Genomic DNA, 72089 nt, shown 5'->3' on the forward strand with positions numbered 1-72089 from the left:
AAAGGACCATAAAAGAGCATAATCTCATTTGATCATTGCAATCCATGCATTATTTGATGAGCATTATAGTACATTGCTTTGAAATGAGCTTGTGCTGAATTTCAGGTGAAAAAGACATAAAAAAGGGGGAGAAAACAACAAAAGAAGCTGAGCGTGTGAAACTAGCGTGCCACTTGAAGGGAACGCCACAAAATTGCATTGGCGTCGCACGCCAGAAGCTGGGCGTGGCACGCCAGTACTAAAATCCAAAGAGGATCCTCCAAGCATTTACATGGGTGTGGCACGCGAGAATCTGAGCGTGGCACACCAGTACAACTTTCCAGGGAGCAACAATGAAGGCCACCAAAGGGGCGTGGCACGGCAGGCTGGGCGTGGCATGCCAAACCCACCACTTGAGCTATGGGCGTGCCACTTGGTATCGAAGGCGTGGTACGCCAGCTTTAAAATCACTTAGGTGTGCCACTTGAGGAACCAGGCGTGGCACGCCAAGCTAAGAAGGACACAAAAGAATGGGCATGCCACTTGAGCAATATGGCGTGGCATGCTGGTACAAAATTCCAGAGAAGAAGTTGAAGGCTAAAAAGGCTGGGCGTGCCACTTGAGTAGCAACGCGTGGCACGCCAATCTTCCATCCTTACTTGGGCGTGCCACTTGAGCAAATGGGCGTGGCATGCCAGGGTACAAAGAAGGCCAAAGCAAAGGTTGGGCGTGCCACTTGGAGTGGAAGACGTGGCACGCTAGCTTAAGATCCTCACCTGGGCGTGCCACTTGAATGCTGGGCGTGGCATGCCAGCTACTGGAACCAAGGCAAATGATGGGCGTGGCATGCCAACCCTTGGGCGTGGCACGCTGGTTATATTTTCCAGAAAGGGAGAAAGAAGGCCAACTATATGGGCGTGCCACTTGGCATCGAAGGCATGGCACGCCAGCTTTAAAAACCACTTGGGCGTGCCACTTGAGTCCCAGGCGTGGCACGCCATCATCACCAATCAATCAAGAGTCCAGGAGAAGACTTGGGCGTGCCACTTGAGTTATGGATGTGGCACGCCAAGCAAAAGAGCCAAGCACATGATGGGTGTGGCACGCCAAATCCTGGGCGTGCAACGTTAGTTCAACTTTCCAGAGAGATAGATCAAGCACATAGCCTGGGCGTGGCACGCCAAACCCTGGGCATGCCACGCTAGTTCAAATTTCCAGAATCTAAAAAGGAGAGGGAAAAGGCCTGCGCGTGCCACTTGGGCTCGAAGGCGTGGCACGCCAGGCTAACCAAGGCTTTAAAAAGGCCTGGGCGTGCCACTTGGGCTCGAAGGCGTGGCATGCCAGGCTATCCAAGGTCTTAAAGAACCCTGGGCGTGCCACTTAGGCTCGAAGGTGTGGCACGCCGGGGTGGTCATTAGAGGAAGACGTGCCAGTTGAAGATTGGGCATGCCAAGTCAGATTCAGAGTGAGGCCTGGCACGCTACTGAAGCGCCAACCACACGCTAGCTGTAAGATCGCGTTTATTGAGTTTCTTTTCCCTCCAAAATGTAATTTTACTTTCACTTTTGTATTTTCTTTATTTGCTATTGCTAGGAGTAGTATAAATAACCCTTGAAAGTACTGAAGAAGGGGTTAAGCAGTGGAGCTATTAGTTGAAGAATAGTTAGATCACTTTTTCCATCTCTTACTTTTTCTTGAGCTATGAGTAGCTAAATTCCCTCTCATTGAGAGAGGGAGCTCTGTTGTACTTGATGGATTAATGATAGTGAATTTCTTCTTCTCTTCATCTTCTCTTTGATTTGCTAGAAGGAATTTCGTTCTTCATGCTAGTGTTCAATCACCTTGGAAAGGGGTTGAATGCAAAATGGGTTTCATGGGAACCTTGGAAAAGGAAACATGAAATCATGCTAGAAATCCCTTCTCACACTTGAGTAGGATCTGGGTTTTGGTGTTTGGATATGGTGACATAAAATCTTCCCTCTACTTGGACCTATGATGATGTGTGGTACAATCAGGGACCAAGCATATCTTTCTTCATGAGCAATTAGACTATGGAATTGGCTATTGATCAAGATATGAGAGATTGAGTCACTAAGGGATTGGGGCTTAATCAATCATGATTGCCAAGAGGTCAATGAGTTGCATGATTGAAGAGGATATGAGCTAGATTTAATCCAAAGAGGCAACATCTCCTGATCTCAATGAATCCCCTCATTCTTATCTTCCACTTTCTTTATAGCTTTCTTTACATTCTGCAATTTCCCATTCCCATTTACTATTAAGTCATTTAAGTTTCTGCTCTTTACTTTTCTGCCATTTCCAATTCTGCCATTTACTGCTTTCATTTACTTTTGATTCATTCATAATTCCGCACAGTTATAATTCTGCAATCACAATCTATTCTGCTTAGCTTGACTAATTCACCAATTGATTAAAATTTCTCAAATCTATCAATCTCTGTGGATACGATCCCACTCCACTGTGGGTTATTACTTGACGATAATTTTGGTGCGCTTGCCAAAAGAACGGATTCACAAAATTTATAATGGGGTGTGAATTCGGCTCGTCAAGTTTTATGGCACCATTGCCGGGGATTGGTTTGAACTTGACAATGATTAAATTGATTGGGGGGCTAGATTAAGCAATTTTATTACCTTGTTATTTTCTTTTAGCTCTTTACTTTTCTGTCCACTCTGTTTTCCTTATTTTTTACTTTGATTATTTTAGCTATTCATTGTTCATATTTCCATTCTTCTAACTGTTTGATTAATTGCATAAACCAAACTAACCACTAATCTTAACTGTAGTGATTCTTTCACTTATCCTCTACTTGCTGTTTGTTGAATGTATGACAGGTAGAAGGGGAGAAACTTCATCCTCCTTTGATAGTAAAATTGAGAGGACCTTCCTTAGATTAAGGAGGGAAGCAAGAGGCAAAGGCATAGTTAGAGAGGAACTAGTGGAGGAAGATCTGTGAACCACCATGGATGATGAAGTACAAGATAATATTGGAGGAGATGCTGGAAATCATGTTGGGCAAGAGAGGAGAGTCTTAGGCTCCTACATCAACCCAAATCCAGGAAACTGTGGCAGCAGCATCCTCAAACCAACAATCCATGCCAACAACTTTGAGTTGAAACCTCAACTCATCACACTTGTCCAGAATAATTGTTCTTATGGAGGAGGAGCCCAGGAGGACCCAAATCAACATCTCAGTACATTCTTGAGGATTTGTAACACTGTAAAGTCCAATGGTGTGCACCCTGACACATACAGGCTACTTTTGTTCCCTTTCTCACTCAGAGATAAGGCAGCAAAGTGGTTGGAAGCATTTCCTAAGGAGAGTTTAACCACATGGGATGATGTTGTAAATAAATTTCTAGCAAGATTCTACCCTCCACAGAGAGTCAATCGGCTAAGAGCTGAGGTGCAAACTTTCAGACAGCAAGATGGTGAAACACTCTATGAGGCCTGGGAGAGGTTCAAGGATTTGACAAGGAAATGCCCACCTGATATGTTCAATGAGTGGGTGCAACTACACATCTTCTATGAAGGACTATCATATGATTCAAAGCAAGCAGTAGATCATTCTTCTGGAGGCTCACTCAACAAGAAGAAAACATTGAAGAAGCCATAGATGTCATAGAGACTGTAGCTGAGAATGAGTACTTCTATGCTTCAGAAAGAACTCAAAAGAGATGAGTCATGGAGCTCAACTCAATGGATGCCTTACTGGCCCAAAATAAATTGATCACTGCACAACTAGCAGCCTTGACCAAGAAGATGGAGAGTAACCAAGTTTCAACCATCCAAGCCCAAGATCCTCAACAAGAAGGAGATGCACCAGAAGTCAAAGGTGAATGGGAGCAAGCTAATTATGTGAACAATTCTAGACCTTCATATGACCCAAACTCCATGACGTACAATGCAGGTTGGAAGAACCACCCAAATTTTGGGTGGGGGAACCAACAAAACCACAATCAAGATCATACAAAGCCATACCAAGCCAATCAATACCACAATCACAACCCCAACCATCAAACAAACGATAACAGACTCTATCACAATGCACAAAACACATCATATCATCCCACTCAACAAATACACAATAACCACCATCAACCATGCAACCATGTGAGATCAAGAGCAACTTTGAGAGAGTAGAAGCTACAATAGCACAACTGTCATCACAGCTGACAGGAGCTATTTCCACTCTTTTGGAGAGACAAACACAAGCTGTCAAGAGGATAGATGCCAACCAAGAAGAGTACAGATCAAATCTGAAGAATCAAGGCGCAACCATTTCAAAATTGGAAGCACAAGTGGGGATTATATCAAAGCAAATTCCTATGTCTACACATACATTTCCCAGTGATACCATGGATAATCCAAGAGGGGAATGCAAAAGCCATCACACTTAGAAGCGGAAAGGTGGTGGAAGAAGCAACCTCAAGCCAAAGCAACCAACAAAAAGGAGCTGCAGAAAAACCTGAAAACAAGAATGAAGAGGAGACCCCTACCCCCATCATCACCAAAGCCAATCTTGAAGCCTTATGTGCCAAAGGCACCATATCCACAAAGGCTGAGGAAAGATGGGAAGGATGGCCAGTTCTCTAGATTTTTAGAGATCTTCAAGAAGCTCGAAATCAACATACCATTTGCTGAGGCACTGGAGCAAATGCCACTCTATGCTAAATTTCTGAAGGAGCTCATGACAAGAAAGAGAAATTGGGGAGAAAAAGAGACCATAGTGCTAACTGAGGAGTGTAGTGCCATAATACAAAGGAAGCTACCCCAGAAAATGAAAGACCCAGGGAATTTCCAAATCCCCTGCATCATAGGGGATATCAACATTGAGAAGGTCTTGTGTGACCTAGGAGCTAGCATCAATCTCATATCCCTAACCATGATGAAGAGGATAAAGATTGAGGAAGCCAAGCCAACAAGAATGGCACTCCAATTAGCTGACAGAACCTTCAAGTTCCCAACATGGGATAATGGAAGACTTGTTGGTGAAAGTGGGAGAATTAATTTTCCCAGCTGACTTTGTTGTGTTGGATATGGAAGAAGAGGCTAATACATCAATCATTCTAGGAAGGCCATTCCTAGCTACAGCTGGAGCCATCATTGATGTACAAAAAGGGGAATTAGTCTTGAGATTACATGAAGAGAAGATGGTCTTCAATGTCTTTACGGCAATGAGTTACCCCAAGGAATCCATAGGAGAATGCATGATGGTAGACACCATAGAACAGATAGTTCAAGGAGTTTTGGAAGAAGAACAATGTGAAGGAACTATTGAGTTAGAACAGCAAGCATCAAGTGGAGAATTACCACAAGAAACCATGGAGAATTCAATCATGTTGAACCCCAAAAACAGCAAGGAAGTAGAGGCACCAAAACTCAAGCTGAAGACCTTACCACCAAGCTTGAAATATGCGTATTTGGGTGACAACAACACTTACTCGGTGATCATCAATTCAAGCTTGAGTGAGGAACAAGAAGAAGAACTTATCTAAGTGCTGAAACAGCACAAGGATGCTATAGGCTGGACACTTGCAGACTTAAAAGGAATCAGCCTTTCAATGTGCATGCACAAGATACTACTTGAGGAAGGTGCTAAGCCCTCAAGATAGCAACAAAGAAGGTTAAATCCAACTGGTGCGCAGAAATTGTGATCACACTTTGATTATGTAAAATTCATCGCTCTTTCTTTCCCTGGTAATGGCGTCAAAAACATGATGCCAATACCATGGTTCACAACTTCGCACAACTAACCAGCAAGTGCACTGGGTCGTCCAAGTAATACCTTACGTGAGTAAGGGTCGAATCCCATGGAGATTGTTGGTATGAAGCAAGCTATGGTCACCTTGTAAATCTCAGTCAGGCGGATATTAAAATAGTAATGGAGTTTTCGAAAATAATTAAATAAACATAGAATAAAGGATAGAAATACTTATGTAACTCATTGGTGAGAATTTCAGATAAGCGAATAGAGATGCTTTCGTTCCTCTGAACCTCTGCTTTTCTGCTGTCTTCATCCAATCAATCTTACTCCTTTCCATGGCTGGCTTTATGTGATACATCACCATTGTTAATGGCTACTTTCGGTCTTTTCTCGGGAAAATGATCCAAATGCCCTGTCACGGCACGGCTAATCGTCTGGAGGCATCACCCTTGTCAATGGCTTCATCTTATCCTCTCAGTGAAAATGGTCAACGCACCCTGTCACGGCACGACTATTCATCTGTCGGTTCTCGATCCTGCTGGAATAGGATTTACTATCCTTTTGCGTCTGCCACTACGCCCGGCAATCGTGAGTTTGAAGCTCATCACAGTCATTCAATCACTGAATCCTACACGGAATACCACAGACAAGGTTTAGACCTTCCGGATTCTCTTGAATGCCGCCATCATTCTAGCTTACACCACGAAGATTCTGGTTAAGAGATCTAAGAGATACTCATTCAGTCGAAGGTAGAACGGAAGTGGTTGTCAGGCAGGCATTCATAGGGAATGATGATGATTGTCACATTCATCACATTCAGGTTGAAGTGCGAATGAATATCTTAGAAGCGAAATAAGATGAGTTGAATAGAAAATAGTAGTACTTTGTATTAATCTTTGAGGAACAACAGAGCTCCACACCTTAATCTATGGAGTGTAGAAACTCTGCCGTTGAAAATACATAAGTGAAAGGTTCAGGCATGGCTGAATGGCCAGCCCCCAAAACGAGATCACAGGATCAAAATACAATCCAGGATGTCTAATACAATAGTAAAAGGTCCTATTTATAATAAACTAGTCACTAGGGTTTACAGAAATAAGTAATTGATGCATAAATTCACTTCCGGGGCCCGCTTGGTGTGTACTTGGGCTGAGCTTGAGTGTTGTACGTGTAGAGGCCATTTGTGTTGTTGAACGCCAGTATTTGTGCCAGTTTGGGCGTTCAACTCTGGTTTTGGATCCTTTTCGGGCGCTAGACGCCAGAATTGGGTAGAGAGCTGGCGTTGAACGCCAGTTTTCGTCGTCTATTCTTGGCCAAAGTATGGACTATTATATATTGCTGGAAAGCCCTGGATGTCTACTTTCCAACGCAATTGGAAGCGCGCCATTTTGTGTTCTGTAGCTCCAGAAAATCCATTTTGAGTGTAGGGAGGTCAGAATCCAACAGCATCAGCAGTCATTCTTCAACCTCTGAATCTGATTTCTGCTCAAGTCCCTCAATTTTAGCCAGAAAATACCTGAAATCATAGAAAATCACACAAACTCATAGTAAAGTCCAGAAATGTGAATTTAACGTAAAAACTAATGAAAACATCCCTAAAAGTAACTAGATCCTACTAAAAACATACTAAAAACAATGCCAAAAAGCGTATAAATTATCCGCTCATCACAACACCAAACTTAAATTGTTGCTTGTCCCCAAGCAACTGAAAATCAAATAGGATAAAAAGAAGAGAATATACTATAAATTCCAAACTATCAATTAAATATAGCTTCAATCATATGAGCGGGACTTATAGCTTTTTGCCTCTTGAATAGTTTTGGCATCTCACTTTATCCATTTAGGTTCAGAATGATTGGCATCTATAGGAACTCAGAGTTCAGATAGTGTTATTGACTCTCCTAGTTCAGTATGATGATTCTTGAACACAGCTATTTTATGAGTCTTGGCCGTGGCCCTAAGCACTTTGTTTTCCAATATTACCACCGGATACATAAATGCCACAGACACGTAATTGGGTGAACCTTTTCAGATTGTGACTCAGCTTTGCTAAAGTCCCCAATTAGAGGTGTCCAGGGTTCTTAAGCACACTCTTTTTTTTTTTTTTGCTTTGGACCTTGACTTTAACCGCTCAGTCTCAAGTTTTCACTTGACACCTACACGCCACAAGCACATGGTTAGGGACAGCTTGGTTTAGCCGCTTAGGCCAGGATTTTATTCCTTTAGGCCCTCCTATCCACTGATGCTCAAAGCCTTGGGATCCTTTTTATTTGCCCTTGCCTTTTGGTTTTAAGGGTTATTGGCTTTTTGCTCTTGCCTCTTGGTTTTAAGAGCTTTTGGCTTTTTCTGCTTGCTTTTTCTTTCTATTTTTTTTTTTCCTATTTTTTTTCTGCAAGCTTTGTTCTTTGCTGCTTTTTCTTGCTTCAAGAATCATTTTTATGATTTTTCAGATTATCAAATAACATGTCTCCTAGTCATCATTCTTTCAAGAGCCAACATATTTAACATTCTTAAACAATAACTTCAAAAGACATATGCACTGTTCAAGCATACATTCAGAAAACAAGAAGCATTGTCACCACATCAATATAATTAAGCTAAGTTCAAGGATAAATTCGAAACTCATGTACTTCTTATTCTTTTGAATTAAAACATTTTTCATTTAAGAGAGGTGATGGATTCATAGGACATTCATAACTTTAAGACAAAGTTACTAACTACTAATGATCATGTAATGAAGACACAAACACGGATAAGCACATAACATAGAAAACGAAAAACAGAAGAAATAAGAACAAGGAATGAATCCACCTTAGTGATGGTGGCGTTTCCTTCTTGAGGAACCAATGATGTCCTTGAGCTCTTCTATGTCTCTTCCTTGTCTTTGTTGCTCCTCCCTCATTGCTTTTTGATCTTCTCTAATTTCATGAAGGATGATGGAGTGTTCTTGATGTTCCACCCTTAATTGTCCCATATTGGAACTCAATTCTCCTAGGGAGGTGTTGATTTGCTCCCAATAGTTTTGTGGAGAAAAATACATTTAAGGCATCTCCTGGATCTCATGGTGATGAGCTTCATACGCCTCTTGAGCTCCATAAATGGGCTCTCTTGCTTGCTCCATCTTTTTCTTAGTGATGGGCTTTAGAGATGAATCTTTCCATCTCCCATGGCTCAGAGGTGAAAGCACTTGCCTTCCCTTTCCTCTTTGAGGTTTCTCTGGCCTTAGGTGCCATTAATGGTTATGAAAAAACAAAAAGCTTATGCTTTTACCACACCAAACTTAGAATGTTGCTCGCCCTCGAGCAAAAAAAGAAAGAATAGAAGAAGAAGAAGAAGAAGATATGGAGGAGATGGGGGGATGTGTGTATTCGGCCATATGGGTGGGATTGGGTGGGAAAGAGATATTGAATTTTGTAGGTAAGTGGGATGTATGGATGTGAGTGGTGAATGGAAAACAGAAGGGATGATCATGAATGGAGAGAGAGGGTGAGGTAGGTGGGGATCCTGTGGGGTCCACAGATCTTGAGGTGATCCTGTGGGGTCCACAGATCCTGAGGTGTTCAAGGATTTACAACCTTGCACCAAATTAGGCATGTAAAATGCCCTTGCACACAACTCTGGGCGTTCAGCGCCAGGTTGGTGCCCATTTTGGGCGTTCAACGCCCATTTGTTGGCCATTTCTGGCGTTGAACGCCAGAACCATGCTTGTTCTGGGCGTTCAGCGCCCAGACACTACCCATTTTGGGCGTTCAGCGCCAGAACCATGTTCTGTTCTGGCGTTGAACGCCAGGCAGATGCTTCGTCCAGGGTGTGATTTTTCTTCTGCTGTTTTTGATTCCGTTTTCAATTTCTATATTTATTTTGTGACTCCACATGATCATGAACCTATAAAGACATATAACTAAGAAAAATATTATTAGATAAATAAAAATTGGGTTACCTCCCAACAAGAGCTTCTTTAATGTCAATAGCTTGATAGTGGGCTCCCATGGAGCCTCACAGATGTTCAGAGCATTGTTGGGACTCTCCAACACCAAACTTAGAGTTTGGATATGGGAGTTCAACACCAAACTTAGAGTTTGGTTGTGGCCTCCTAACACCAAACTTAGAGTTTGACTGTGGGGGCTTTGGTTGACTCTGCTTTGAGGGAAGCTTTTTATGCTTCCTCTCCATGGATGCAGAGAGAGATCTTTCAGTTGTAAACACAAGGTTGTCCTCATTCAATTGAAGGATTAATTCTCCTCTGTCCACATCAATCACAGCTCTTGCTGTGACTAGGAAAGGTTTTCCTAGGATGATGGATTCATCCTCTTCCTTTCCAGTATCCAGGACTATGAAATCAGCAGGGATGTAAAGGCCTTCAACCTTTACTAGCACGTCCTCTACTTGTCCATAAGCCTGTTTTCTTGAATTGTCTGCCATCTCTAATGAGATTTTAGCAGCTTGCACCCCATAGATTCCCAGTTTCTCTATTATAGAGAGGGGCATGAGGTTTATTCCTGAACCAAGGTCACACAGAGCCTTAAAGATCATGGTGCCTATGGTACAAGGTATTATGAACTTTCCAGGATCCTGTCTCTTCTGAGGCAATGTCAGTTGATCCAGATCACTTAGTTCATTGGTGAACAAGGGAGGTTCATCTTCCCAAGTTTCAATACCAAATAATTTGGCATTTAGCTTCATGATTGCACCAAGGAACTTGGCAGTTTGCTCTTCAGTAACATCCTCATTCTCTTCAGAAGAGGAATACTCATCAGAGCTCATGAATGGCATAAGGAGGTTCAATAAAATCTCTATGGTTTCTAGATGAGCCTCAGAGTCCTTTGGTTCCTCAGAGGGAAGCTCCTTATTGACCACTGGATGTCCCAGGAGGTCTTCCTCCTTGGGATTCACGTCCTCTCCTTCCCTTACAGGTTCGGCCATGGTGCTTATGTCAATGGCCTTGCACTCTCCTTTTGGATTCTTTTCTGTATTGCTTGGGAGAGTATTAGGAGGGATTTCAGTGATCCTTTTACTCAGCTGGCCCACTTGTGCTTCTAGATTTCTAATGGAAGACCTTGTTTCATTCATGAAACTTACAGTGGTCTTAGATAGATCAGAGACTAAGTTTGCTAAGCTAGATGGATTCTGCTCAGAATTCTCTGTCTGTTGCTGAGTGGATGATGGAAAAGGCTTGCTATTGCTAAACCTGTTTCTTCCACCATTATTAAAGCCTTGTTGAGGCCTTTGATCCTTCCATGAGAGATTTAGATGATTTTTCCATGATGGATTGTAGGTGTTTCCATATGGTTCACCCATGTAATTTACCTCTGATATTGTAGGGTTCTCAGGATCATAAGCTTCTTCTTCATAAGAAGCCTCTTGAGTACTGTTGGATGCAGCTTGCATTCCATTCAGACTCTGAGAAATCATATTGACTTGCTGAGTCAATATTTTGTTCTGAGCCAGTATGGCATTCAGAGTATCAACTTCAAGAACTCCCTTCTTCATAGGCGTCCCATTACTCACAGGATTCCTCTCAAAAGTGTACATAAACTAGTTATTAGCAACCATGTCAATGAGTTCTTGAGCTTCTGCAGGCGTTTTCTTTAGGTGAATGGATCCACCTGCAGAAGTATCCAATGACATTTTTGATAACTCAGACAAACCATCATAGAATATATCCAGGATGGTCCATTCTGAAAGCATGTCAGAGGGACACTTTTTGGTCAACTGTTTGTATCTTTCCCAAGCTTCATAGAGGGATTCACCATCTTTTTGTTTGAAGGTTTGAACATCCACTCTAAGCTTGCTCAGCTTTTGAGGAGGAAGGAACTTGGCTAAGAAAGCCGTGACCAGCTTATCCCAAGAGTTCAGGCTGTCTTTGGGTTGAGAGTCCAACCACACTCTAGCTCTGTCTCTTACAGCAAAAGGGAAAAGCATGAGCCTGTAGACTTCAGGATCTACTCCATTAGTCTTAACAGTATCACATATCTGCAAGAATTCAGTTAAGAACTGAAAAGGATCTTCAGATGGAAGTCCATGAAACTTGCAGTTCTGCTGCATCAGAGAAACTAGCTGAGGTTTCAGCTCAAAGTTGTTTGCTCCAATGGCAGGAATGGAGATGCTTCTTCCATGTAAATTGGAATTAGGTGCAGTAAAGTCACCAAGCATTCTCCTTGCATTATTATTATTTTCGGCTGCCATCTCCTCTTCCTGTTCAATAATTTATGACAGGTGCTTGCTGGATAGTTGTAATTTAGCTTCTCTTAGTTTCCTCTTCAGAGTCCTTTCAGGTTCTGGATCTGCTTCAACAAGGATGTTCTTGTCCTTGCTCCTACTCATATGACAAAGAAGAGGGCATAGAAAAATAATAATAATAGGGATCCTTTTTACCCAAGTATAGAGGTTCCCTTTAGGTGAGTGGAATAAAAGGAGAAGAAAAGAGAGAGAGGGAATTTTTGAAAATTGTTTTTGAAAAATGGTTAGTAATTTTTGAAAATAGTTTTTTTGAAAAAGGTTAGTGTTTTTTTTCTTTTTTTTTTCGAAAATTAAAATAAAAAATTAAAATAATTAGTTAATTAAAAAGAATTTTTGAAAAAGAGGGAAGATATTTTCGAAAATTAGAGAGAGAGAGTTAGTTAGGTGGTTTTGAAAAAGATAGAAAACAAACAAAAAGTTAGTTAGTTAGTTGAAACAAATTTGAAAATCAATTTTGAAAAGATGAGAAGATAAGAAGTTAGAAAAGATATTTTAAAATCAAATTTTTGAAAAAGATAAGATAAGAAGATATTTTTGAAAATATATGATTGAAATTAGTTTTGAAAAAGATTTGATTTTTTTTAAAATCACAATTAATGACTTGATTCACAAGAAATCACAAGATATGATTCTAGAACTCAAAGTTTGAATCTTTCTTAACAAGTAAGTAACAAACTTGAAATTTTTGAATCAAAACATTAATTGATGATGTTATTTTCGAAAATATGATGTAAAATTAAGAGAAAGATTTTTGAAAAATATTTTTGAAATTTTCGAAAATAACTAAGAAATTTGAAAAAGATTTGATTTTTGAAAAAGATTTTGAAAAAGATAAGATTTTCAAATTGAAAATTTGATTTGACTCATAAGAAACAACTTGATTTTGAAAATTTTTGAATAAGTCAATCCAAATTTTCGAATTTGATGAGAGAGAAAGGGAAAGATATTCTTTTGATTTTTGAATTTTTAATGATGAGAGAGAAAAACATGAAAATTATGCAATGCATGAGAATTTTAGATCAAAACATGTGATGCATGCAAGAATGCTATGAATGTCAAGATGAACACCAAGAACACTATGAAGATCATGATGAACATCAAGAACATATTTTGAAAAATTTTTAATGCAAGGAAAACATGCAAGACACCAAACTTAGAATTCTTTAATGCTTAGACACTAAGAATTCAAGAATGCATATGAAAAACAATAAAAGACACAAAACATGCAAATGCAAAGATCAAACAAGAAGACTTACCAAGAACAACTTGAAGATCATGAAGAACACTATGAATGCATGATTTTTTTGAAAAATGCAAGATGCACATGCAATTGACACCAAACTTATAACATGACTCAAGACTCAAACAAGAACACAAAAATATTTTTGATTTTTATGATTTTATAATTTTTTTGTATTTTCTTTTAATTTTTTCGAAAATCATTTTGAATAAGAAAAATAAGGATTCTAAAATTTTTAATATGAATTCCAGGAATCTTGCCATGTTAGTCTAAAGCTCCAATCAAAGGGTCAGGCATGCCTTAATAGCCAGCCAAGCTTTAGTATGTAACTTAGACATGACATGCCTGACATACCCTATCCAGAAGGATTGGGCATGACTCCACTGAGGTGATTAGTTGAAGGCCAATCCCAAAGCAGTTTGGGTATGGCTTTACAGCCAGATAGGCTTCAACATGCTTCATGAAACACTAGAATTCATTCTTAAAAATTTTGAAGTCATAGAATAATTTATTTTTGAAAACATTATTTTTATTATTATATTTTTTTTTTCGAAAACAAAAGAAAAATTTTTGAAAGATTTTTGAAAAATTTTTGAAAAGAAAACAAAAAGAAAATTTACCTAATCTGAGCAACAAGATGAACCGTTAGTTGTCCAAACTCGAACAATCCCCGGCAACGGCACCAAAAACTTGGTGCGCAGAAATTGTGATCACACTTTGATTATGTAAAATTCATCGCTCTTTCTTTCCCTGGTAATGGCATCAAAAACATGATGCCAATACCATGGTTCACAACTTCGCACAACTAACCAGCAAGTGCACTGGGTCGTCCAAGTAATACCTTACGTGAGTAAGGGTCGAATCCCACGGAGATTGTTGGTATGAAGCAAGCTATGGTCACCTTGTAAATCTCAGTCAGTCGGATATTAAAATAGTAATGGAGTTTTCGAAAATAATTAAATAAACATAGAATAAAGGATAGAAATACTTATGTAAATCATTGGTGAGAATTTCAGATAAGCGAATAGAGATGCTTTCGTTCCTCTTAACCTCTGCTTTCCTGCTGTCTTCATCCAATCAATCTTACTCCTTTCCATGGCTGGCTTTATGTGATACATCACCATTGTCAATGGCTACTTTCGGTCTTCTCTTGGGAAAATGATCCAAATGCCCTGTCACGGCACGGCTAATCGTCTGGAGGCATCACCCATGTCAATGGCTTCATCTTATCCTCTCAGTGAAAATGGTCAACGTACCCTGTCACGGCACGGCTATTCATCTGTCGGTTCTCGATCTTGCTGGAATAGGATTTACTATCCTTTTGCGTCTGTCACTACGCCTGGCAATCGCGAGTTTGAAGCTCGTCACAGTCATTCAATCATTGAATCCTACTCGAAATACCACAGACAAGGTTTAGACCTTCCGGATTCTCTTGAATGCCACCATCATTCTAGCTTACACCACGAAGATTCTGGTTAAGAGATCTAAGAGATACTCATTCAGTCGAAGGTAGAACGGAAGAGGTTGTCAGGCACGCGTTCATAGGGAATGATGATGATTGTCACATTCATCACATTCAGGTTGAAGTGCAAATGAATATCTTAGAAGCGAAATAAGATGAGTTGAATAGAAAATAGTAGTACTTTGCATTAATCTTTGAGGAACAGCAGAGCTCCACACCTTAATCTATGGAGTGTAGAAACTCAACCGTTGAAAATACATAAGTGAAAGGTTCAGGCATGGCCGAATGGCCAGCCCCCAAAACGAGATCACAGGATCAAAATACAATCCAGGATGTCTAATACAATAGTAAAAGGTCCTATTTATAATAAACTAGTCACTAGGGTTTACAGAAATAAGTAATTGATGCATAAATTCACTTCCGGGGCCCGCTTGGTGTGTGCTTGGGCTGAGCTTGAGTGTTGCACGTGTAGAGGCCATTTGTGGAGTTGAACGCCAGTATTTGTGCCAGTTTGGGCGTTCAACTCTGGTTTTGGATCCTTTTCTGGCGCTGGACACCAGAATTGGGTAGAGAGCTGGCGTTGAACGCCAGTTTGTGTCGTCTATTCTTGGCCAAAGTATGGACTATTATATATTGCTGGAAAGCCCTGGATGTCTACTTTCCAACGCAATTGGGAGCGCGCCATTTTGATTTCTTTAGCTCCAGAAAATCCATTTTGAGTGCAGGGAGGTCAGAATCCAACAGCATCAGCAGTCATTCTTCAACCTCTGAATCTGATTTCTGCTCAAGTCCCTCAAATTTAGCCAGAAAATACCTGAAATCACAGAAAAACACACAAACTCATAGTAAAGTCCAGAAATGTGAAATTATCATAAAAACTAATGAAAACATCCCTAAAAGTAACTAGATCCTACTAAAAACATACTAAAACAATGCCAAAAAGCGTATAAATTATCCGCTCATCACCAAGCATGAATAAAGTGGTTCAAAAAAAAGTATTAAAGTTGTGGTAAGTAGGGGTGATCTACCCCATCTCAGACAGCCCTTGGGTAAGCCCTGTGCAAGTAGTCCCAAAGAAAGGAGGGGTCACGGTTGTACCGAATGAGAAGAATGAGCTGATACCTACAAGAACGGTAACCGGGTGGCGCATGTGCATTGATTATAGGAAGCTTAATGAGGCCACCAGGAAGGATCACTTCCCTCTACCTTTCATGGATCAGATGCTTGAGAGATTGGCTGGACATGAGTATTATTGCTTCTTGGATGGTTATTCAGGCTATAACCAAATTGTTGTAGACCCCAAGGACCAGGAAAAAACTTCATTTACTTGTCCATATGGTATTTTTGCTTATAGGAGAATGCCCTTTGGATTGTGCAATGCACCTGCAATATTCCAAAGGTGTATGCTCTCCATATTTTTAGACATGATTAAAAGTTTCATTGAGGTATTTATGGATGACTTTTCTGTATTTGGTAACTCATATTCTAATTGCTTACACCACTTAGCCTTGCTGCTAAAGAGATGTCAAGAGACTAACCTTGTTTTGAACAGGGAGAAATGCCATTTCATGGTTACAGAGGGGGTGGTCCTTGGTCACAAGATCTCAAAAAAGGGCATAGAGGTGGACAAGGCTAAGGTGGAGGTGATTGAAAAGTTGCCCCCACCTTGTAATGTCAAGGCAATTAGAAGTTTTCTAGGACATGTTGGCTTCTATAGCAGATTCATTAGAGACTTTTCCAAGGTTGCCAAACCTTTGAGCAACCTACTTGTCTCTAATGTACCTTTTGTTTTTGATGATGAATGCATGATAGTTTTTAAGGAACTTAAAAACAAACTCTCCTCTGCGCCTATCATAGCATTACCATGCTGGGACTTACCTTTTGAGCTGATGTGTGATGCATCAGATTTTACTGTGGATGCTGTTTTAGGACAGAGGAAGGACAAATTGGTACATGTCATTTATTATGCCAGCAAGGTTCTTAATGAGAATCAGAGGAACTATACCACTACAGAGAAGGAACTACTTGCCATTGTCTTTACTTTTGATAAATTTAGATCATATCTTATTGGCTCTAAAGTAATTGTATTCACTGATCATGCAGCACTCAAATACTTGCTCACCAAACAAGAGTCCAAGCCCAGACTAATAAGATAGATTCTACTGCTCCAAGAGTTTGACATAGAAATTAAAGATAAGAGTGGAGCAGAGAACAAAGTGGCTGATCACCTCTCAAGAATACCACAAGAAGAAGATGGGGCACACCGAGTTGCAGTGAATGAAAGCTTTCCTGATGAGCAGTTGATGGTGATACAAGAGGCCCCTTGGTTCGTTGACATAGCCAACTTCAAGGCTATTGGGGAACTACCAACTAACATCAACAAGCATATGAGGAAAAAGCTAGTCAAAGATGCTAAACACTACATCTGGGATGAGCCTTGTTTGTTCAAAAGTGTGCTGATAGAATCTTGAGAAGGTGTATTTCCCATGAGGAAGGGCAAGAAGTGCTTTGGCAATGTCATGGATTTGCATATGGAGGCCATTTTAGTGGGGATAGAACTGCAGCCAAGGTGCTACAATGTGGATTCTACTGGCCAACCATCTTCAAAGATGTAAAAGAAATGGTGACAAGATGTGATGAATGCCAAAGGGCTGGCAATTTACCCAAGAGAAATGAGATGCCACAGAGGTTTATAATGGAGTTAGAATTGTTTGATGTGTGAGGAATTGATTTTATGGGACCCTTCCCATCCTCATACTCAAATAGTTATATATTGGTGTCTATAGATTATGTATCAAAGTGAGTAGAAGCCATAGCCACTCCAACAAATTATAACAAGGTTGTTGTTCATACCCTGGGTCAAGCTGTCCGACCCGGGATGTTTAGCGACAAGCCGACCGACTTCTTTAGGTCAGACTATCTGACCTCTTCTCAAAGAGCTCGGCCAATGACCGACCTCTTCACAAAGAACTCGGACAAAATGCCACAGAGGCCCAAGTAGGCCCAAACGAAGGAACACAGCCCAATCTAAAGGCAGCTAAAGCCTAGAAAGATAAAGGCGGTTCCCCAGAAGATAAGATGACCTCATTCAAAGATAAGATAAGATAAGATAAGATAAGATAACTATCTTATCTCCAAAAAGGTCACTCTACAACTATTATAAATACACTAGAGCACCCAAGTATAACTCATACTCTGATTCTACTAAAAACCTGCTTAATACCCGTGCTAACTTAAGCATCGGAGTCTCTTGCAGGTACCCCCACCCTCCGGTGGCCAAGGATCAGCAGTGCAGCAAGTCCAACAAGTCAGACACAACAGCTCTGGCCGCCACCAGCCAGCCGGACACGCCATCTCCGACTAGTACAGAAGATCTCATCCGAGATCGACCTCCAGTTTCAGGTAACCCTCGGAACATTGGCGCCGTTGCCGGGGAATCTGGAAGTCATCGCACCACCATGGCGGACGACCATGACAACGACCATGATTCAGATCTAGAGGACAGAACGCCGCACAAAAATGTGGACGCTACACCAAAAGATACTCCGGAATCTAACAGAGACAAAAACTCATCAAATCCAGGAGTAATAGAAGCACTTTAAGATCGTTTAAAGCAACTTGAAAAAGAAAGCCAGCATCAACGAGACGTTGGCAAGGATCTACAAAGAGAGGTAAGGCGACGTCGATAGTTAGAAGATAAAATCCTACAACTCAAAGCCGATCTCAAAGCAAATGCTACCCGGACCACCCCTGAGGACAACTCACGCAAAGGACAAAGATCCCTTCACCAAGGAGATCATGAAAGCTAAAGTCCCAAAGGACTTCAAAGCTCCCGACATGACTCCGTACAACGGCACATCAGATCCAAGCCATCATCTTAGCAATTTCAGAAGCAGGATGTATCTCACGGAGGCCTCAAATGCAATCCGTTATTCTCCATCCAGAAGGACAAAGCCAAGCATGCCCCAAGTCTATTAGGAATCAAGCAAGGAGATCGGAAAAGTCTCTGCAGCTACATAGAAAGAATCAACAAAGCATGCCTTGACATACAAAGTCTTCCAACAGAAGCGGCCATCATAGGACTCATCAATGGCCTAAGAGAAGGATCTTTCAGCCACTCAATATCCAAGAAGTACCCAACATCTCTAAACGAGGTTCAAGAAAGGGCGGAAAAATATATCAATATGGAGGAGAACTCCCGATTGGGAGACAGCTCAAAAACCGGATTCTCCTAACCCACCACGGGACAAGGATAAAGAATCCAAGAAAAAAGAAGATCAACCCGGTGAGAAGCCTAGAAAACACCACAATTACACCCCTCTTTGGGTGTCTCTTGTGGGTGTTTACCGAGAAATATGCAACACTGAGAAGATCCCACCACCGCGCCCAATCACATCAAAGAGGTCGGACGAGTTGAAGGTCCACCTCACAACAAAGAGGTCGGACGAGTTGAAGGTCCACCTCACACGAAAGAGGTCGGACGAGTTGAAGGTCCACCTCACACCAAAGAGGTCAGACGAGTTGAAGATCCACCTCACAACAAAGAGGTCGGACGAGTGGAACATCCACCTCACACCAAAGAGGTCGGACAAGTTGAAGGTCCACCTCACACCAAAGAGGTCGGACGAGTTGAAGGTCCATCTCACAACAAAGAGGTCGGACGAGTTGAAGTTCCACCTCATAACAAAGAGGTCGGACGAGTTGAAGGTCCACCTCACACCAAAGAGGTCGGACGAGTTGAAGGTCCATCTCACAACAAAGAGGTCGGACGAGTTGAAGTTCCACCTCACAACAAAGAGGTCGGACGAGTTGAAGGTCCACCTCACACCAAAGAGGTCGGGCGAGTTGAAGCTCCACCTCACACCAAAGAGGTCGGGCGAGTTGAAGGTCCACCACACACCAAAGAGGTCGGACGAGTGGAACATCCACCTCACACCAAAGAGGTCGGACAAGTTGAACGTCTACCTCACCCCCCTAAGAGACGTGTTCATAAGATAAATGGAGGATTCGCACGAGGTTCGATCTCCAAATCATCTTGCAAAAGACACCTCAAAGAGGTATATTAAGGAAGGGAGAGAGGTTTGAAAACGACAACAGAATGCGAACAAGCCTTCCGAGATTTCAAAAATTCTTGGGGCAACCACCCATTCTCACCAGACCCCGGGAAAGTGAAGAACTCATATTATATCTCGCAGTGGGAAGTCGGGCAATAGCCTCAGCACTAGTCAGAGAAGACGAAAGTGGGCAACAACCCATCTACTTCATCAGCAAAGCTCTACAAGGGGCCGAACTAAACTATCAAAAGATAGAAAAAGTTCACCTACGCCCTCGTACTCACCTCTCAACGACTCCACCCATACTTTCAAGCTCACACTATCAGAGTTCGGACCAACCAGCCCATAAAAGGCATCCTACAGAAAACAAACTTAGCTGGAAGAATCCTACAGATGACAGCTCGGATAATTCGAGGGACCCTGGACAAAAACACCAACAACTCGGACAAAATCGGGAAAAAGGAAGTCCGACACATAGAATGCCCGAGCTGATGCATTTTCAAAACTAGCCAACACCAAACCAGGGGACAATAACAGAAGCCTCATCCAGGCTACATTACAAGACCACAACGAGTCAATCTCGAAGGCGGTAGTACTCAGGGTCAGCCACAGTAACACACATTAAAACTATGAAATCCAGCCAATCAGACATGTTGTCTGGGATCTTAGTAGACATCTCAAAGACATAGGTCGACTATGGGGTTACTACCAAACAACTCGGGCAAATAAGGAAACAACTCGGACAATAACAGCAAAACATCAAGTGACAGACGTGGCAGTAAAAGGGAAACCCCAGGACTCACACGAAAGTCCAGGGGCACCCTTTGGAGGCAACAACAGGGCAAGAACACAGAAAAAAGAAGTCAAAAATCTATACCCAAACAGTCCGAACACCTCTCAAACAAAAGGTCAAAACAAAAGCTAGAACTTTTGTACAAAAGGAGTCAGGCAACGATGAAAAGAAACAGTAACAACAACTAAACCCTAAGCAAAGCACACATTCTTCTCAAAGGCGAATGACAAAAGAAAAGTGACAACAAACGATCAAAGATGCAAACTTTTTGCAGAAAGAACCAAAGTTCTTCAGAGCAAATACAAAGTCAAAGCCTTACATCAAAAGCATGCCAACTTCCCTATAGCCCCACCTGAAGAGCTCCCACAAGTCCTATGGGCATATTGGACAACCCCACACTTCACCACGAAGGAATCACCTTTCTGATTAGCTTACGGAATGGAGGCAATGATCCCAATAGAGATCGAAGAAGGATCCCTAGAATGATCCTCTAGAATGAAGAGGTCAACTCCCAAATCCAAAGGGAAGAACTCGACCTACTTCCAGAAGTCCGAGAAGGAGCTCGGATTAGGGAGGAAGCGTCAAAATGTCAAATTGCCTCAAGATACAATCGGAAGGTAATCTAGCAACAACGATCTCATTCTAATCCGAAATGACATCAAAATAGGTTGGTCAGGAGAAGAGAAGCTTGCAGCCAACTAGAAAGGACCATACCAAATTGTTCAGAAGAATTGGGAAAGGTTGCTACAAAGTGTCCAACCTCGAGGGGCAAGAGCTACCAAGGTCATGGCATACCTAAAAAGGGCGCCAGGCCGAGATCCAAAAAGATTACCCGACCTAGAAAGGTAAGTACTAACATGTACACACTCTTATCTTCATTTTATTGTTTAAAAGATTGCAGATTCCCTAAAAAGTTTCCTACCAAGACGCTTGACTACGGCAGGTCGGCAAGGTGAAACACCAAATTCACCGCCCGATCACGACAAAGTCGGCAAGATGAAAACCACACTCATCGTCCGATTACAAAGCGATAAGTCGGCAAAGTGAAAACCAACTTCACCACCCGACCACGATGAAAACCGAATTCATCATTTGATTTCAACAAAGGTTGACAAAGTGAAAACAAAATTCACTGCTATACCAAGAGGCATTAATCTGAAACACAAATTTCACTGCCGGATCACGACAAGGTCGGCAGGGTGAAAACCAAATTCACTGCCCGATCACGATAAAAGTCGGCAAAGATGAAACCAGAATTCATCGCCCGATTTCGACAAGGTCGGCAAAAAAAGTGAAAGCAGAATTCATCGCCCGATTATAAAGCAACAGATCGGCAGAAAGTGAAAAACAGATTCACTGCAGGATCACGATAGAAGACCAATAAAGATGAAAACGGGATTCATCCAAAGGTCGACTAAAACAGAAATCACCTTCTACAAATCGGCAAAGATGAACACAGAATAATGCAAGAAGTTATCGAAAGTGATCCGAAAAAAGAACCTGACGAGGTCTTATGGATCGCTAAAATAATAACTTAAAGACTGGCCGACGTTGAGAAGTCAGACCAAGTCAACCCAAGTTATCAGCAAATCCTTGGAAAGAGGTCTGGCCAACCCTATAAAAGAGGAATTGCTATAACTTAGAAGAGATCGACCTAACGAAGTCGGTCTCCTACGAAAAACAAGTTATAAAAGTAATCTCTAAAAGAGATCTGACAAAGGTCCAAAAAAGAAGATTACAAAATAACTTAGAAGAGATCGACATAAAGAAGTCGGTCTCCTACAAAGTAATCCCTGAAAGAGATCTGACGAAGGTCCAAAAAAGAGGATTACAAAATAACTTAGAAGAGATCGACATAAAGAAGTCGGTCTCCTACAAAGTAATCCCTGAAAGAGATCTGACAAAGGTCCAAGAAAGAGGATCACAAAAATAACTTAGAAGAGGACGATGTAAAGAAGTCGGCCTCCTACAAACAAGTTATAAAAGTAATCCCTGAAAGAGACCTGACAAAGGTCCAAGAAAGAGGATTACTAAGAAATAACTTAGAAGAGGCCGACATGAAGAAGTCAGCCCGAGCCAATTAAAGCTACAGCTTGGACCGACAAGAGGAAGTCAGACCAACAAAAGCTACAGCTTGAACCGACAAGAAGAAGTCGGACCAACGAAAGCTACAGCTTGGACCGACAAGAAGAAGTCGGACCAACAAAAGCTACAGCTTGGATCGACAGGAAGAAGTCGGACCAACAAAAGCTACAACTTGGACTGATAAGAGAAGTCGGACCAACGAAAGCTAAAGAAAGATCAACAAGAGAAATCGGACCCACGAAAAACGTGCGCTAAAAGGGACATAGCTTTGCCCAAAAAGCCACGGCTCCACGACAAGGCTATCGAAATTGTTCAGACCAACTAAAAAGGTTCTACCAAGGAACACTAAAAAGTTGTCGGACAAGTTAGCCCCAAAGGACCACCTCGACCAAGCAGAAAGTGGACAAAACAAAAAGAGGTCGGATAGCAAAAGTACCAACACTCTACAAACATCTCACAAAGGCAAAGGAAAGGTCAAAAGACCAAAGGAAGCCCAGGAATGCTTTGCTAAAAGGTACGAAGTCTTGAAAAAAGACACTACTTAAAAGGCAAAAGCACAAATCAAAACGGCGCTAAAAAGTCATCCAAACAGACTATAAAAAGGTTTCCCATCAGGAACACTACCTAAAAAGTTGTTGGATTATGACTAAAAAGCCCGAGAGGTGAAGACAAACAAGTCGGAAGAAAGCTGAAAAAACCTCTCAACAAACTAAAAAAGGCAATACCAGACTCGCACAAAGGAGAAACTACTCAAGATCGACCAAAGTCAGGATGCTTGAGCACGACTTCCTCAAAGAGATCGAAGCTCCGAAAGCACGATCTCGCGGAAAGGTCCAAACTCAAGTAGGGGCAAAGTCGTACAGGTCGACGTCAACTAAGAAGAGGCGCAAGTACGATCTCAAAAAAGAACAAGCCAAAAGGTTGAGAAACAACTTAAGGCTCAAATGTTCTTAGCTAAAAGGGATACAACTCCACTCAAAGAAGGCACAATCTCAAACAGGGTACGTACGTCATCCGAGACTAAAAAGGTTCAATATAAAGAACACTAAAAAGTCATTGGACAAGTCACTAAAAGCCCGGATATCAAGCCGCAAGGATAACTTCGCCAAAGCAGAGGGTTGTCAACACAAAAGCAAGGCGTGATCCAGAAGGCAAGGGTAGAAAACCCACACTACCACTCAAAAAAGGACGGACTGTGAAGTACCAAACCTCTAGAAAATCTGCAAAAGATTGCAAAGCAATGAAGAAACAAGCCAGACAGATGCTTGAGCACGACTTCCAAAGAGATCAAAGCTCTGAAAAGCACAATCTCACGGAAAGATCGAACTCAAGCAGGGGCACTGATCATACCCTGGGTCAAGCTGTCCGACCCGGGATGTTTAGCGACAAGCCGACCGACCTCTTCAGGTCAGACTATCCAACCTCTTCTCAAAGAGCTCGGCCAATGACCGACCTCTTCACAAAGAGCTCGGACAAAATGCCACAGAGGCCCAAGTAGGCCCAAACGAAGGAACACAACCCAATCTAAAGGCAGCTAAAGCCTAGAAAGATAAAGGCAGTTCCCCAGAAGATAAGATGACCTCATTCAAAGATAAGATAAGATAAGATAAGATAACTATCTTATCTCCAGAAAGGTCACTCTACAACTACTATAAATACACTGGAGCACCCAGGTATAACTCATACTCTGATTCTACTAAAAACCTGCTTAATACCTGTGCTAACTTAAGCATCAGAGTCTCTTGCAGGTACCCCCCACCCTCCAGTGCAGCAAGTCCAACAAGTTAGACACAACAGCTCCGGCCGCCACCAGCCAGCCGGACATGCCATCTCCGACCAGTACAGAAGATCTCATCCGAGATCGACCTCCAGTTTCAGGTAACCCTCGAAACAGTTGTAATGAACTTTTTGAGAAAGAACATCTTCAGCAAATTTGGGGTGCCTAGATCCCTCATCAGTGATGGAGGGACACACTTCTGCAATAGGCAACTTGAAGCACTCTTTTCCAAGTATGGAGTCAAGCACAAGGTGGCAACCCCATATCACCTACAGATCAACAGGCAAGCAGAGATTTCAAATAGAGAGCTTAAAAGAATTCTTGAAAAAACTGTTGGAAGCTCAAGAAAGGATTGGCCTAAGAAGCTGGACGATGCATTATGGGCCTATAGGATAGCCTTCAAAACACCTTTTAGAATGTCTCCATACCAATTGGTGTTTGGTAAGGCTTGTCACTTAACAGTTGTGCTTGAACATAGAGCATTTTGGGCTCTAAAAATGTTGAACTTTGATGAACAAGCTGCTAGAGAAAGGAGGCTTACGCAACTAAATGAGCTGGAGGAGTTTAGGAATAAGGCATATGAGAGTACAAAGTTCTACAAAGAGAATGCAAAAAGGTGGCATGATCAGAAGATAGCAAGAAGGGAGTTTACTGAAGGGAAAAAGGTGCTGCTGTACAATTTGAGACTCAAGTTCTTCCTTGGGAAGCTTAAGTCTCGATGGTCAGGACCCTTCACCATCCTCAATGTATCCCCCTATGGCCATGTAGAGCTCATGGAAGATGAAAGACAAAGGACCTTCACTGTGAATGGCCATAGACTCAAGCATTACCTAGGGGACTCACTGGATGAGAAGAGAGTGAGCTACAACCTCAGCTAATAAAGGAAGAACGTCAAGCTAGTGACGATAAAGAAGCGCTAGTTGGGAGGCACCCCAACACTTCATATCCTTTGATTTATTGCTTCCTTAGAAGTAGTTAAAATTTGCCAATTTAGATAGTTTGAGATTCAGTTGAAAGTTTATGTTTTCATGCCTTCTAGAGGTAGATTGTAGATAGTGGATTAAGAATTTGGTTTTCTATTTTGGTAGTTAGGAGACCCTTATATTCTGTTTCCTTTTGGTCTGAAAATGCAATTTGATGAATACCTTTGCTAATGATGAACTATTGGGCTGAGAGCTAGCTAAAAAGCTAAGTTTGGTGTGGCCACTAATGTACTTAATCTAGACTTACCACTTTTGAACAAATCATATCTGAAGGTATGCCCAGAGATTAAGTTTGGTGTGGCCACCAATGTACTTAATCTAGGCTTACCAACCTTTGAACAAATTGTGATTAAAGGTAAGCCCAGAGATTAAGTTTGATGTGGCCACCACCACACGAAATACCACCATCTAGCAAGCCCAATACTACCAAATCTGAAAGCATTTAATATATTGGGGAGAGCATGAACGTGGTTTAAATGTGTTCAAAAGAGGATGAAAGCGAAAGTATATGAAAAGATTGGAATTATTCTACCTTTATGAACACATTAACAACCCAATGATGAACCCAATTTATTATGATGCAAGGGGATTAAGTTTGGTGTCCCAAGGGACACTCATCAGTTGCAAATTCAGCCATCCATATTAAAGAGGAATGTGGAGGATTCTTTTGTCATTACTAATGGGGTTTCGGTTTTATTTTCAGGAGAGAGAATGGGACCCACATGATTGATAGAACATAAAGCAAAGAGGTCAAAGTGTACTTGCACTTTGGAACTCAAAAGTTGCAGGAAGTAAAGTGGGATAAGGATTGGCGCCTCTTCCCACGCTAGGGGCCACTCCCCAAGTGGAAAAACATTGAATTACCTTACTTTCCACCATTCGAACCTCACTTTACACCCCTATAAAAACCCTACTTTTCCCACCTCTTCTCACACTTCAAACCCCAACCCACAGACAAAAAGACTCTACAAAGCCTTCTTTTTTTTCATCTCTCTTCTTTTCCCCTTACCTTTCTTTCACTACTCCCCTACCTTTTTCTTGATTGGGATGATCAAGCTCTAAATTTGGTGTTGGAGCAAAACTTTGTGTTGCTTGCTCTCTTTTACAACCTTCCCCAACACCTTTTTCAATCCTTTAAATACACTCCCTTAACCCAATGGCACCACCAAAAACCTCAACAGCATCAAAGAAAAGAAAGACTAAAGAACCAACTTCTGGATCCTCAGGCTCAGGTTTCAACGAGTACAAGTTTCTCTCCTCATTCAACCAGAACCAGTTTTATGGTTGGGTGAGTGAGAGGGGGATCATCCCAGAGGTCGGTTTCCAACTGGGGAGAAATGAGCACCCTGAGATCAACAGGGAGATAAATAATAGAGGCTGGGCACTCTTGTGTAACCCTCCAAGGAAGGTGGTAGAAAGCTTGGTGAGAGAGTTCTATGCTAATATTGTACCTCAGCCAGGATAACCCTATGGCTATCTTAGCTATGCAAGGGAAAAGTCCATTGATTACAGCCCCACTAACATAGAGAGGATGCTGATGGTGAAGCAGACAACCTCTACCCGGAGCTATGAGGAGAGAATGAAGCAACAAGACCTAGGATTTGATGAAATCCTAAATGAAATCTGTGTGTTGAATGTACAATGGATAAACGACAAGGATGGGAGGCCCAACCAGCTGAGAAGAAGAGACTTGAGCCCCCAAACTAGAGGGTAGCTGGATTTTGTAAGGAGGTCCCTAATCCATACATCTAACACTTCAGAGGTGACCAAAGAGAGAGCTGTGCTCATATACAACATCATGAAAGGTGAGAATGTCAATGTTGGGGAATTGATTGCCAACAACATCAACAAAATTCTGAAAAGCACCAAAGATAGCTCAAGGTTGGCATTCCCCATCATCATCCAAAGGATGTGTGATGAAGCAAGGGTGGAGAGGATAATTGATGAAGTGCTAGTGGAGCAAGAAAAGCCCATAACCTCCAAGAAGATGGCCAAAGTGGTGGCTGTCAACCCACTTCAGAGGGCCTGGGAGCATAGAGCTCATGCTCATGAGCCACATGTGCAACAACAAGAAGAAGAAGAAGCAGAGGAGCAACCACATTTTCTAGCACTCCAACCACCACCATATCAGCAATACCAACCATTTCCAAAGGGATCCAATTGGGAACAATTGCAAGGAGATGTACACCAAATGAAGGGAGACCTACACCATCTGAGGGAGGATGTCAACCAATTCAATGATAATCAACAACAACAATGGAACCAAGTGAATCAAAGCATACAACAACTCCAAGGGAGTTTTCAGAACCTGAAGGAGCAGCAAGACCAAATTAATTGGGGGAGAGATGCAAGGTAGCCTAGGAATGATTCTGGAATGACAGCTACAATAAATGAGGAGCCTTGCTGAATTCAGACACCTTTATGAAGCAAGAACTGTAGCAAGAGGGGAATATGACTACTACGCACAAACAAAGTTGAGCTACCTATGCAATGCAGTAGCCAACATGAATCCCAATTACCCTACCTATATGTAGAAATTGGAAGAACTCAGCACAAGGCAGGAAGAAATAGCATACCAGCATAAGGAAAATGTGAAATCCTACATGAGAAGGCTAGGATTTTGGAAGCCTAAGGACAAGAAAGCACAAGAAGGATCCTCCAAAAAGGATGAAGATGACTCCTCCCCTTCCGAGAAAATAGACAATGGCAAAGGGACAATGAACTGAAGTTGAAGCTGCTCAAGGTTGGTAAGTCCCATGGTTAACACTCTCTAATTTCTGAATCATGTTTAAGTTTTTCTCTCTGTTTTAAATTTTGTTTCTGAATAATTGCAACATTAGGATAGTTTATTTTTACTGCTTAGTTTTTTTATATATCCTGAAGTCTTTTGTGAGTCCTTTTTAATTTCAAGAAAGAAAATGCAATGTTATTTCAAGTTTTTACAATATCAATAAAAGTATAGTTTGTCTTCATAAGAATTGTTGTGATTTGTTATAAGAGCAAGAATAAAAGAGACTAAGACCAAGAGAGATTATTCAACAAAACTAAGAAACAAGAAACTAAGTGTAGAACCTTGAATGAATAAAAAGGGAAAATAAGTCATGAAAGGGAACTAGTCCAAGAAGGTATGACAAGTAAAGGTTAAGGGGTATTCCTTGAACATCTATAGAACCAAGAAGTAGTAAGCAATAAAGACCCAAGGCTCTGAGCATCAACTACAAGGATGGAAAGAAACATTAAGAAGCTCCCAAGAGTTAGAGAACCTAGTATATCTTATGGTGAAGATGTGTCAAGAAGAGGCCTGGGCAAGTAAATTCTTAGGGGTGTTTCAACACCTAGTACCCTAAAGCCAACTGGTTTGGGAGTTCTAATTGAAAGCCTAATTAAAGGGTTGTCTTGAGACAAAACACTTAGATTCGTGGTCAATAAATAGAAAAAAAAGAACAACTAAAAAGAAAATGAAATAACTCTTGCTACTTCAAGGTGACAATCAATAAAAAGGACCCCTGAAGCTTATACTTGAAGGAACCCTCAAGGATCTAGGAACCTTTGTGACATTGAAACAAAATTATTCATGCATGTATTAAGCACTTAGTCCTACTCTTAGTCATGTTTGCATCTATTCAAGGTCAAAGTCTCAAGTCATAAAAAGGGCTACTCACACTAATTTGCTTGGGACAAGCAAAGCTTAAGTTTGGTGTTGTGATGACTTGCATCATCTACCCTTTTTTCTTGCATAAAAAGAACTATAAAAGAGCATAATCTCATTTGATCATTACAATTCATGCATTATTTGATGAGCATTATAGTACATTGCTTTGAAATGAGCTTGTGCTGAATTTCAGGTGAAAAAGACATCAAAAAGGGGGAGAAAACAACAAAAGAAGCTGGGCATGTGAAACTGGCGTGCCACTTGGAGCAAACGCCACAAAATTGTATTGGCGTGCCACGCCAGAAGCTGGGCATGGCACGCTAGTACTAAAATCCAGAGAGGATCCTCCAAGCATTTACATGGGCGTGGCATGCCAGAATCTGGGAGTGGCACGCTAGTACAACTTTCCAGAGAGAAACAATGAAGGCCACCAAAGGGGTGTGGCATGCCAGGCTGGGCGTGGCACGCCAAACCCACCACTTGAGCCATGGGCATGCCACTTGGTATCGAAGGTGTGGCACGCCAGCTTTAAAATCACTTGGGCGTGCCACTTGAGGAATCAGACGTGGCACGCCAAGCTAAGAAGGACACAAATGAATGGGCGTGCCACTTGAGCAATATAGCGTGGCACGCTGGTACAAAATTCCAGAGAAGAAGTTGAAGGCTAAAAAGGCTGGGCGTGCCACTTGAGCAGTAAGGCGTGGCACGCCAAGCTTCCACCCTTACTTGGGCGTGCCACTTGAGCAAATGGGCATGGCATGCCAAGGTACAAAGAAGGCCAAAGCAAAGGTTGGGCGTGCCACTTGGTGTCGAAGACGTGGCATGCCAGCTCAAGATCCTCACCTGGGCGTGCCACTTGAATGCTTGGCGTGGCACGCCAGCTATTGTAACCAAGGCAAATGATGGGCATGGCATGCCAACCCCTAGGCGTGGCACGTTGGTTATATTTTCCAGAAAGGGAGAAAGAAGGCCAACTATATGGGCGTGCCACTTGGCATCGAAGGCGTGACACGCTAGCTTTAAAAACCACTTGGGCGTGCCACTTGAGTCCCAGGCGTGGCACGCTATCATCACCAATCAATCAAGAGTTGAAGAGAAGACCTGGGCGTGCCACTTGAGTTCTGGACGTGACACGCTAAGCAAAAGAGCCAAGCACATGATGGGCGTGGCATGCCAAACCCTGGGCATGCCTCGTTAGTTCAACTTTCCAGAGAGATAGATCAAGCACATAGCATGGGCGTGGCACGCCAAACCCTGGGCGTGCCACGCTTGTTCAAATTTTCAGAAGCTAAAAAGGAGAGGGAAAAAGCCTGGGCGTGCCACTTGGGCTCGAAGGCGTGGCACGCCAGGCTAACCAAGGCTTTAAAAAGGCCTGGGCGTGCCACTTGGGCTCGAAGGCTTGGCACGCCAGGCTATCCAAGGTTTTAAAGAACCCTGAGCGTGCCAATTGGGCTCGAAGGCGTGGCACGCCATGGTGGTCAATAGAGGAAGACGTGCCACTTGAGGATTGGGCGGGGCACGCCAAGTCAGATTCAGAGTGAGGTGTGGCACGCCACTGAAGCACCAACCACACGCCAGCTGTGAGATCACATTTATTGAGTTTCATTTCCCTCCAAAATGTAATTTTACTTTCACTTTTGTATTTTCTTTATTTGCTAGTGCTAGGAGTAGTATAAATAACCCTTGAAAGTACTGAAGAAGGGGTTAAGCAGTGGAGCTATTAGTTGAAGCATAGTCAGATCACTTTTTCCATCTCTTACTTTTTCTTGAGCTATGAGTGATGGGTGGAAATCAGATTCCACACCAAACTCACCGACAAGTGTACCGGGTCGCATCAAGTAGTAATAACTCAAAAGAGTAAGGTCGATCCCACAGGGATTGATGGATTGAGCAATTTTAGTTAGGTGATGAATTTAGCTAAGCAAATGTTTGATGAATTGAGTGATTTTGATTGACAGAAGCTAAATTGCTAGTAAATAGAAGTACAGAATGTAAATTGAGCAGAAGAATAGAGTGCAGAAGGTAAATTGACTGAATCTAAAGGTGCAAAAAGATCAAATTGCATGAAACTTAGAGTGCAAGAAAGTAAACAAACTGAAACTTAAATTGCAAGAAAAGTAAATAGCTGATACGTAAAGTGCAAGAAATGTAAATTTGCTGAATCTAAATTGCTGAGAGATGTAAATTGCTTGAAGAGTAAAAGGAATTTGGGTGCTGGGATTTGGAATTCGACAAGAAAATATAAATTGAAGCAAATTAGAAAGATATTAGATGAAGGGGTTCAGTTCAGTAGCAAAATAGAAAGGAAAATTTCTTGGAGAAACAAACAGTAAAAAAACTTTATTCAATTATGAAATTCTTAAAAGAGAAATTGAAGATCGAAGAAGAACAAAGAGATTAGAAAGTAGATCTAGATCTCACTTGCTCTCTTGATCCAGCAGAAAAGTAATTGCAAAAGAAATAAAAAAAAGAAAGACAGTAAATGAAACTTAGATCCAATTCTCCAATTCCCAAAATAGAAAAGTAGAAATTGCAGAAGAAGAAAATGAAAACAGAAATCTAAACTCAGATCCAATTCTTAGAACACTTGAGAAGAGAGGCAAAAAGATGATTCTCAAACTTAGAATCAATGAAGCTCTTCAATCTCAATTCAAATGCCAAGAACAGATAGCAGAAGTTGCAAAAGAAATGAAAATATAGAAAGAAAAAAACTCAGATCCCAATTCCCAAATCCCAAAGCCAGAACAATTCAAATCAAAGTGAAAACTAAAATAGAGCTCCAGGTCCAAAGGTAAAAAGATGCTGTACAAATCAAATTAACTCCTATTTATACACTTTCTATTTTTGGTTTTCAGAATTTGGAGTGGGCATTTCAAATTGGTGAAGAAGTGGATCCAACATGGTATTTGATTGAAAATGGTCTATGGGTCCTAGCTCCAGTGGAGCGCTCAGTCAGGATTATCAATGCAGCGCTACAAGCCTTATCATGCTTCCCTTGCGTGCTTGCAATTCCTCAGCGCTCAGTTTGAAGATGCAACGTACCACTACACTTGCTCCTTGGTTCCCCCTTCGAGCCTGGCTGCTCCCCTTTTTGCCAATTTCCACAGCGCTCAGCGAAGAGAATAGAACGTAGCGCTCCCTTGCTTGTTTGGTTCCCTCTTCGAACCCTGGTTGCCCCTCTTGTGAGTGCTGCGCCTTGATTTTCTTTTGAGCCATGCCCGAAAAAGGTAAAAGGAGTTAACGTAGCGCTCACTTCAATTGAGCGCTGGTGCCTTGTAGTTAAGCGCTCCGTTTTAATTGTCAACGTAGCGCCCTTGCTCTCCTTGCTTGGCCTCTCCATACTAGCGTTCACTCTTTGAGCGATACGCTCACTTTTTGAGTGATGTGCCTGGTACGCAGAATTGTGATTACACTTTAATTATGTAAAATTTATTGCTCTTTCTTTCCCTGGTAATGGCGCCAAAAACATGATGCCAAGACCATGGTTCACAACTCCGTGTAACTAACCAGCAAGTGCACTGGGTCGTCCAAGTAATACCTTACGTGAGTAAGGGTCGAATCCCACGGAGATTGTTGGTATGAAGCAAGCTATGGTCACCTTGCAAATCTCAGTTAGGCAGATATAAATTGATAATGGTGTTTTCGAATAATAATTAATAGAATAGGGATAGAAATACTTATGTAATTCATTGGTGAGAATTTCAGATAAGGGAATGGAGATGCTTTGGTTCCTCTGAACCTCTGCTTTTCTGCTATCTTCATCCAATCAGTCTTACTCCTTTCCATGGCTGGCTTTATGTGATACATCACCATTGTCAACGGCTACTTTCGGTCATCTCTCGGGAAAATGATCCAATGCCCTGTCACGGCACGGCTAATCGTCTGGAGGCATCACCCTTGTCAATAGCTTCATCTTATCCTCTCAGTGAAAATGATCAACGCACCCTGTCACGGCACGGCTATTCATCTGTCGGTTCTCGATCATGCTGGAATAGGATTTACTATCCTTTTGCGTTTGTCACTAACACCCCGCAATCGCGAGTTTGGAGCTCGTCACAGTCATCCAATCATTGAATCCTACTCGGAATGCCACATACAAGGTTTAGACCTTCCAGATTCTCTTGGATGCCGCCATCATTCTAGCTTACACCACGAAGATTCTGGTTAGGAGATCTAAGAGATACTCATTCAGTCGAAGGTAGAACGGAAGTGGTTGTCAGGCACGCGTTCATAGGGAATGATGATGATTGTCACGTTCATCACATTCAGGTTGAAGTGCGAATGAATATCTTAGAAGCGAAATAAGATGAATTGAATAGAAAACAGTAGTACTTTGCATTAATCTTTGAGGAACAGCAGAGCTCCACACCTTAATCTATGGAGTGTAGAAACTCTACCGTTGAAAATACATAAGTGAAGGTCCAGGCATGGCCGAGATGGCCAGCCCCCAAAACGTGATCAATAGATCAAAATATAATCCAAAGATTATCCTAAGATCCTAAGATGATCAAAAGATGTCTAATACAATAGTGAAAGGCCCTATTTATAATAAACTAGCTACTAGGGTTTACAGAAGTAAGTAATTGATGCATAAATCCACTTCCGGGGCCCACTTGGTGTGTGCTTGGGCTGAGCTTGAGTGTTGCACGTTTAGAGGTCCTTCTTGGAGTTGAACGCCAGTATTTGTGCCAGTTTGGGCGTTCAACTCTGATTTTGGCTCCTTTTCTGGCGCTAGACGCCAGATTTGGGCAGAAAGCTGGCGTTGAACGCCAGTTTACGTCGTTTATTGTTGGCCAAAGCATAAACTATTATATATTGCTGGAAATCCCTAGATGTCTACTTTCCAACGCAATTGGAAGCGCGCCATTTAGAGTTCTGTAGCTCCAGAAAATCCACTTTGAGTGTAGGGAGGTCAGAATCCAACAGCATCAGCAGTCCTTCTTCAACCTCTGAATCTGATTTCTGCTCTCAAGTCCCTCAGTTTCAGCCAGAAAATACCTGAAATCATAGAAAAACAGACAAACTCATAGTAAAGTCCAGAAATGTGAATTTAACATAAAATCTATTAAAAACATCCCTAAAAGTAACTAGATTCTACTAAAAATATACTAAAAACAATGCCAAAAAGCGTATAAATTATCCGCTCATCACAACACCAAACTTAAATTGTTGCTTGTCCCCAAGCAACTGAAAATCAAATAGGATAAAAAGAAGAGAATATACTATAAATTTCAAACTATCAATGAAACATAACTCCAATTAAATGAGCGGGACTTATAGCTTTTTGCCTCTTGAATAGTTTTGGCATCTCACTCTATCCATTGAGGTTCAGAATGATTGGCATCTATAGGAACTCAGAGTTCAGATAGTGTTATTGATTCTCCTAGTTCAGTATGATGATTCTTGAACACAACTATTTTATGAGTCTTGGCCGTGGCCCTAAGCACTTTGTTTTCCAGTATTACCACCGGATACATAAATGCCATAGACACATAATTGGGTGAACCTTTTCAGATTGTGACTCAGCTTTGCTAAAGTCCCCAATTAGAGGTGTTCAGGGTTCTTAAGCACACTCTTTTTTTTTTTTGCTTTGGACCTTGACTTTAACCGCTCAGTCTCAAGTTTTCACTTGACACCTACACGCCACAAGCACATGGTTAGGGACAGCTTGGTTTAGCCGCTTAGACCAGGATTTTATTCCTTTAGGCCCCTCTATCCACTGATGCTCAAACCCTTGGGATCCTTTTTATTTGCCCTTGCCTTTTGATTTTAAGGGTTATTGGCTTTTTGCTCTTGCCTCTTGGTTTTAAGAGCTTTTGGCTTTTTCTGCTTGCTTTTTCTTTCTAAATTTTTTTTTTGCCTATTTTTTTTTCTGCAAGCTTTGTTCCTTGCTGCTTTTTCTTGCTTCAAGAATCATTTTTATGATTTTTCAGATTATCAAATAACATGTCTCCTAGTCATCATTCTTTCAAGAGCCAACATATTTAACATTCTTAAACAACAATTTCAAAAGACATATGCACTGTTGAATTAAAACATTTTTTCTTTAAGAGAGGTGATGGATTCGTAGGACATTCATAACTTTAAGACAAAGTTACTAACTACTAATGATCATGTAATGAAGACACAAACATAGATAAGCACATAACATAGAAAACGAAAAACAGAAGAAATAAGAACAAGGAATGAATCCACCTTAGTGATGGTGACGTTTCCTTCTTGAGGAACCAATGATGTCCTTGAGCTCTTCTATGTCTCTTCCTTGTCTTTGTTGCTTCTCCCTCATTGCTTTTTGATCTTCTCTAATTTTATGAAGGATGATGGAGTGCTCTTTATGTTCCACCCTTAGTTGCTTCCAATAATTGTGTGGAAGAAAATGTATCCCCTGAGGTATCTCAGGGATCTCTTGATTTGCAGTCAAATGTTCTACCACTGAGCTATAGACCCTTGATGGAAGCTTTTGTCTTCCCTTTCCTCTTTCTAGAGGTTTCTCTGGCCTTAGGTGCCATCAATGGTAATGGAAAAACAAAAAGATTATGCTTTTACCACACCAAACTTAGAATGTTGCTCGCCCTCGAGCAATAGAAGAAAGAATAGAAGAAAAAGAAGAAGATATGGAGGAGATGGAGGGATGTGTGTATGGATGTGAGTGGTGAATGGAGAACAGAAGGGATGATCATGAATGGAGAGAGGGAGGGTGAGGTGGGTGGAGATCTTGTGGGATTCACAGATCCGGAGATGATCCTGTGGTGTCCACAGATCTTGAGGTGTCAAGGCATTTACATCCCTGCACCAATTTAGGCATGTAAAATGCCCTTGCACACAACTCTGGGCGTTCAACGCCAGGTTGGTGCCCATTTTGGGCGTTCAACGCCCATTTGTTGCCATTTCTGGCGTTGAAGCCAGAACCATGCTTGTTCTGGGCGTTCAGCGCCAGGATGCTGCCCATTTTGGGCGTTCAGCGCTAGAACCATGCTCTGTTCTGGCGTTGAACGCCAGGCAGATGCTCCTCCAAGGTGTGATTTTTCTTCTGCTGTTTTTGATTCCGTTTTCAATTTTTATATTTATTTTGTGACTCCACATGATCATGAACCTACAAAGACATATAACTAAGAAAAATATAGTTAGATAAATAAAAATTGGGTTGCCTCCCAACAAGCGCTTCTTTAATGTCAATAGCTTGACAGTGGGCTCTCATGGAGCCTCACAGATGTTCAGAGCATTGTTGAAACTCTCCAACACCAAACTTAGAGTTTGGATATGGGAGTTCAACACCAAACTTAGAGTTTGGTTGTGGCCTCCCAACACCAAACTTAGAGTTTGACTGTGGGGGCTTTGTTTGACTCTGCTTTGAGAGAAGCTTTTCATGCTTCCTCTCCATGGTTGCAGAGGGAGATCCTTGAGTTTTAAACACAAGGGAGTCCTCATTCCATTGAAGGACTAGTTCACCTCTGTCAACATCAATCACAGCTCTTGCTGTGGCCAGGAAAGGTCTTCCTAGGATGATGGATTCATCCTCTTCCTTTCCAGTATCCAGGACTATGAAATCAGCAGGGATGTAAAGGCCTTCAACCTTTACTAATACATCCTCTACTTGTCCATATGCCTATTTTCTTGAATTGTCTGCCATCTCTAATGAGATTTTAGCAGCTTGCACCCCATAGATTCCCAGTTTCTCTATTACAGAGAGGGGCATGAGGTTTATCCCTGAACCAAGGTCACACAGAGCCTTAAAGATCATGGTGCCTATGGTACAAGGTATTATGAACTTTCCAGGATCCTGTCTCTTCTGAGGCAATGTCAGTTGATCCAGATCACTTAGTTCATTGATGAACAAGGGAGGTTCGTCTTCCCAAGTATCAATGCCAAATAATTTGGCATTCAGCTTCATGATTGCACCAAGGAACTTGGCAGTTTGCTCTTCAGTAACATCCTCATTCTCTTCAGAAGAGGAATACTCATCAGAGCTCATGAAGGGCATAAGGAGGTTCAATGGAATCTCTATGGTCTCTAGATGAGCCTCAGAGTCCTTTGGTTCCTCAGAGGGAAGCTCCTTATTGATCACTGGACATCCCAGGAGGTCTTCCTCCTTGGGATTCACGTCCTCCACTCCCCTTGTAGGTTCGGCCATGGTGCTTATGTCAATGGCCTTGCACTCTCCTTTTGGGTACTCTTCTGTATTGCTTGGGAGAGTACTGGGAGGGATTTCAGTGATCCTTTTACTCAGCTGGCCCACTTGTGCTTCCAAATTTCTAATGGAAGACCTGGTTTCATTCATGAAACTCACAGTGGCCTTGGATAGATCAGAGACTAGATTTGCTAAATTAGAAGAATTTTGTTCAGAGTTCTCTGTCTGTTGCTGAGTGGATGATGGAAAAGGTTTATTATTGTTAAACCTGTTTCTTCCACCATTATTAAAGCCTTGTTGAGGCTTTTGATCCTTCCATGAGAAATTTGGATGATTTCTCCATGATGAGTTATAGGTGTTTCCATAAGGTTCACCTAAGTAATTCACCTCTGCTATTGCAGGGTTCTCAGGATCATAAGCTTCTTCTTCATAAGAAGCCTCTTGAGTACTGTTGGATGCAGCTTGCATTCCATGCAGACTCTGAGAGATCATATTGACTTGCTGAGTCAATATTTTATTCTGAGCCAATATGGCATTCATAGTATCAACTTCAAGAACTCCCTTCTTCATGGGCGTCCCATTATTCACAGGATTCCTTTCAGAAGTGTACATGAACTGGTTATTAGCAACCATGTCAATGAGTTCTTGAGCTTCTGCAGGCATTTTCTTTAGGTGAATGGATCCACCTGCAGAAGTGTCCAGTGACGTTTTTGATAGCTCAGATAAACCATCATAGAATATATCCAGGATGGTCCATTCTGAAAGCATATCAGAAGGACACTTTTTGGTCAACTGTTTGTATCTTTCCCAAGCTTCATAGAGGGATTCACCTTCTTTCTGTCTGAAGGTTTGAACATTAGCTCTAAGCTTGCTCAGCTTTTGAGGAGGAAAATACTTGGCTAAGAAAGCCGTGACCAGCTTATCCCAAGAGTTCAGGCTGTCTTTGGGTTGAGAATCCAACCATAATCTAGCTCTGTCTCTTATAGCAAAAGGGAAAAGCATGAGCCTGTAGACTTCAGGATCTACTCCATTAGTCTTAACAGTATCACATATCTACAAGAATTCAGTTAAGAACTAAAAAGGATCTTCAGATGGAAGTCCATGAAACTTGCAGTTCTGCTGCATCAGAGAAACTAATTGAGGTTTCAGCTCAAAGTTGTTTGCTCCAATGGCAGGAATGGAGATGCTTCTTCCATGTAAATTGGAATTAGGTGCAGTAAAGTCACCAAGCATCTTCCTTACATTATTATTATTTTCGGCTGCCATCTCCTCTTCCTGTTCAAAAATTTCTGAAAGGTTATCTCTGGACTGTTGTAATTTAACTTCTCTTAATTTTCTCTTCAGAGTCCTTTCAGGTTCTGGATCTGCTTCCACAAGAATGTTCTTATCCTTGATCCTGCTCATATAACAAAGAAGAGGGCACAGAAAAAAATAATAATAATAATATGGATCCTTTAAACCACAGTATAGGGATCCCTTTGTGAGTGGAAGAAAAGAGGGGGAGATAAAGAATGTAATGTAATGGAAGAAGCACATCTGTGAGGAGGGTTGAGATGTGAGATGAGATGTTGGTAAATGAATAAATAAATAGAAGGAGATGAGAGAGAAGGAATTTTCGAAAATAATTTTTGAAAAAAGAGTTAGTGATTTTTGAAAATAGTTTTTTTTTTTGAAAAATGTTAGTAATTTTCGAAAATTAAGATTTAAAAATTAAAATAATTAGTTAAAAAGAGATTTTTGAAAAAGAGAGAAGATATTTTCAAAAATTAGAGAGAGAGAGTTAGTTAGGTAGTTTTGAAAAAGTTAAGAAACAAATAAAAAGTTAGTTAGTTAGTTGAAACAAATTTTGAAAAGATAAGAAGTTAGGAGGTTAGAAAAGATATTTTGAAACCAACTTTTTGAAAAAGGTAAGATAAGAAGATATTTTAGAAATTAGTTTTGAAAAAGATTTGATTTTTAAAATCTCAATTAATGACTTGATTCATAAGAAATCACAAGATATGATTCTAGAACTTAAAGTTTGAATCTTTCTTAACAAGCAAGTAACAAACTTCAAATTTTTGAATCAAAACATTAATTGATTATGTTATTTTCGAAAATTTGATATAAAAATAAGAAAAAGATTTTTGAAAAATATTTTTGGAATTTTCGAAAATAACTAAGAATTTTGAAAAAGATTTGATTTTTGAAAAAGATTTTGAAAAAGATAAGATTTTCAAATTGAAAATTTGATTTGACTCATAAGAAACAACTTGATTTTAAAAATTTTTGAAAAAGTCAACTCAAATTTTCGAATTTGATGAGAGAAAAAAAAGGAAAGATATTTTTTATTTTTTTATTTTTGAATTTTTATGATGAGAGAGAAAAATAACAAAAAGAATCAATGCATGAAAATTTTGGATCAAAACAATGAATGCATGCATGAATGCTATGAATGTCAAGATGAACACCAAGAACACTATGAAGATCATGATGAACATCAAGAACATAATTTTGAAAAATTTTTAATGCAAGGAAAACATGCAAGACACCAAACTTAGAATTCTTTAATGCTTAGACACTAAGAATTCAAGAATGCATATGAAAAACAAGAAAAGACACAAAACATGCAAATGCAAAGATCAAACAAGAAGACTTACCAAGAACAACTTGAACATCATGAAGAACACCATGAATGCATGAAATTTTCGAAAAATGCAAGATGCACATGCAATTGACACCAAACTTATAACATGACTCAAGACTCAAACAAGAAACATGAAATATTTTTTATTTTTATGATTTTCTAAATTTTTTTGGATTTTCATTTTATATTTTTCGAAAAACTATTTTGGAAAAGAAAAATAAGGATTCCAAAATTTTTAATATGAATTCCAGGAATCTTGCCATATTAGTCTAAAGCTTCAGTCCAGGAATTAGACATGGCTCACTAGCCAGCCAAGCTTTCAAAGAAAGCTTCAGTCCAAAACACTAGACATGGCCAATGGCCAGCCAAGCTTCAGCATGTAAATCAGGAACAGCAACAGGTGGATTAGCTACAACTAGCTTGCTCTTGATAACAAATTGCTAGCCTCAGTCCAAATGAATTTAGACATGGCTTTACAGCCAGCCAGGCTTCACATGCTTCATGAAACACTAGAATTCATTCTTTAAAAATTTTGAAGCCATAGAATAATTTATTTTTGAAAACTTTTTTTTTTTCGAAAACAAAAGAAAAATTTTTGAAAGATTTTTTGTTTTTTTTGTTTTTTTTTTTTTTTTGAAAAATTTTTGAAAAGAAAACAAAAAGAAAATTACCTAATCTGAGCAACAAGATGAACCGTCAGTTGTCCAAACTCGAACAATCCCCGGCAATGGCGCCAAAAACTTGGTACGCGAAATCGTGATTACACTTTAATTATGTAAAATTTATTGCTCTTTCTTTCCCTGGTAATGGCGCCAAAAACATGATGCCAAGACCATGGTTCACAACTCCGTGTAACTAACCAGCAAGTGCACTGGGTCGTCCAAGTAATACCTTACGTGAGTAAGGGTCGAATCCCACGGAGATTGTTGGTATGAAGCAAGCTATGGTCACCTTGCAAATCTCAGTTAGGCAGATATAAATTGATAATGGTGTTTTCGAATAATAATTAATAGAATAGGGATAGAAATACTTATGTAATTCATTGGTGAGAATTTCAGATAAGCGAATGGAGATGCTTTCGTTCCTCTGAACCTCTGCTTTCCTGCTATCTTCATCCAATCAGTCTTACTCCTTTCCATGGCTGGCTTTATGTAATACATCACCATTGTCAACGGCTACTTTCGGTCATCTCTCGGGAAAATGATCCAATGCCCTGTCACGGCACGGCTAATCGTCTGGAGGCATCACCCTTATCAATAGCTTCATCTTATCCTCTCAGTGAAAATGATCAACGCACCCTGTCATGGCACGGCTATTCATCTGTCGGTTCTCGATCATGCTGGAATAGGATTTACTATCCTTTTGCGTCTGTCACTAACGCCCCGCAATCGCGAGTTTGGAGCTCGTCACAGTCATCCAATCATTGAATCCTACTCGGAATACCACATACACGGTTTAGACCTTCCAGATTCTCTTGGATGCCGCCATCATTCTAGCTTACGCCACGAAGATTCTGGTTAGGAGATCTAAGAGATACTCATTCAGTCGAAGGTAGAACGGAAGTGGTTGTCAGGCACGCGTTCATAGGGAATGATGATGATTGTCACGTTCATCACATTCAGGTTGAAGTGCGAATGAATATCTTAGAAGCAAAATAAGATGAATTGAATAGAAAACAGTAGTACTTTGCATTAATCTTTGAGGAACAGCAGAGCTCCACACCTTAATCTATGGAGTGTAGAAACTCTACCGTTGAAAATACATAAGTGAAGGTCCAGGCATGGCCGAGATGGCCAGCCCCCAAAACGTGATCAATAGATCAAAATATAATCCAAAGATTATCCTAAGATCCTAAGATGATCAAAAGATGTCTAATACAATAGTGAAAGGCCCTATTTATAATAAACTAGCTACTAGGGTTTACAGAAGTAAGTAATTGATGCATAAATCCACTTCCGGGGCCCACTTGGTGTGTGCTTGGGCTGAGGTTGAGTGTTGCACATTTAGAGGTCCTTCTAGGAGTTGAACGCCAGTATTTGTGCCAGTTTGGGCGTTCAACTCTGATTTTGGCTCCTTTTCTGGCGCTAGACGCCAGATTTGGGCAGAAAGCTGGCATTGAACGCCAGTTTACGTCATTTATTGTTGGCTAAAGTATGGACTATTATATATTGCTGGAAAGCCCTGGATATCTACCTTTTAAAGCAATTGGAAGCGCGCCATTTAGAGTTCTGTAGCTCCAGAAAATTCACTTTGAGTGCAGGGAGGTCAGAATCCAACAGCATCAGCAGTCCTTCTTCAACCTCTGAATCTGATTTCTGGTCTCAAGTCCCTCAGTTTCAGCCAGAAAATACCTGAAATCATAGAAAAACACACAAACTCATAGTAAAGTCCAGAAATGTGAATTTAACATAAAATCTATTAAAAACATCCCTAAAAGTAACTAGATTCTACTAAAAATATACTAAAAACAATGCCAAAAAGCGTATAAATTATCCGCTCATCAGTGCCTTGTTCCTTTGGATGATTGCCACGCTTTAATATCATGGGTCATGCTTTGATAAGGCACGCTTTCCTGGTTCTTTTTTTTCTTCATCATTTCTTCACCTACAAGTAATCAAAACAACCAATCAAAGCATCACCAAATTCACAAGATCTCTGCATTAATCATAAAATCAACTAATTCTAACATGAGTCTTATAATTTTGTGTCAAATAAATGATGGTTGATTGAATTAACATAACCATGAAAATCCACTCCAAGTCACTTACTTATTATGCAAGAAAGTGCGTAAAACCTAATCAAACAAGTGAAAAATACTTGAACAGCTAGTATAAGATGACTTGTCATCACAACACCAAACTTAAATCTTGCCTGTCCCCAAGCAAGCACTAAACATAAGAAGAAATAAAATGAAACAGAGAAGCATAGATGTCCTTATTTAGCAGATAATTGAACTTGGTTCATGGGGTTTTATGCAGACAAATGTAGCTCAATTATTCTTAGCTATTTGATATGGAATGTCTCTTTGATGGTTTACTAGAGTTGCTGCTAAAATGCCTTGCTTTTTGATTGATCCCTGTTAGCTTTTTCTTTCTTTCTTTTGCTTAGAAAGCTTGGTGGCAAGTGTTGCAGCAGCCTTTTGGCTTAATTTTTGCTCGACACTCCTTCACCACAGACACTTGGCTCACAATTTCTTCCTAGGAACATTGATGTCCATCATCTCTTTGGATTACTAAATGCTTTGTAACTAAGTTGCTCTTGATAATGGACTTTCAGTTGGCAATCCCAGATTAGTTAATGCAAATGGCCAAGTTTTAAAATACTCCTCAGAACCTAATTGTCCAAGCATATCCTAGTACAAAAGTACCACAGGCATATGTCCTAAGGTCCAAGCTATTGGTGTCTAGCCTTATTCATTAATAAAAGGCTTTATAGCAGCACCCTAATTCACACTTCAAGGAGCATTTCATTATGTAGCTTTTATTATTGAGCTAATCATTAAATCAAACAAGTACCACCACTGAATTTCATTCTAATTCCTACAACATTGGACAATCACTTTTCTATATCAAACACTTTTCTTTCATTTATGCAGAAGGGAACAAAACAGAATTTAAGCAAATGATTGATAACAAGCACAATGCAGTTCACTTGTAAGAAAACTACTTAGAATATGAAGGTGCAAAACATAAAGCATCTAGAGTCATATTATGTTTCAGGTATGCATCATCCTTATTTAATTGAAAAACATGAAAGAAACTCCACCACCTCCTAATTGTCGTGCTCCTTGCTCTTGCTTGATTCTCCTTTCTTCTTCCTCTTCTTGGTTGCATCTTGAGGTTCTTCAACAGGGCACCTTCGATCCCAAATAGGGTCTATCAGACCTGAGAGTCCAGCCTCCTCCAACCCATGCTGCATGTGTGCTGTATGTTGCTTGGTTCTTGCTCTCTGATGGTCTACCAATTCTTGGCATTTTTCAAATGGCTTGATCTATGGGTTCAATGCTGGCATGCTGTGGACTACATAATCCAACTTTGATTGGGTTTCTATATCATACTCTATTCTATCCACGTGTCTATGCTCCCCAATGGTATGATATATGTTCTTCCACTGATAGAGATTTTGGGTGTATTCCCCGTACTTGGCCTGTCATAGGAATAATTCATTAACTGATTCTTGAACATTTGCTGATTGTTCCTTTTGCCCCTCAAGAATTCTTGCTTGAAATTCTTGTTGTTGAGCCATCATTTGTTGCTGCCATGTCTTTTGTCGTTCCATCATTTGGCGCTGCCAGTTCTATTGTTGCTCTTGATCCTTCAGATACTACTCCTGTTGCCTCAAATATTGTTCTTGATGTTGCTCCTGTGCTCTCACGAATTGCTGAGACATTTCTTCAATGGCTCTCTACATTTGACTCAAATTCAGCGCACTAGAAGCTTGCTCTCCCTCCACTTGTGGTCTTATTCTTCTTCCTTGGGATCTTCTTTCCTCTTGATTGTCATCATCAGTAGCACCTTCCATGCTCCGCCTTGTAATTCCCCTGCCTCCTTTTACCTTCTCTGTATCTTCATCTTCAAAGAGCACCCCAGTCCTGTTGCACAGCCTCAGAATAGTGCTTGGGTGACCAAGCCTACTTGATTTGCTTGTATTCTCAGCCATCTCCTGAATGCTGTCTGCTATGAGCTGCAAGAGGTTGATTTCTCCTCCCTTTAAGATGCAATATGTCAGGATAGCTTGCTAGATTGTGACTTTTGAGGTGTTTGCAGTAAGGAGTATAGACCTCCTCACTATCTCATACCACCCTTTGGCCTCTGGTATGAGATCTATTCTTTTCAAGTGGCTTGGAGCTCCCTCTGAGTCCCTTTCCCAGTCTCTGTCTTCAAAGCATAACCCATGTAATATCTCATCAGGGTCATTCTCACCCTGCAATCTTTCCTCAAAGCTAAGCTCTCCATAGGTTATTACTCTCAACTGTAGGACCCTCATGACTGATGATGAACTAAAATCTACCTCAACACCCCTGACATAGCTCTTATAAGGGGGGGCTGTCCTTGCTTGTCTTCACAACATTTGCGTAGAATTCTCTTATCATGATTGCACTGATGTCTGTGAGAGGCTCACATAAAAGTTCTCACCTCCTTTCCTGGGTAATTCTTCTCATGATAGGATACTCTCCATCCCTCAGTCTAAAGCCCATCTCTAGAATGACGTGCTTTGATTTCATGAGTCTATGATACCTTGATTCATGAAACTGAGACTTAAATCTCTTTGAATCATAAGTTGATGGTTCGGCTACCACTGGTTCTTTTTCCTTCCTTCTCTTAGAACTTGATGAAGCCATAGATTCGAACAGAATGGAGAAGAAAGGATGAACTTGGGTTGAGGCACGGTCTTGTTATGAAAAGGGATGGGAGATAAGTTGTTGTTGGGTATTTTGTGTTGCCTTTGGGTAAATAGGGGCTGCTAGAACGTGTTTAGGATGAAAGCGTGAGTGAAGCAAAAGCAAATAGATGAGGAATTCTTGTATGAGGATAGAAGGGATATGTGAGCTAAGAAGTGTCACCACCTATTTATAGTCAAGGCATGAATCTTTGGAACAAAACCACAAGTGGGAAGGCTTCGGTTGAACAAAATTAATGGTGAAGATTGAGCAAAACATTGTATAAAGCTCATAGCATGGACGGCTAGCATGCAAAGATGAAGGAGGACAAGGATTACTCCCCTATTGGATACATGTGGTTCGGCCTCCAAGGCATTAATGCATGCAGATTTTTTTCCAAGAGAGCACCATTCCCTAGGAACATGTGACTCTCTTTTCATCTTGTCATAACCGTGCATGCTCCCCTTTGTCTTCTTCTCAATCTCCCTTGTACCTATACAATTAAATCAAGACAATGGTAAGCTTTAAGGTTTGAATTACAGTGGTGTAGTGCCAAGCAATAAAGAAAAACAAAATTCTACATGTTCCTTATTCATAGATAACCAATTGAGCTCCTTAGATAGTGAACCAAAATTTGGTGAACACCAAACTTGTCCCCTGCTAAGTGATCCATATAAAATGGAAAGAACATCCATCACAATTGGTACATTCATCATAAGGGACATTTTATTTTCTACCATAAACTCATAAAAATGAAATAATGTATGGTTCATCTATTCATAAATTTGATCCTTTGAGCAAAAATGGTTTTCCTGAGATTCAATGTATATGTAGACACCCAACTCAGTGTTTGGCTATATACTCCACCTGAATAAATAAGTATATATCCCAAGATAGCTTGAGAAGATATTTTGGAGTGTCTTTAGGTACACCAAACTTAGGAATCAGACATATGCTTCACAATGATATGTGCAATTATTAAATCTGCTTGTAAGAACTTCAAATATATGCTAGGAGAACCATTTATTGAAATTAAAACAAAGTAAGAATATTAAATCATGGGCTGCCTCCTATAGAGCGCTCTTTTATTGTCATTAGCTTGACATTGACTCCTTATTAGGGTGGTTAATGATTGTGGTGCCTCAATTTGTCTCCTCTCACTGTAAGCTTTCTTCCAGTGCCTTGATGTTCAATCTCTGTATGCTCCAGTGAGAGTATCCTGTTGATATTGTAGTAATCATCAGATTGTTCTTCTGTCCCCAACTGTTGGTAGATTAGTTGCACTTTATCTCCCTTTGAGAATCACTCAGTTGGGATCTTTTTATTTTTTCACCCTTTTAGAGCCTTTTTCTTACTTTTCTTTCCTTTTTTTGTGATCATTCTACTTTAACAGTGGGCTGTATTTTAGGATCTGTCTTCTTAGTGGCCAACACCTCACCTTCTTCTTGCTTTCTCACATCATTCTACAGTCTCATTTTCCTTTTGTCCTGATTTGCTGATTGTCTCTTGCTTTGGAGGGGAACTAATGAGTATCTCCTTAGATTCTTCCTTCCAATGCACGTCTTCTCTGTCATCCTTTATGCAGTTTTCCTTTTCATCAGTATGTTGTGCTTCTGGAAAGACATTCAGAATGATGCTCTTATCATGTACCCTTAGGGTCAATTCTCCTTGTTCAACATCTACGATGGCCCTTACTGTGGCCAGGAATGGTCTTCCCAAGATAATAGAGTTACTCCTTCTTCTCCTAGGTCTAGGATTACAAAGTCTGCAGGGAATATAAACTTATCCACCTTGACCAAAAGGTTTTCAATCACTCCTTTGGGAAATACCAATGATTTGTCCACGAGCTCTAGTGACATCTGTGTGGGCTTTACCTCCTCTATGCATAGCTTTCTCATCATAGAATAAGGCATTAGATTGATGCTGGCTCCTAAGTCACACAGTGTCTTTTTTATGGTCATACTACCAATGGTGCAAGATAAGAAGAAGCTCCCAGGGTCTTGGAGTTTTGGAGGGAGCCCTTTTTGGATCACTGCACTACATTCTTGTGTTAAAAGCACTATTTTCTTCTCATGTCAGCTTCTCTTCTTATTGATGAGCTCCTTCAAGAATTTAGCATACAGAGGCATCTGCTCTAACGCTTCAACAAGTGGGATATTAATCTCCAGCTTCTTGAAGACCTCAAGGAACTTGGGGAATTGTTGATCCTTGAGTTTTTTTTGTAGTCTTTGAGGATATGGCAGAGGAGGTGTGTAAGCCTTCACAACCTTCTTCTGTTCTTGTGATGATTCCTCCATGACTTGCTTCCCTTTCCTTGAAGATTGTGGCTGCTCATCTTTCTCTTTAAGCTTCTCCTATTCTTGCTCGTCTTCTTCCTTATTGCTGGCTTCATCTTTCTTGCCGATAGCCTTGTCATTGTCCGTAGGCTTCTTGTTGACTTCTTTGTCATTCACCAAGGTTCTTTCACTCCTTAATTGGATAGCTTTGCATACTTCTTTGGGATTCAAAATGGTATCACTTGGGAGTGAGCTTGTTGGTCTCTCAATCACTGCTTGCTTGGACAGTTGCCCAATCTGCCTTTCTACGTTTCTCATTGAGGCTTCATGATTCTTGCTGGTCATCTTCTAATGTTGCATCATTTTTTCCATCAATATCTCTAAGTTTGAGATCCTTTGAGCATTCTGTGGTGTCTGTGGCTGATTGTGGGATGTTGAGGGTGGATGATAGTTATTTTGGTTAGTGGCTGGGTTATTGGGTGGATAATAGCTGGAATTGGGGTAGTTATTTTGGGGTTTTCTGTATAAATTATGGTTAGTGTTTTGCTGGTTGTGGTTTGTGTTACTTGAGTTGTTCTGGTTTGAGTTCTTCTGCCAAGGCTGCTGGTTTTGATTGTCTCTCCATCTCAAATTGGGATGGTTTCTCCAAGAGGAGTTGTATATGTCTCCATGGAATTCATTCTGGCTGGATCCTTGGTTGTGCATGTAGTTTACTTGTTCCTACTGCTGATCTTTACAATTTTCCTCATTTTGTCCCTACCCAGCTGGTGGTTGATTGGTGACATTTACTGATGCAACTTGCAGACTATCAATCCTCTTAGCCATCTGCTCAAATTGTTGCTGGATTTGCTGATGCATCACTTTATTTTAAGCTAGAATTGTGTCCACACCTTCCAACTCCAATACACCCTTTCTCTGAACTGGTTAGCATTGTCTTTGATGAGTAAAAAAGTATTGATTGTTTGCCACAATATCTATGAGGTTTTGGGCTTCCTCTGCTATCTTCATTAGTTGCAATGAACCTCCTGCTGAATGATCTAATGCTTCCTGAGCTTTCAGAGTCAATCATTCATAGAAATTCTAAAGTATGTCCCATTCATTGAACATTTCAGGGGGACATTTTCTAATCAAGGGCTTGTATCTCTCCCAAGCCTCATAGAGGGATTCTGCATCCATCTGTGTGAAGGTTTGCACCTCTGTCTTTAATCTGATAATCCTTTGAGGTAGGTAGAACTTGGCTAGGAATTTGCTCACTAGATCCTCCCAGCTAGTGATGCTTTCTTGTGGGAAGGCTTCTAGCCATTGAGCAGCCTTGTCCCTCAATGAAAATGGGAACGGTAAGAGTTTATATATGTCTGGATGCACACCATTGGATTTCACTGTACCACAGATCCTTAGGAAGATAGATAAATGCTGATTTGAATCTTCTAGTGGGCTTCCTCCATAGGAGTAGTTGTTTTGTACCAAAGTGATGAGGTGGGGCTTCAATTCAAAGTTGTTTTCATTGACATTTGGGGTAAGGATGCTACTCCCACAATGCCTTGGATTAGCAAACGTGTAAGAAGCCAAGACTCTCCTCTGGGGTTGACCATTGTTGTTGGCCACTCCCATTGGTGGATTTGTTGGATTCTCCTCCATATCTTGGTATTCTTCTTCAGAAGCTTCTTCACCAATGACCCCCTTTCCTCTGGCTTCCCTTCTCAGTCTTCGAAGAGTTCTCTCATCACGATCACCAGAGGTGGATACCTCTCTCTTTGCTTCTGTCATACAACCAAAACAACAAGAAACACACAGAGCACTTTGTAGCTTGAGTGCAGTAAGAGTTAGTAGAGACAAAGTCTCAAATAGTTAGGGTGCTTATCAAAAATAAAGAAAAACAAAGAAAAAGTTCTTAATCTAGACCACCACCTTACTTAATCATTATCAATCTAGATCAATGTCCGGCAACGGCGCCAAAAACTTGATGGGTGGAAATCAGATTCCACACCAAACTCACCGGCAAGTATATCGGGTCGCATCAAGTAGTAATAAATCACAAGAGTGAGACCGATCCTACAGGGATTGATGGAGATAGCAATTTTAGTTAGGTGATGAATTTAGTTAAGCAAATGTTTGATGAATTGAGTGATTTTGATTGATAGAAGCTAAATTGCTAGTAAATAGAAGTGCAGAATGTAAATTGAGCAGAGAAATAGAGTGCAGAAGGTAAATTGACTGAATCTAAAGGTGCAGAAAGATTAAATTGCATGAAACTTAGAGTGCAAGAAAGTAAACAAACTGAAACTTAAATTACAAGAAAAGTAAATAGCTGAAACTTAAAGTGCAAAAAATGTAAATTTGCTGAATCTAAATTACTGAGAGATGTAAATTGTTTGAAGAGTAAAAGGGAGTTCGGTGCTGGGATTTAGAATTCAACAAAAAATGTAAATTGAAGCAAATCAGAAAGCTATTAGATGAAGGGGTTCAGTTCAATAGCAAAACAGAAAGGAAAATTTCTTGGAGAAACAAACAGCAAGAAAACTTGATTCAATTATGAAATTTTTAAAAGAGAAATTGAAGATCGAAGAAGAACAAAGAGATTAGAAAGTAGATCTAGATTTCACTTGCTCTCTTGATCCAGCAGAAAAGTAATTGCAAAAGAAATAAAAAAAGGAAGACAGTGAATGAAACTTAGATCCAATTCTCTAATTCCCAAAACAGAAAAGTAGAAATTACAGAAGAAGAAAATGAAAACAGAAAACTAAACTCAGATCTAATTCTTAGAATAATTGAGAAGAGAGGCAAAAAGATGATTCTCAAACTTAGAATCAATGAAGCTCTTCAATCTCAATTTAAATTCCAAGAACAGATAGCAGAAGTTGCAGAAGAAATGAAAATGCATAAAGAAAAAAACTCAGATCCTAATTCCCAAATCCCAAAGTCAGAACAATTCAAATTAAAGTGAAAACTAAAATGGAGCTTCAGGTCCAAAGGTAAAAAGATGCTCTACAAATCAAATTAACTCCTATTTATACACTTTCTATTTTTGGTTTTCAGAATTTGGAGTGGGCTTTTCAAATTGGTGAAGAAGTGGATCCATGATGGTATTTGATTGAAAATGGTCCATGGGTCCTAGCTCTAGTGGAGTACTCAGTGAGGATTATCAACGCAGCGCTACATGCCGTGTCATGCTTCCTTTGCGTGCTTGCAATTCCTCAGCGCTCAGTTGGAAGATGCAACATAGCGCTACACTTGCTCCTTGGTTCCCCCTTCGAACTTGGCTTCTCCCCTTTGTGCCAATTTCCTCAGCGCTCAGTGAAGAGAATAGAACGTAGCGCTCCCTTGCTTGTTTGGTTCCCTCTTCAAACCCTGGCTGCTCCTCTTGTGAGCGCTGCGCCTTGCTTTTCTTTTGAGCCATGCCCGAAAAAGGTAGAAGGAGTTAATGTAGCGCTCACTTCAATTGAGCGCTGGTGCCTTGTAGTTAAGCGCTCTGTTTTGATTGTCAACGTAGCGCCCTTGCTCCCCTTGCTTGGCCTCTCCATACTAGCGTTCACTCTTTGAGCGCTACGCTCACTTTTTGAGCGCTGTACCTTGTTCCTTTGGATGATCGCCACGCTTTAATATCATGGGTCACGCTTTGATAAGGCATGCTTTCCTGGTTCTTTCTTTTCTTCATCATTTCTTCACCTACAAGTAATCAAAACAACCAATAAAAGCATCACCAAATTCACAAGATCTCTGCATTAATCATAAAATCAACTAATTCTAACATGAATCTTATGATTTTATGTAAAATAAATAATGGTTGATTGAATTGACATAACCATGCAAATCCACTACAAATCACTTACTTATTATGAAAGAAAGTGCATAAAACCTAATCAAACAAGTGAAAAATGCTTGAAAAGCTAGTATAAGATGACTTATCATCAATGAGTAGCTAAATTCCCTCTCATTGAGAGAGAGAGCTCTATTATACTTGATGGATTAATGATAGTGAATTTCTTCTTCTGTTCATCTTCTTTTTGATTTGCTAGAAGGAATTCCGTACTTCATGCTAGTGTTCAATCACCTTGGAAAAGGGGTTGAATGCAAAATGGGTTTCATGGGAACCTTGGAAAAGGAAACATGAAATCATGCTAGAAATCCCTTCTCACACTTGAGTAGAATCTGGGTTTTGGTGTTTGGATATGGTGACATAAAATCCTCCCTCTACTTGGACCTATGATGATGTGTGGTATAATCAGGGACCAAGCATATCTCTCTTCATGAGCAATTAGACCAAGGAATTGGCTATTGATCAAGATTTGAGAGATTGACTCACCAAGGGATTAGAGCTCAATCTGTAACAGCCCAGATCACCCGCTAGCACGATATTATCCGCTTTGGCACACAAGGCCTCACGGTTTTGCCTTTGACAATAGGGATGCTAGCCGAAGCCCCCACACTCACTCGTCAAAACGCGTCATGCTAGGGAGAGGTATCCACACCCTTATAAGGCATGCTTCGTTCCCCTCTCCAACCGATGTGGGCCTTACAATCCACCCCCCTAAGGGAGTCCAGCGCCCTCGCTGGCACATCGATCTGGGTTCTGGCTCTGATACCATCTGTAACAGCCCAGATCACCCGCTAGCACGATATTGTCCGCTTTGGCACACAAGGCCTCACGGTTTTGCCTTTGACGATAGGGATGCTAGCCGAAGCCCCCCACACTCACTCGTCAAAACGCGTCATGCTAGGGAGAGGTATCCACACCCTTATAAGGCATGCTTCGTTCCCCTCTCCAACCGATGTGGGCTTTACAATAATCAGAGTCAGAACCCGGATCGATGTGCCAGCGAGGGCGCTGGACTCCCTTAGGAGGGTGGATTGTAAGGCCCACATCGGTTGGAGAGGGGAATGAAGCATGCCTTATAAGGGTGTGGATACCTCTCCCTAGCATGACGCGTTTTGACGAGTGAGTGTGGGGGGCTTCGGCTAGCATCCCTATCGTCAAAGGCAAAATCGTGAGGCCTTGTGTGCCAAAGCGGACAATATCGTGCTAGCAGGTGATCTGGGCTGTTACACAATCAATCATGATTGCCAAGAGGTCAATGAGTTACATGATTAAAGAGGATATGAGTTCGATTTAATCCAAAGAGGCAACATCTCCTGATCTCAATGAATCCCCTCATTCTTATCTTCCACTTTCTTTATAGCTTTCTTTACATTCTGCAATTCCCCATTCCCATCTACTATTAAGTCATTTAAGTTTTTGCTCTTTACTTTCCTGTCATTTCCAATTCTGCCATTTACTGCCTTCATTTACTTTTGAGTCATTTATAATTCCGCACAGTTTTAATTCTGCAATCACAATCTATTCTGCTTAGCTTGACTAATTCACCAATTGATTAAAATTGCTTAAATCTATCAATCTCTGTAGATATGATCCCACTCCACTATGGATTATTAATTGACGATAATTTTGGTGCACTTTCCAAAAGAACGGATTCACAAAATTTATAATGGGGTGTGAATTCGGCTCATCAGATGGGAAATGAATGGGAAGTTAGGTTGTTTTCTCTTGTGTAAATAGGTTAATATAGGATTAGATGGGATATTTGAGCTAATCAAAGATCCAATCTACTAGCCCACTTAACCATATTAATCCTACCCTTATCGTAGCCCAATTACAACCCTTAAAAGTCCTTATGATATTTGCATTTATGCATCAAATATTTGTTGATTGTTAGATGACTAGCGAATCCTAGAAAACATGATTAAAGGAGGATTGAGTGATTAAGCCCTAAAAACTGAGCGACTAGAGCGTAAACAGATCCAGTGAGGGGTTCGATCGCTCAATTATATGATTCCATCTCTCATATTATATCTTGCAAGTTGCTTGTTAGTTTTTGAAAATTTCAAATCAATTCTTTGGACATTGATCATATTGCATTAATTTCTTTGTTTTGGCCCTAAGTTTCTACTTTGGATTGATTGGAATTCTATTGTGTGTTTTTGCCAAACTCAATAGGAATTATAGTACAGATATAAATAGATAGCATTTAGTATAATTACATGCATATAAGTAGTTGCATTGAATAAATTTCTTGCCCTTTTACCCTTCTCCTTTGATTGTGATTAGCATGATGACATGCTATTGTTTAAGTGTGGGGGAATTGATGAATCCATATTTAACGATAAATTTTGGATTGATTTGAGTAGATTTCATCATATAAACCCACATTTATTCATCCAAATAGCATACTTTTGTGTCCTCTCCCCAAATTATGCTTGATTATGAAAACATGCTCTTTTGTGCTTAATTTAGTCAATTTTTATTCCATTTACATTCTATTTGATACCTTGATGTTATTTGTGAGTGATTTCAGAGGTATAAGGTAGGAATGGCTTGGTAAAGATGGAAGAAGAGCATGCAAGAGGGAGAGAACATGAAGAAAACAAGGGAGAAACACACACTAGCCTGTGCGTACGCACAAGAAGAAATTTAGCATGTGTGTGTACGCACACATCTGTGTGTACGCACACATTAGCGCACGTGACCTCATTAACGCAAATCGATGGGGGCAATTTCTGGGCCTCTAGAGCCCAATTTTGGGACTTTCTAAAGCTGATGAGTGCTATATCAAAGGGCCATCATTTCATGTGAAAGGGGGGAGCAATTAGGGTTAGTTTAGCATCATGTAGGTCATTTCTAGAGAGAGAAGCTCCCCCTTCTCTCTAGAAATTAGGGCTTTTAGCTTAATTTCTTTGTAATTTCTATTTTTAATTCTTGTTTTCATCTAGTTTCTTCTACCTTTCTTTGTTCAATTGTCTTAATTTTCTTAGTTTATCTTGTTAATTTCTCATTTTGTTTACTTTGTATGTTGATAAACACTCTTGTTATTTTGATTTCTATTTAATGCAATTTATGTTTCATGCTCTTTTATTGTTGAATTGAGTTGCTATTCTTACTTTTCTTGTTTGATAGTTGTAGAATTTATTATTTCTTGTTATTTTACCATGTTTCTCTTCTATGCCTCTGATGAAGAGAATTTTGACGGTTTAAAATTTCACAATAAAATCTCGTTGCTAGTATAGTTTCTAAACCAACAAAGAATCCTCTCATACAAAAATTTGGTTGTCACAAGTAACAAATCCCTAAAAATAATAACCGAAGTATTCAAACCTCGGGTCACCTCTCAAAGGAATTGCAGGGAAGTGTTCTTGTTATTGTTTATGAGATGTATATTTTGGGGTTTTGAATAAGGAACAAGAAAAGTAAATTGCAAGAATAAAACTAATAGCTAAGAAAGCTCTTGGCAAGGAATGAGAACTAGAAGTCCTGTCCTCATTCTCTTCCTCAATTGTGACATCAATTGTCCATTGCTCCTACTTAGTCAACCTCTAGTTATGAAGGTAAGTCAAGTGGATAAATCAACATGAATCCTCAAGTCCTAGTCAACTCCTAAGGAAAGACTAGAGTTAGTGGAATTCAAGTCAACTAGCAACTTTCAATTATCAATCAACAAAAGAGTTTGATAACTCAAGAGTCTCCGATTACTCAACCAAATCCAGGAGGAGAAAAATCTACTCTAACATCCTTCCAAGTATTTTATCAAACACTTGGAAGGCACAAAAAGGAAAGCAAAATCAAATTGCAAGAAAAGTAAATCTACAACTACTAATTGCAAGGAGTTAACAACAATAAAGCAAATCAACAATAAAGGAACTCAAAACATAAATTGCATTGAAGAAGAATAGAAGAACAAGAGTGCATCAATAACAAAGTAAAGAATTATAAGAATTAAACCACTAATCTAAGAAAGCAAAGGTAGAGGAACAAGAATTGATAAAGGAAAAGTAAATTAAAGCATGAAATTAACCTAGATCTAAGAAATCCTAATCTAACCTAATCCTAATTCTAGGGAGAAGAGAGAGCTTCTCTCTCTAGAAACTAACTAAAGCATTTCCCTCCAAAATTCAATTATGACTCCACCCCCCCCCTTTTGACTCCTCTTGATGTCTGAATATAATAGGCTCAGAAATGAGTTGGATTTGGGATTGGGAAGCCCAGAATTCGCCAATAGCATTTTCACTTTAATGAAGTCACGTGCGAACATCGACGCGTACGCGCGGGTCACGCCTACGCATCGCTTGGCAATTTGCGTTCCACGCGTACGCGTCATGTACGCGTACGCGTCGCCATGCGACTTCACATTCCACGTGTGCGCGTCTGCTGCGCGTGCGCGTCGATGAATGCATCCCAAATCCTTGATTTTCCATGATTTCTCCACTTTGCATGCTTTTCGCTTCATTCCTCTGATCCGTTCCTAGCCTTTTCAACCTGAAATCACTCAACAAACACATAAAGGTATCTAGTGGAATCAAAGGTGGATTAAAATTAACAAATTAAGGGCCTAAAAAGCATGTTTTCACTCTTAAGCACAAATTAGGAGGAAACTATGAAAGCGTGCCATTTCATGGAATAAATGTGGGAAAAGGGTGATAAAATCCCCTAAATTCAACATAGAATGCATCACCAAATAGTGGTGGATCAAATCTCCCCACACTTAAACCCAGCATGTCCTCATGCTTAAATCAAGAAAGAGACAAGGGTATCATCATTTATTCAAATATAAACTAACTATATGCAATCTATCTAAATACAACTATCTAAATGAATGTAATTGCTTGGTAAAAAAAAATCAATTCCCAAGAAAACCAATATAAGCATAAGGGCTAAAGGTATCAATAACCAAGCCAAACCACAATTGAATTGAATTATTAAGGATTTTTACAAACTTGCAAAAAAAGCGATGATTCTAGGTGAAAACATGTAATTGAGCAATCGAACCCTCACCAGATGTGTATCCGCTCTAATCGCTCAAGTGTATAGGGGTTGATTCACTCAATTCTCCCCTAATCATGCTTTCCAAGATTTGCTTTGCATCTAACAATCAACAATTATTTCATGCATGCATACAAATATCATGAGGTCTTTTCATAAGGTTGTAATGGGGTTAGGGTCAAGGTAGGATGCATATGGTTAAGTGGACTAGAATTTGAATCTTTGATAAGTTTAAACTTCCCACATAACCTATATCACAACGTATACAACTTCAAAGCTAGCCTAACTACCCATTCTTCATATTTTCACACTCTCATGCATTCGTTTCTTGATCACAACTCATATGCATTGATTTTTATTGGACTTCACTTTGGGGCATTTTGTCCCCTTTTTATTACTTTCTTTTTCTTTCTTTTTCTATTTTTTTCTTTTCTTTTTTTCTTGATATATATTTTTTCTTTTTTTTCTTTTTTCAATAACATATATACAAAAGCATCAATGCATATGGTTTTACATTTAATTAACACATGAGCATGTACCAAATTCCTAATATTTTCAACAAAAATACAATACATACCTTTTACTCATCCAATGTCCCAAGTTTACCCACACCTGAATGATACAAACTCACTAGCCTAAGCTAATCAAAGATCCAAATAAAGGACATTTATTATTTTTCTCTTTAGGTCTTGTAATGTGCTAAATTAAGAACAAAGTGGGTTAATCGTAGGCTCAAAGTTAGCTAACAATGGAAGATAAAAGGTAGGGCTATTTGGGTAAGTGAGCTAATGAAATGATGGCCTCAATCATATATATGCATTCATACACAAAATAATGGACATAAAGAATCAAACAAATCAAAGATAGCAATCATAGAAGGAGAACAATGCACACAAGAAGGAAGATAAGTGGTTATAAGATGTAACCACACAATTAGGCTCAAAACTCACAAGCTTGTGTTCTTAGCTCAAAACATGTTCCACAAGATATAGTTCAAGCAAGTTCTATGGAAAATATTTACTCAAATCAATTGGTGGGGTGTCAGATAGATAAAATTCTTGAAAAATTTCATTATTTTGACTAAGCTTATTATGTATATATATGCAAAAATAAGAAAAATCCTAAAAGACCTAAAAAATTATGAAATAAAATGCACAAGCGTTGGGATTAGAAATTTGTCACCCAAAAGTACCGACTGCTCGGAGGACCTCCCAACACTTAAAAGTTTGCACCGTCCTTGATGCATTCAAAGATGAGCAAAGGGGTACGGCGACTCTCCGGATTGCCACCTTCAGCTGGTGGGTCAACCGGTGCTGCGTGCTCTTTCTTCCGCTTCCGTTTTTAGCTTATAGTGACTCATCCTTAAAATAGAAGACAGGATAGTAAGAAAAGTAAATGCAAAAGCAAGGAAGCATATATTGTTGGAGTGAGGTAAAAACCACTAGAATTGAGTGAGTGAATTAGTATGACATTAATGAAGATAGGTATGTGAATTCTAAATTAGGCGCCCTTTAGAACACACACTAGCATAAAAATCTATGTCACAATTACACGAAAGGAAACATGCACCTCACTTGTTCTAGTGTGCTTGAAGTACTTTAAACTCGTAGGTTAAACACAACCAACCAAGCAATAAAGAGGCATGAAAGCATTCAAGCTAAAAAAATGGATGCATATGATCAAGAAACTCAATGCATTAAGATAAAGGCACAACATCCATCAAGAAATTTCCTAATCAAAGAAGAGGGTTCAAATCACATGGTGGCCAAATCATGCAATTCAAAAGATTAAGAAAGCTTGAAGGCAATGTCATATAGTTGGTATTCAAAAAACATAAAGCATTAAGAACTCAAACCAAGTAACAATTTGTAACCTCAATCAAGAGAATCCAACAATGACAATTAACAACAATGATGTTAAACTAATAACGCATCAATAAGCAGCAGCAATAGATAGTAAACAAGATTAACAATCCAACACTTATTATGAGAAGCAAAGAATTAATGAAAATTAAACTAACGAAACAACGAATTAACTAACTAACTAAAAAAATTGGTCACAAATGGTGTTTGGCAGTGCTGGATGATGAGTAAGAGAAGGGACAAAGAAGGAAGAAGGAAAGAAATGGAAAGAAGAAAAGAAGTGTAGTGAAAGAAGGGGACCCACGCGTATGCGTGCATCAACGCATGCGCGTGGGAATAGTGAAATGGGAGTGACGCGTACGTGTGGGTCACGCGTGCGCGTCGATGGGTTATTTAGAGAGCGACGCGTACGCGTGAGGTGCACGTACGCGTGGGTAGCGTTGCGCGAAAGGCACAATGTTCGCGTAGTGTAGGCGCAACTCTCTGGATTTTGGCTTGGAGTGAAATTTTTGCATCCACGTGTACGCATGCATGACGCGTGCGCATGGATGGTCGAGATTGCTTGGGTCACGCGTACGTGTGGGGCATGCGTATGCTTGGGTTGGTGTTCTATTTTTCTAAATTTTTCAAGTTTTTACACCAAACCAAGCATTCCAAACCTCCAAACAGCTACCAAAATACCTTGAAACCTTATTTAACATACCTAACTACCAACTAAACTCAACAAACCAATCAAAACATGAAATTAAACTAATTCTACTATTATTTACAAAAGAGAAAAAGGAAAGATTTTACCATGGTGGGGTGTATCCCACCTAGCACTTTTGTTTATTGTCCTTATGTTGGACTTATGGGGAGCTCCTCATCAAGGTGGCTTGTGCTTGTACTCATCTTGGAACATCCACCAATACTTGAGTCTCCAATAAGCTCCATCATTCAAAATTAATGCCACAAAGCCTTGATGGAGTTTCGCACAAGCTGTGAGCTCCCAAAGCTAATCCTCATGTATTCCCGGATCCCATATCTTGTTTCTACACCCGCCTTTAAATTGATCATCATTGTTCTATCCGGGTGGTAAGAAAAATGAACTCTCAATGAAGTGACCAAACATCCTTCTAGACCCACCTAATTGAGCACTAGTCCAACCCTTGTATTTAACCCTTGAAGTATCAACCAAAAAGAACCTTGATTTGCAACGGCAACCACGAAACATCCTTCTTTTACGCTTCATCCCACAAATTTTCCTAAGTTGACCATCCATTTCAAGCAATCCATATTCGAGTGGGACAATAAAGCTAATAGAAGTGAATTTCACCCACTCAAATGTAGGGTTAGATGACAACCTAGGCAATGAAGCTTCCAAGGGTCTTGACAAAGCCCCTTCAACTCCCATCCTTCTTCTTCTAAGGATCTCCACCTCTCCACGTGAATTTTTAATTTCAACCCTATGTTTATCAATTTTCTCTTCTTCACCAAGAAGATTCGAGGCTTGATCTTCAATTCCAAAGGAACTCAATTCTTGCTCTATCCCATCCAATTCTTCATATGGGACATGCTTTGGAGGATGTGCACTTTCCTCCTCAATGTTAACTTCAATCTTGTCGGAGGGCTTTTCTATGACCTTAGATTCCCATGGAGACTCCGCATCTCCTAAATCTTCAACCACTTCTTCCTTATCTTCATCAATCATGGGTTCCTCCAATTGTTCCAACACAAAGCAACAATCCTCATTTTCCACCAAAGTTTCCAATCTCTCCTTCATGCTAAGCTCTTCAAATGATTCTCCACACGTAGCCATGGGAGTGCGTTGAGTGTTCAAGCATTGGGTGGCTAATCGGTTAACCACCTCATTCAAGGCGGCAATGGATTCTAGTTCCTCCCTTTGTATTTTTCTTTGTCCTTGAAGTAGCAAAGTGAGAGAATAATCAATTGGGGCTTAGGGTGGATAGGAGGGTTCATTAGTTTGGAGAAAGGGGTCATAATAGGAAGGTGGTTCTTCTTGGTAGGGTTGTGGCGGAGGTTGTTGCCAAGAAGGTTGTCCATAAGCTTAAGGCTCCTCCTAACCTTGATTGTTCCATCCTTGATGCATATCCTTATTGAAGCTTTCATTTCCTAAAAATAATTGTAACCAAACTCATAGCCAAAGTGATGAGAATTCATGATAGCAAGAGAAAATGAAAACAAAATCAAATAAGAAACAAGGAGACCAAATCCTAAAACTAACAAAGAAACAAAAGGCAAACATATTCACAATATTCACATATATACAATAACCAATAACAAGCGCACATTTGCAATTCTCCGGCAACGGCGCCATTTTGATGAAGAGAATTTTGACGGTTTAGAATTTCACAATAAAATCTCGTTGTTAGTATAGTTTCTAAACCAACAAAGAATCCTCTAATACAACAATTTGGTTGTCATAAGTAACAAATCCCTAAAAATAATAACCGAAGTATTCAAACCTCGGGTCACCTCTTAAAGGAATTGCAGGAAAGTGTTCTTGTTATTGTTTATGAGATGTATATTTTGGGGTTTTGAATAAGGAACAAGAAAAGTAAATTGCAAGAATAAAACTAATAGCTAAGAAAGCTCTTGGCAAGGAATGAGAACTAGAAGTCCTGTCCTCATTCTCTTCCTCAATTGTGACATCAATTGTCCATTGCTCCTACTTAGTCAACCTCTAGTTATGAAGGTAAGTCAAGTGGATAAATCAACATGAATCCTCAAGTCCTAGTCAACTCCTAAGGAAAGACTAGAGTTAGTGGAATTCAAGTCAACTAGCAACTTTCAATTATCAATCAACAAAAGAGTTTGATAACTCAAGAGTCTCCGATTACTCAACCAAATCCAGGAGGAGAAAAATCTACTCTAACATCCTTCCAAGTATTTTATCAAACACTTGGAAGGCACAAAAAGGAAAGCAAAATCAAATTGCAAGAAAAGTAATTCTACAACTACTAATTGCAAGGAGTTAACAATAATAAAGCAAATCAACAATAAAGGAACTCAAAACATAAGTTGCACTGAAGAAGAATAAAAGAACAAGAGTGCATCAATAACAAAGTAAAGAATTACAAGAATTAAACCACTAATCTAAGAAAGCAAAGGTAGAGGAACAAGAATTGATAAAGGAAAAGTAAATCAAAGCATGAAATTAACCTAGATCTAAGAAATCCTAATCTAACCTAATCCTAATTCTAGAGAGAAGAGAGAGCTTCTTTTTCTAAAAACTAACTAAAGCATTTCCCTCCAAAATTCCATTATGACTTGCCCCCTCCTCCTTTTGACTCCTCTTGATTTCTGCATATAATAGGCTTAGAAATGAGTTGGATTTGGGCCTGGGAAGCCCAGAATTTGCCCCTAGCATTTTCACTTTAATGAAGTCACGTGCGAGCATCGACGCATACGCGTGGGTCACGCGTACGCGTCGCTTGGCAATTTGCGTTCCACGCGTACGCGTCATGTACGCGTACGCGTCGCCATGCGACTTCACATTCCATGCGTGCACATCTGCTGCGCGTGCACATCGATGAATGCATCCCAAATGCTTGATTTTCCATGATTTCTCCACTTTGCATGCTTTTCTCTTCATTCCTCTAATCCGTTCCTAGCCTTTTCAACCTGAAATCACTCAACAAACACATCAAGGCATCTAGTGGGATCAAAGGTGGATTAAAATTAACCAATTAAGGGCCTAAAAAGCATGTTTTTACTCTTAAGAACAAATTAGGAGGAAACTATGAAACCATGCCATTTCATGGAACAAATGTGGGAAAAGAGTGATAAAATCCTCTGAATTCAGCATAGAATGCACCACCAAATAGTGGTGCATCAGCCTCCCAAGTGTTTGATAAAATGCTTGGTTGGTTTTTCATACCCTTGGTTCGGAAATTGTGTAATTGGGTGAACTTGAGTTGTGGATGTCCATTCTACATTGTGTTAGATTTGTTAGTTGATTTGGTTTCCACTAACTCTAAGCCTTCCATTAATAGAGCTGACTAGGACTTGTGGATTGAGATCAATTATGCCCTTTTGACTTATTCTCGATGTTAGGATAGACTAATTGGGATTAATTCTACACAACTACCATGTTTGTGGTCCATAACTAGGATAGGAACCCTTAATTCCCCAATTCTTGCCAAGAGCTCTTTTTGCCATTTAATTTCCATTTCCATTGCTTTTACTTGCTTTCAATTTAATTACTTGCCATTTTAAATCTTGCCTTTTATAATATAAATCCCCAAATCCCCCTATAGCCAATAATTGATCATTTCATTGCAACTCCTAGGAAAGATGACCCGGGAGTCTAAATACTCTCAGTTATTGTGTTTTGATTTGTGACATCTTTGGAATTTAAAATTTGATTTGAACATTACTTTTCGGTTTGGATCTATACTTGCAACGAAGTTATTTCCTCTAACTGAGAAGAAAATTCTAAGCTGACGATTTTGCTCTTTCAGAAAGCTACTGGTGCACGAATTGTAAACCACACTTTTCACAACTCGTACCACTAACCAGCAAGTGCACTGGGTCGTCCAAGTAATACCTTACGTGAGTAAGGGTCGAATCCCACGGAGATTGTTGGCTTGAAGCAATCTATGGTTATCTCGTAAATCTTAGTCAGGAGATTAATTATGATTATCAGTTTGAATTGCGAAAATTAAAAGAGCATGAAATAAATACTTGTTATGCAGTAATGGAGAATATGTTGGAGTTTTGGAGATGCTTTGTCTTCTGAATCTCTGCTTTCCCCCTGTCTTCTTCTTCACACATGCAAGGTTCCTCCTATGGCAAGCTGTGTGTTGGTGGATCACCGTTGTCAATGACTACCATCCGTCCTCTCAGTGAAAATGGTCCAGGTGCACTGTCACCGCACGGCTAATCATCTGTCAATTCTCACTCATGCTGGAATAGGATCCATTGATCCTTTTGCATCTGTCACTACGCCCAACCCTTGTGAGTTTGAAGCTCGTCACAGTCATTCAATCCCTGAATCCTACTCGGAATACCACAGACAAGGTTTAAACTTTCTGGACTCTCAAGAATGCTGCCAATGGATTCTAGCTTATACCACGAAGATTCTGATTAAGGAATCCAAGAGGTACTCATTCAATCGAAGGTAGAACGGGAGTGGTTGTCAGGCACACGTTCATAGATTGAGAATGGTGATGAGTGTCATGGATCATCACATTCATCATATTGAAGTTGCTAATGAACATCTTAGATAGAAACAAGCGTGTTTGAATAGAAAACGGAAATAATTGCATTCATTCATCGAGACACAGCAGAGCTCCTCACCCCCAACAATGGAGTTTAGAGACTCATGACGTCAAAGAGTACAAAGTTCAGATCTAAAAATGTCATGAGGTACCAAATAAATCTCTAAAAGTTGTTTAACTACTAAACTAGTAACCTAGATTTACAGAAAATGAGTAAACTAAGATAGATAGTGCAGAAATCCACTTCTGGGGCCCACTTGGTGTGTGTTGGGCTGAGACTTGAGCTTTTCACATGCCTAGGCTGTTTCTGGAGTTAAACGCCAGGTTGTAACCTGTTTTGGGCGTTTAACTCCAACTTGTAACCTGTTTTTGGTGTTTAACGCCAGAATGCAGCATGGAACTGGCGTTGAACGCCAGTTTACGTCATTTATCCTTGAGCAAAGTATAGACTGTTTTATATTTCTGGAAAGCCCTGGATGTCTACTTTCCAACGCAATTAAGAGTGCGCCATTTGGACTTCTGTAGCTCCAGAAATTCCATTTTTAGTGCAGGGAGGTCAGAATCCAACAGCATCAGCAGTCCTTTTTCAGCCTGAATCAGATTTTTGCTCAGCTCCCTCAATTTCAGCCAGAAAATACCTGAAATCACAGAAAAACACACAAACTCATAGTAAAGTCCAGAAATATGATTTTTATTTAAAAACTAATAAAAAATATAATAAAAAGTGACTAAAACATATTAAAAACTACCTAAAAATAATGCCAAAAAGCGTATAAATTATCCGCTCATCACAACACCAAACTTAAATTGTTGCTTGTCCCCAAGCAACTAAAAACAAAGTATGATAAAAAGAAGAGAATATACAATGAATTCCAAAAACATCTATGAAGATCAGTCTTAATTAGATGAGCGGGGCTAGCTTTTTGCTTCTGAACAGTTTTGGCATCTCACTTTATCCTTTGAAGTTCAGAATGATTGGTATCTATAGGAACTCAGAATTCAGATAGTGTTATTGATTCTCCTAGTTCAGTATGTTGATTCTTGAACACAGCTACTTTATGAGTCTTGGTCGTGGCCCTAAGCACTCTGTTTTCCAGTATTACCACCGGATACATACATGCCACAGACACATAACTAGGTGAACCTTTTCAGATTGTGACTCAGCTTTGCTAAAGTCCCCAATTAGAGGTGTCCAGGGTTTTTTAGCCGCTTAGGCCAGGATTTTATTCCTTTAGGCCCTCCTATCCACTGATGCTTAAAGCCTTGGATCCTTTTTATTACCCTTGCCTTTTAGTTTTAAGGGCTATTGGCTTTTTGCTCTTGCCTTTTGGTTTAAAGAGCTTTTGGCTTTTTCTGCTTGCTTTTTCTTTTTCTTGCTCTCCTTTTTTTTCGCATTTTTTTTCTGCAGGCTTTGTTCTTCACTGCTTTTTCTTGCTTCAAGAATCATTTTTATGATTTTTCAGATTATCAAATAACATTTCTCCTTTTTCACCATTCTTTTAAGAGCCAACAATTTTAACATTCATAAACAACAAATTCAAAACACATATGCACTGTTCAAGCATTCATTCAGAAAACAAAAAGTATTGCCGCCACATCAAAATAATTAAACTATTTTAAAATTCGAAATTCATGTACTTCTTTTTCTTTTTCAGAAAACATTTTTCATTTAAGAAAGGTGATGGATTCATAGGACATTCATAACTTTAAGACATAGACACTTAAATACTAATGATCATGTAATAAGACACAAACATAAACATAAAGCATAGTAAATGAGAAATAGAGAAAAATAAATAGATAAAGAGATTAAGGAACGGGTCCACCTTAGTGAGGTTGGTGTCTTCCTCTTCTTGAAGAACCAATGGTGCTCTTGAGCTCCTCTATGTCTCTTCCTTGCCTTTGTTGCTTCATCCCTAGTGATTTTGGTGCTCCTATCCTTAGTTGCTCCCAATAGTTGTGTGGAGGAAAATGTATCCCTTGAGGCATCTCAGGGATTTCTTGGTGAGGGAATTCCTCATGCTCTTGTTGAGGTCCATGAGTGGACTCTCTTGTTGTGTAGTAAAATGCTTTACTACTGAGCTATGGACCATTGAGATGAATCTTTCCATCTCTCATGACTCGGAGGTGGAAGCTTTTGTCTTTCCTTTCCTCTTTCTAGAGGTTTCTCTGGCCTTAGGTGCCATAAATGGTTATGGAAAAACAAAAAGCAATGCTTTTACCACACCAAACTTAGAAGGTTATGGGTTGTATGATGGTTTTGGAGGAGTAATGGAGGTGATTGGTGAAGGGTATTTGGAGAAGAGTGTTATGAAAAGGTGGGAAGAGTAGAGAAGAAGAGGTGGAGTAGGTGGGGATCCTGTGGGGTCCACAGATCCAGTGGGGTCAAGGACTTAACATCCGTACTCCAATTAGGCGTGTAAAATGCCCTTAGCATGCATTTCTGGCATTAAACGCCAGCTTGCTGCTTGTTTTTTGGCGTTAAACGCCCAAATGTAGCCTGTTTCTGGCGTTTAACGCCAGGTTGATGCTTGTTTCTGGCGTTAAACGCCAACTTGGTGCTTGTTTCTGGCGTTAAACGCCAGAGTGCTCCTCCTCCAGGATGTGCTATTTGTTCTGCTATTTTTTATTCTGTTTTTAATTTTTTAGTAGTTTTTGTGACTTCACATGATCATCAACCCAAAGAAAACATAAAATAGCAATGGAAAATAAATAGATATAATTAAATAACATTGGGTTGCCTCCCATGAAGTGCTTCTTTAATGTCTTTAGCTGGACCTTGCTGAGCTTTTAATCTAGCCTCAGGCTTCAGCATTCTTGCTCAACATTGCCTTCAAGATAATGCTTGATTCTCTGTCCATTAACAATGAACTTCTTATTAGAATCAATGTCTTGAAGCTCCACATAGCCATATGGTGACACACTTGTAATCACATATGGTCCCCTCCACCGGGATTTCAGTTTCCCGGGGAATAGCCTGAGCCTAGAGTTAAACAGCAGAACCTTCTGTCCTGGTTCAAAGACTCTAGATGACAGCTTTCTGTCATGCCACCTTTTTTCTTTCTCTTTGTAAAGCTTGGCATTTTCGAAAGCAGTGAGTCTGAATTCCTCTAGCTCATTCAGCTGGAGCAATCTTTTTTCTCCAGCTAATTTGGTATCAAAGTTTAGGAATCTGGTAGCCCAGTAGGCTTTGTGCTCCAGTTCCACGGGCAGATGACAGGCCTTACCATACACAAGCTGGTATGGAGAGGTCCCTATAGGAGTCTTGAATGCTGTTCTGTAAGCCCACAGAGCATCATCCAAGCTTCTTACCCAATCCTTTCTACGGGTACTTACAGTCCGTTCCAGGATTCTTTTTAGTTCTCTGTTAGAGACTTTAGCTTGCCCATTTGTCTATGGATAATATGGAGTTGCCACCTTGTGGCTAATTTCATACCGGACCATGGCAGAGTAAAGCTGTTTGTTGCAGAAGTGGGTACCCCCATCACTGATTAGTACTCTAGGGACACCAAACCTACTGAAGATATGTTTTTGGAGGAACTTCAGCACTGTCTTAGTATCATTAGTGGGTGTGGCAATGGCCTCTACCCATTTGGATACATAGTCCATTGCAACTAGAATATAAGTGTTTGAGTATGATGGTGGGAAAGGCCCCATGAAGTCAATACCCCATACATCAAACAACTCAATCTCCAAGATCTCTTGTTGAGGCATGGCATAACCATGAGACAGATTACCAGCTCTCTTGCAACTGTCACAGTTACGTACAAACTCTCGGGAGTCTCTATAAAGGGTAGGCCAGTAGAAGCCACATTGGAGGACCTTGGTGGCTGTTCGCTCACCTCCGAAGTGGCCTCCATATTGTGACCCATGGCAATGCCATAAGATCTTCTGTGCTTCTTCTCTAGGCACACACCTTCGGATTTTTCCGTCTGCACATCTCTTAAAGAGATAGGTTTCATCCCATAAGTAGTACTTTGCATCAGTAATTAATTTTTTCTTTTGTTGCCTGCTATACTCCTTGGGTATGAACCTTGCAGCTTTATAGTTTGCAATGTCTGCAAACCATGGTGTTTCCTGAATGGCGAACAAATGCTCATCCGGAAAGGTTTCAGAGATCTCATTAGAAGGAAAGGACGCCCCTTCTACTGGCTCTATCCGGGACAGATGATCAGCCACTTGGTTTTCTATCCCTTTTCTGTCTCTTATTTCTATATCAAACTCTTGCAGAAGCAACACCCATCTTATGAGCCTGGGTTTTGAGTCCTGCTTTGTAAGTAGATATTTAAGAGAAGTATGGTCAGTATACACAATCACTTTTGATCCTACTAAGTATGATCTAAACTTGTCAATGGCATAAACCACTGCAAGCAATTCTTTTTCTGTGGTTGTGTAATTTTTCTGGGCATCATTTAAAACACGACTAGCATAATAAATGACATGCAGAAGCTTGTCATGTCTCTGCCTCAATACTGCACCAATGGCATGATCACTAGCATCACACATTAATTCAAATGGTAATGTCCAGTCCGGTACAGAAATAACTGGTGTTGTGACCAGCTTAGCTTTCAGAGTTTCAAACACCTGCAGACACTCTGTGTTAAACACAAATGGCGTGTCAGCAGCTAGCAGATTACTCAGAGGTTTTGCGATTTTTGAAAAATCCTTTATAAACCTCCTATAGAATCCTGCATGCCCTAGAAAGCTTCTGATTGCCTTAACATTGGCAGGTGGTGGTAATTTTTCCATTACTTCCACTTTAGCTTGATCCACCTCTATTCCCTTGTTTGAAATTGTATGCCCAAGGACAATCCCTTCAGTCACCATAAAGTGACATTTTTCCTAGTTTAAAACCAGGTTAGTCTCTTGGCATCTTTTCAGAACTAGTGTCAGGTGATCAAGACAGGAGTTGAATGAGTCTCCATATACTGAGAAGTCATCCATGAAGACTTCTAGAAATTTTTCCACCATATTAGAGAAAATAAAGAGCATGCATCTCTGAAAGGTTGCAGGTGCATTACACAAACCAAATGGCATCCTTCTGTAGGCAAATACTCTAGATGGACATGTGAATGTTGTTTTCTCTTTATCTTGGGGATTTACTACAATTTGGTTGTAGCCTAAATAGCCATCCAAAAAGCAGTAATAATCATGACCTGCTAGTCTTTCTAGCATCTAGTCTATGAATGGTAAAGGAAAATGATCCTTTCTGGTGGCTGTATTGAGCCTTCTATACTCAATACACATGCGCAACCCTGTAACTGTTCTTGTAGGAACTAGTTCATTTTTTTCATTATGAACCACTGTCATGCCTCCCTTTTCGGGGACAACTTGGACAGGGCTCACCCAGGGGCTATCAGAAATAGGATAAATAATCCCAGCCTCCAGTAACTTGGTGACCTCTTTCTGCACCACTTCCTTCACGGCTGGATTTAGGCACCTCTGTGGTTGAACCACTAGCTTAGCATCATCCTCCAATAGGATCTTGTGCATGCATCTAGCTGGGCTTATGCCCTTAAGGTCACTTATAGACCACCCAAGAGCTGTCTTGTGTGTCCTTAGCACTTGGAGCAGTGCTTCCTCTTCCTGTGGATTTAAAGCAGAGCTTATCATCACTGGAAAAGTGTCACCTTCTCCCAGAAATGCATATTTCAGGGATGGTGGTAATGGTTTGAGCTCGGGTTTAGGAGGTTTTTTCTCTTCCTGAGGAAGTTTCAGAGGCTCTTTCAATAACTCTGAATCCTCCAGATCAGGCTGAACATCTTTAAAGATGTCTTCCATCTCTGATTCGAAACTCTCAGCCATGCTGATCTCCTCTACCAAAGAGTCAATAAGATCAACTTTCATACAGTCTTTTGGTGTGTCTGGATGCTGCATGGCTTTGACAGCATTCAACTTAAACTCATCCTCATTGACTCTCAGGGTTAGTTCCCCCTTTTGGACGTTGATGAGCGGATAATTTATACGCTTTGTGGCATTGTTTTTAGTATGTTTTTAGTAGAATCTAGTTACTTTTAGGGATGTTTTTATTAGTTTTTATGTTAAATTCACATTTCTGGACTTTACTATGAGTTTGTGTGTTTTTCTATGATTTCAGGTATTTTCTGACTGAAATTGAGGGACTTGAGCAAAAATCAGATTCAGAGGTTGAAGAAGGACTGCTGATGCTGTTGGATTCTGATCTTCCTGCACTCAAAGTGGATTTTCTGGCGCTCCAGAACTCAAAATGGCGCGCTTCCAATTGTGTTGGAAAGTAGACATTCAGGGCTTTCCAGCAATGTATAATACTCCATACTTTGGCCGAGTTTAGACGACATAAAAGGGCATTGAACGCCAGTTCTACGCTGCTGTCTGGAGTTAAACGCCAGAAACAAGAAACAAGCCAGAGTTGAACGCCAGAAATACGTTACAAACTGGCGTTCAACTCCAAGATTGACCTCTACACGTGTAAAATTTAAGCTCAGCTCAAGCACACACCAAGTGGGCCCTGGAAGTGGATTTATGCATCAATTACTTACTTCTGTAAACCCTAGTAACTAGTTTAGTATAAATAGGACTTTTTACTATTGTGTTGGACATCCTGGATTGTATTTTTGATCCTGTGATCACATTTTGGGGGCTGGCCATTCGGCCATGCCTAGACCTTTCACTTATGTATTTTCAACGGTAGAGTTTCTACACTCCATAGATTAAGGTGTGGAGCTCTGCTGTTCCTCAAAGATTAATGCAAAGTACTACTGTTTTTCTATTCAATTCAACTTATTCCGCTTCTAAGATATTCATTCGCACTTCAACCTGAATGTGATGAACGTGACAATCATCATCATTCCTTATGAACGCGTGCCTGACAACCACTTCCGTTCTACCTTAGATTGAATGAGTATCTCTTAGATATCTTAATTAGGATCTTCGTGGTGTAAGCTAGATTGATGGCAGCATTCATGAGAATCCGAAAAGTCTAAACCTTGTCTGTGGTATTCCGAGTAGGATTCAGGGATTGAATGACTGTGACGAGCTTCAAACTCGCGAGTGCTGGGCGTAGTGACAGACACAAAAGGAGGGTGAATCCTATTCCAGCATGATCGAGAACCTCAGATGATTAGCCGTGTTGTGACAGAGAATTTGGACCATTTTCACAAGAGGATGGGATGTAGCCATTGACAACGGTGATGCCCTTGCATAAAGCCAGCCATGGAAAGGAGTAAGACTGATTGGATGAAGACAGCAGGAAAGCAGAAGTTTAGAGGAACGAACGCATCTCCATACACTTATCTGAAATTCTCACCAATGATATACATAAGTATTTCTATCCTTAGATTATTATTAATTTTCGAAAACTCCATAACTATTTTATATCCGACTGACTGAGATTTACAAGGTGACCATAGCTTGCTTCATACCAACAATCTCCGTGGGATCGACCCTTACTCACGTAAGGTTTATTACTTGGACGACCCAGTGCACTTGCTGGTTAGTTGTATCGAAGTTGTGATAAAAAGTTGAGATTACAATTAAGCGTACCATGTTGATGGCGCCATTGACGATCACAATTTTGTGCACCAAGTTTTTGGCGCCATTGCCGGGGATTGTTCGAGTTTTTGGCAAGCTTTTGGTCCGGTAACATCAGTGCCAAATTTTGATCCGGCAACAACACCAAGTTTTTGGCGCCATTGCCGGGGATTGTTTGAGTTTTCGGCAAGCTTTTGGTCCGGTAACATCAGTGCCAAATTTTGATCCGGTAACAACACAAAGTTTTTGGCGCCGTTGCCGGGGATTATTCGAGTTTGGACAACTGACGGTTCATCTTGTTGCTCAGATTAGGTAATTTTCTTTTTGTTTTATTTTCAAAAATTTTTCAAAAATCTTTCAAAAATTTCTCCTTTGTTTTCGAAAAAAATTTTAAAATAAAAATGTTTTCAAAAATATATTTCTCTTCAGAATTTTTAAGAATGAATTCTAGTGTTTCATGAAGCATGTTGAAGCCTGGCTGGCTGTAGAGCCATGTTCTTTTGAACTGAGGTTTTGGCTTAAAATTGAATGAATTACACTCATATTCATGCTAAAGCTTGGCTCGCTATTAAGCCATGCCTGACCCTTTGATTGGAGCTTTAGACTAAAGAGCATAAGATTCCTGAAATTCATATTAAAAATTTTGGAATCCTTATTTTTCTTTTTTCAAAATGATTTTCGAAAAGATTAAAAGAAAATACAAAAAAAATCATAAAATCAAAAATCAAAAAAATATTTTGTATTTCTTATTTGAGTCTTGAGTCAAGTTGAAAGTTTGGTGTCAATTGCATATTCATCTTGCATTTTTCGAAAAATTCATGCATTCATGGTGTTCTTCATGATCTTCAAGTTGTTCTTGGTAAGTCTTCTTGTTTGATCTTGATGTTTTCTTGTTTTGCATCTTTTCTTGTTTTTCATATGCATTTTTGCATTCATAGTGTCTGAACATGAAAGATTTCTAAGTTTGGTGTCTTGCATGTTTTCTTTGCATATAAAAATTTTCAAAAATAAGTCTTGATGTTCATCATGACATTCAAAGTGTTCTTGGTGTTCATCTTGACATTCATAGCATTCTTGCATGCATTCATTGTTTTGATCTAAAATTTCCATGCATTGAGCATTTTTAGTGTTTTTCTCTCTAAAAATAAAAATTCAAAAATAAAAAAAATATCTTTCCCTTTTTCTCTCTTAAAATTTCAAAAATTAGATTTGACTTTTTCAAAAATTTTTAAAAATCTAGTTGTTTCTATGAGTCAAATCAAATTTTCAATTTAAAAATCTTAT

General features: G+C 40.1%; 1 protein-coding gene and 3 non-coding genes across 4 annotated transcripts; 3 read left to right on the forward strand and 1 right to left on the reverse strand.

The window, feature by feature from the left end:
* Positions 1-3392: 3392 nt before the first annotated feature.
* On the reverse strand, positions 3393-3498 carry LOC148577719 (small nucleolar RNA R71). The gene has a single exon (XR_015902950.1). It is a non-coding gene; the product is annotated as a small nucleolar RNA R71 (small nucleolar RNA).
* A 7891-nt stretch (positions 3499-11389) lies between these two features.
* Positions 11390-11497, forward strand: LOC148577720 (small nucleolar RNA R71). The gene has a single exon (XR_015903588.1). It is a non-coding gene; the product is annotated as a small nucleolar RNA R71 (small nucleolar RNA).
* A 13277-nt stretch (positions 11498-24774) lies between these two features.
* Positions 24775-25236, forward strand: LOC148577721 (uncharacterized). Its single transcript, XM_088502905.1, has one exon. The coding sequence runs from the start codon at positions 24775-24777 to the stop codon at positions 25234-25236; it is 462 nt and encodes a 153-aa protein (XP_088359031.1).
* Positions 25237-37883: 12647 nt separating this feature from the next.
* On the forward strand, positions 37884-37991 carry LOC148577722 (small nucleolar RNA R71). The gene has a single exon (XR_015902807.1). It is a non-coding gene; the product is annotated as a small nucleolar RNA R71 (small nucleolar RNA).
* The last annotated feature ends 34098 nt before the right edge of the window (positions 37992-72089 follow it).

This window comes from Arachis ipaensis, chromosome B1 (genome assembly GCF_059453495.1).
Source record: "Arachis ipaensis isolate K30076 ecotype BB chromosome B1, ASM5945349v1, whole genome shotgun sequence".
Classification (NCBI taxonomy): domain Eukaryota; kingdom Viridiplantae; phylum Streptophyta; class Magnoliopsida; order Fabales; family Fabaceae; genus Arachis; species Arachis ipaensis.

What these genes read in the sequence shown, in the direction of transcription:
- LOC148577721 (XM_088502905.1), top strand. Translation starts at nt 24,775, where the DNA reads ATGTCTCCATACCAATTGGTGTTTGGTAAGGCTTGTCACTTAACAGTT.